Source organism: Heterocephalus glaber, unplaced genomic scaffold (assembly GCF_053883595.1).
Source record: "Heterocephalus glaber isolate CG9 unplaced genomic scaffold, H.glaber_assembly_v1.0 deba00001472, whole genome shotgun sequence".
In the NCBI taxonomy this organism is placed as follows: Eukaryota; Metazoa; Chordata; class Mammalia; order Rodentia; family Bathyergidae; genus Heterocephalus; species Heterocephalus glaber.
Genome location: NW_028258315.1, coordinates 4,167,710 through 4,239,798, shown reverse-complemented (window position 1 = coordinate 4,239,798; position 72,089 = coordinate 4,167,710). Strand labels below are relative to the sequence as shown.

Here is a 72,089-nt window from a genome sequence, read left to right as displayed (position 1 = left end):
GAAAAGTAGAGCCAGAAGAGACAGAATTGGAAGTGGAGTCCTGCCAGCAAAATGCAGGCTCTCAATGTTGCAAAACACTGCCGTGATTTCCACGATACCAATGGCCAACCCCTCTCTCCTCTTCAATATTTGATATATAAAGTGGCTTGTAAGATGTGTTTTTATTCTGACACTTGCTCTGCTATGGAAAAACTTTCCCTCCTCACTATATCTTTCTTGGAGATCGCTTGGAAACTAGTCACTCCCTCCTGACTCCCATTTGGAGGTGAGCTGCCCTGTGGCTCGGCTGCACTCACTGTGAGAACCTTAAAGAGTTAAACAGTTGGGGTAAGAACTATTTTGTCAGACTCTCTGGGAGCAAGATGCCAAATCTGCATTTTAAACAAGTATCCCAGATGAATCTCAAATTGACGTGGTGCCATGTAAACAAGCACATCTGATTTTGTTCCTGTGAGAAGAATCCTAACCAACACCTGGTGCTACGTGTTTACACATTGAACATTTCCACCCATCCTAAACCAGCCTGTAAAGTGCAAACCTGGAAGTAGCATCATCGCCTTCCTTGTGTAGCTGAAACCTCAGTGCATCCAGCAATCTGAGGCTTTGAAGCTCATTCTTACACCAGTCGTAGTTCAGGCTGTTGACACCGTGACCTGGAGGCCTGTAGATGCAGAGGGAAAGCTCCCTGTGGTCCAGGACAGAAGCAGGCAGAATCCCAAGGTCAGTGGTGCTGTTGCTTCTCCTCAGATAAGGTGTCTGGTTAGGCAGGGTCTGGACTTGTGATCCCTATCAGAATGGCTATGTTGCTTGGATTTATTTATGCACTTGAACATCTTTGAAAACAGACAATAAAACTGGAAGACCAGCAAACAGATTTTGAGACCCAGCTAGAGACCCAGTCACTCTTGTCGACAGGTGAGGGGGTGGGAAAGAGACTTGAGCTCTCAGGGCTGCCCAGGGAAAGGGCTCTCAAAGACTCCCATGCTCCTTGTCGGTCCCAGGTTCCTTGCTAATCACCATACTTGAGTTTGCACTTCATTAAGAGGGTACTTGCTACTTAGACCTTGTGGTGGGTTAACTAATGGTCAACTTGGAACCCAGCTGAACTGAGTCAGCATGGTTTGGGCATGGAAGATCCACCTGAGGATTATTTCCATGGGCATAAAAAGAGAACTGGCGGGGAAGATCGTAGACTGTTGATTTTCTAGGAGAAACTTGGCTGTTCTCATCGGAAGAGGAGCTCTGATCTTCACCATGAGCATCACTTCCTGGCTCTAGTATAGGCCCCTCAGCCTAGTGGCACAAATCCTTCACCCCACTGGTGCAGGTTTTCTGGCTTCCACCACTGGCCTTTGGGCCTTCCTGGTGCAGATTCTCCATGTGGACAAGCATGAGACATTGCTGTGGGCTCTAGGCCTCTGGCTGGACTTGTGGACGACACTGCCTTGAGCTCTCGGCTTCAAGAGCAGGACATTGCTCATTGTGCAGGACATTGCTATGGGATCCAGGCCCTTGGCTGGATTCTTTGGGTCTCTAGCTTGCAGCTAATCTCTTGCACTCCTCTGCATTTGACTTATTGGGTGAATATTATAAAATAATACTATAAATTATGTGTCCTGTAGTAAATCCATTTCCCTTGCAAAACCCTGAATACAACAGAACTCAAAAACCTCCTGGCAGAGGAAACCTTGCCTTTTCTCTGTGGTGGTAGGAAAATAGCTTTAAGAGTCCAATGATGTGGACTTTTAGGCATTTTTTCAGAAAGGAAAAATCTCACTCCTTTTCAGTCCAAACCCAGTTGAATGCACAATCTCCATGCTTTCTAAATCCTCTTCTTTAAGGACCTTGTTTGTCTGCTGGAGATATCCAGGGACGTTGTGCTGTGGGCCATTCCCACCAAGGATGAAGAACGTCATTTCAGAGAGTGTGGATTACTTGAACAGACCTGGAGACTCTGCCAGGAGAAAGCCCTCCAGATGCGCAGTTTGCCAGGGCTATAAGCTGTGTTTTCTGGGATGCCAATTTCATGCTCATGTGCGAAGCCTCTCTACCACCTTCCAATCTACCATTTGTCTTGCTGCAACCACAAACTGCACAACTAGTTTTTATTTGGGCTAAATAAAACTTGACTCCAAACTTCAAGAAGTTGACCGCCAAGGTGTCACAGAATATTCAAGATAGTGACCACATCCATTGGTGACAAGGCATATATGAGTTCCATGCCCTGCCCAGAGGAATGTGGGCCCCAAATTTCCATGTGTAATGTTCCTCCTGAGCCTAGGGCAGCACTGGGGCAAGCCAGAGATGTTAGGGGGCTTCTTTCTGGGAGCGCTTGCAGTTAAGAGGCCTCTAACCACTGACTTTAGCCATAGCAGCCAAGTCCTGAACCTTGGCAGTAGGCTCCTGGAGGGAATCTGAGGGCTCCAAACAACCCGGATCTTTAGTAATCGACCAATGACACTCTCCATACCTCTGCTACTCATGGGGCCTCTCTGAGAGTCAGGTTCTCTCGCTGGAGGCACACCAATTCCACCATAAGGCAAAGAGCTGAGCCCTGACCACAATCCAGCCTTACTTCACAGCCTCAAGGGTCAGCACTGGCTGGGAACACCTCCATGAAGCCAGCCTGGGCCAGGAGGCCACCTTGGGACACATGAACCATGATGAGAGGAATCATTTCCAAAAAGGACAGCTGTTTCGAGAAGCACATGGGGGGACATTGTGAGCAGCACTTCTCAGGCGAGGGAGAAGGTGCTAGACAAACAAATATCACGTGCTCATTAAGATGTGAACACGCGCTGATCCCAGAGAAAGTTGCAGCTCACCTGCCATCTGATACTGAATCAGAGAGAGAGCAGATGGCATTCAGGGCTGGGGCTGGGCAGCTGGGGGATAGGGTTGTCTCGGGAGGCATGGAGGTACAACTTGGAAAGGGGCTCCATGGTGCGTACTGCATGAGGAGCCCTCATTACATTATCCCAGGTCCCTCTGCCTTCTACCTTTCCTCTTCAACAGTAAAATCAGTGCTGATCAGCACGTTTGCCTTTCCTGAGCACTCTCCTGCTGATCTCACTAAGCTGATGGAGCCAGAGTGAGCTTGTGCAGATGTAAACTCCAATTTTTATATCAAAAACCTGGGGAAATGAAGAGCTGGCACGTGATGGTGGTGAGAGCACGCACGTCCCCTTTAAATGGAGCACTGCTTTTTAGTGACCACTGCTGTCCAGTGGAAAGTTCTGTCTGCCTTTTACAGGTGGAATTGTGTGTCCCCCTCCCGGCACATATGTTAGATTCCTAGACCCCAGCCCCCCAGAGTGTGACTGTATCTGGAGAAGGGGGGTTATTAAGAGGTAATAAAGGTAAAATGAGGTCTTTAGGATGAGCATTAAGCCACCATGACAGTCTGACTGGTGACCTTACAAGAGATCAGGACTCAGATACACACAGAGGAAAGACCGTGTGAGCACAGAATGAAAAGGTGACTTTCTGCAGGCCCAGGAGGGAGGTGTCAAGAAAAACCTATCCTGTTTGCCATTGTCCCCAGATCTAGATTGGCCCCATGACACCAACATCCTGGAAGCATCCCAGGACTGAGTATGAGACAGGCCTGGTTCTGCCAGAAGCACAAGCCGCAGCCCTCCAAGCCACAAACCAGGCTCTCCAGTTGTGTGCAACTGAACTTGTTTCCCCTTTGCTACTCCTAAAATTAAATCAAAATGCCATAATGTACCCTAGGCTTCAATTAGCTGGAAGAAGGAGTTGAAGAAAAAAGGAAAAAACCCATCCTCATGCTGAGACTAGTGTTGAAGACCAGTGTGCTAGTCCATCCTGGCTCTCTCCTGTTGGGCTCAGGCCCTGCTCAGAACAGTCCTATGTGGAGTCATCAGCAGTCCCAGGAACCACCAGACTGCACCAAGCCCATGTGCCACCCTGTGACAAAGCTCAGTGAGAAGGGTCACGTGGGGACCACCATGGCAGAGGTGTGACCCTCAGGGTCACCAGCTGGGTCCCCATGGGAATTCTCCACTTGTCACTATGGGAGGTCCAAGGTAGTGTTACTAAGGCCAGCCTCAGTTTCCTCAATACAGCAGAGATGGCTTGGTCCCGCCCCAAACTGCCCAGTGTGATGGGTGCCTTAAGTGCCCACTCTTTCCCTCCCTTTGTAAGCCAAGGGAGGGTGGGGACAGGGTCTCGGCATTTTCACCCACTTGCTGGAGGGAATGGATCCTAAGACTCAGCGTGCTGTCTTTGGACCTGGAGACCCACCCTAGAAATGGACACGGATGTTCCAAGGTGGAAAGTCTATCCCAGCCCCACCCGTCAGCCCTCACAGAGACAGACATCTGTGGTGACATAAGGAGCTGACAGGGCAAAAACCCTCCCAGCCTTGCCCAGGAGGCTGGGCAGCGGACCAGGTGGCACAAGCCTAGCTGCACCTTCTCAGTCTCCGGGAGTGGGGCCACCAGCATCCATGGCTCTCCTCTGCATTCCTTGTGGTGATGGATTCCCTGGGGGTAGGAAGAGATGCCCAGATCTACCCCACCCTATCACTCCCAGCCCTGTAAGTAGCAGCCAGGGAAATGACCATCATCTTTGAATGATGGCAGAGGCTCTAGTATCTTCTTCCCAAACAATGAAGAAACTCACCTTTCCCTGTCCCAGGGCAGTACAAGACACATGAGCAGCCTGAGAATAATCTGGGCCCCTTTTAAACCAATACTCTTTAAACGGTAGTCTAACATTTATTTAGCAGAGTTGTCATTAACAAAATAAATACTATATATCTTTTATTTATGTTCCAAATCTGGGATTTATGACATGCACTTATTAAGTGTCATGTACCAAACCATACAATTTATTGGCAGCCATAAATGAGTTCAATTGCTTAAAATGTGCACAATAAAATAAATTACATGGCTCCAATAAACAGCACTATGCTGGGCCTTCATTGTTCTCAAAAAATTAGCTAACTTGGGTTGGTTTGAGGTGTCTTCAACTGCCTGAGGTCCAGGTTGGAGGTTGGGCCCGAAGCTCCGCCCCAATTACTCAACAATGGCAGAGGGAGTCCTTAAGGGAGGAGAAGGAGGCAGAAACCAAGGTGCCAGAAGTGCTGTGGGTGCACCCGGAAGGCAGGTGAGCACACGCCTGAGAGGTGCACAATGTCTAAACTTCCTGGGGAAGTGGCAAAGGGGAGCTTCTCAGATGAACAGGTAGACTCTTCCATGCTGGTGGGAAAAAAACGGCAGTGTGGGGCCTCCACAGAGTCAAGGCCAGGGAATCTTTGTCCTTGACCTAGAGGCTCTTGAACTCCCCTTTTGCATAGATGTCAGTGGATAAGACAGGTGTGGAAAGGACCTGCATCCTCTGTTTGGTCTACAGGCGCAGCTGTATCAGTCACAGCACGATTTTCTTCAGCAGGAGCAGGCTCACTGCAAACACCACAGGCTATGGATGAGGTTGGTGTAGAAAGCTGGGGTAGCTGTCAGCACAGTTCCAATCTGTCCCAGGGAGGCATCAGCATTGCCTACAGAAGCAATCTTCACCGGAAGCGGGCCCACTCGATTGCTCCTTGATGTGACTCTGCACCAATTGCAGAAGAAGGATCTCAAGTCGTCTCCAAAGCAGTCACTCAAAGGTATCCTTCTTAGCCCCCTCCAGGTTAGCTTCTGCCTTAGTTTGAATCTTGGATGTTCCCGAAATGTCAGCTTGTTGCACGCTTGTCACCGGCCTGTGGGGTATCAGAAGGTGGTGAGACCTTTCAGGGGTAGAGTCTAGTGGAAGGAAGTGACATCACTGAAGCCATGCCCGGAAGAGGGTGTTGGGATCCTAGACAATCCTTCTCTCCCTCTTTGCCTTCCGGGTCCCTGTGCAGTGAGCACACTTTCTCTACCATGGGCTCCCACCTGGTGTGCTATGCCTGCACAGGCTCAAAGCCACAGGACCAAGCAACTCAAGGACTGAGACCTCGCGACCTGTGAGCCAAAAACCTTCCCCCTTTTTAAGCTGTTTACGCCAGGCATCTTGTCACAGTTAAGCAAAGCTGACCGACACAGCACTGTGTCTTCCTCTTCCAGAATGTGATGGTGAGGAATCTCCTGGGGGGTTCGGCTGTCAGAGAACACCCAAGCAGACTTCTTCCCCGCTTCACTCCCTGGAAGTTTCAAAGTCAGGGCACAAGGCGGAGACGTGGAGTCCGAGTTTATAAGGCGCCTGCCAGTGAGAGATGTTTGACAGGTCTGGTTGGAGAAGCTCTCAGTGCATAATAATGAGAACGCTGTCAGGCTAAGTGCCATTCTGACATTTGAAGGAACAGGCGCATGTAATTTTTGGTTCTTTAAGGGCAAGAAGCCTGGAACTCTATCTTCTTGTTAAAATGACAAGGAGTAACAAGCAGTTTTTTTCTTCTCTTCTCCCTTAACAAGTAGAGACTAACAGGGAACTTGGTATTATAATGAGCTCACCAAATAAAATACCCATTCATGTGGGAGAGGAGCACTTCAGGAAGAGGCATTGCTGTTCTCTTCATCATAATCATCATCCACATTCGGTATGCGTGCGAGCAGAGCTCTTCAAAGTCTCTGTGAAATGAACTAATTGTCATGGAGTCTGATTTGGGGATCACAAAACCCAAGGAAAGAAATGCTGCGAGGCAAAGGGGGAATTATATGGGATTCCCTAGGGTGTGCAATAAATGCTGTAGATGCATCGCCCACATTGTATCAGCAACTTCTGTACCAACGCAGTACAAGTTACACCCACCCAGGCAGCCGCAGAAGCTCAGGTCAGTCCAGACTGGAAGGGCGATCATGAGGAAGTGTAGCTAAACTGGCAGCCCTCACTGGATCAAAGCCTTCACCCGGGAAACACCCACGTGGGGCGTGCTAAGGAGTGTAAATTTATTCACAAGAGACAGGAGAACTTCTGGAGGATTTAAGCAGGCATCACCATGATCAGAGATGCCTTTTAGTAAGACAGCCCAGGCCTAGAGGAAGGAAGAACTGGAGACACATAGGGAGGGAATCAGTGGGACAGGGGAGCAGCTGGTGGTCCACAGTGAGATCTGGATTGGGTTTTAGGCTTGGAGTCCAGGCGACTGGCGGTGAATGCCAGGAAGGGGAATCCAGAGCAAAGGAGAAGACCTGCAGACACGAGAGTGACTCTTCTCAGGAATGTGTTGAGTGTACGGTGCCGATGGATTAGCCAGGTGCAAAAGTCTAGTTCTCCATCTGCACTAAGAAGTCACATGAAAGTGTGATTCATTTAAAGAAGCACTTTGAAATCCTCAGATGAAAGGAAGCTCAAAGGATCGTTATTTTAGTGGATTTCATAAACTCTCCTTGGTGTCTCATCAGGCAGTCTTTCATGATGAAGAGAATGCTCTCCTCGTTTTGATTTTAATTGCCTCTGATGCCTGCGATAGCGAATTCCAGGTGTGAGTGGAGCAAGTGTTGCAATGTAAGGTTGGGATGGGCTCACTTGGGGATTCGGAAGTTCCAGTACACACAGCTGGAACTCAGGAGATGAAGAAAGTGATCTTGCTCCCAGACCTGGGAGTTTGAGGCTAAAACCCTTTCGGGAGCCCCTAGGTTGACCGACTAATAGAAAGCCCTTTTTAGATTTGCTTAGTCAGAGCAGGAGCTGTTTTTTAAACATGCAAGATTTCTTCAATCCTGAGCATATTGTACATGTCTGGAGTTCAGGATTTAATATTGAACTAGACTGATATGGTCCCTGCCTCGCAGTATGAATTATCTAATAGCAAGGCACCTCAGGATCAGGAGAAAGAAGCAAGTCTAAATCAAATAATCTCCAAGAAAGCTGCTTCAAATTTAGGAAATAAATGGACACTCTTTAATAAAGACAGCATTTGGAAAACCGCCTCTCTCGCTTTGTAAGGCTGTGAGGCGGGGAGCAGCCAAAGCAGGTTCTCCTGTTGGGATAATGCAGAGTACGAATCATCTCCTCTGCACCCTGGGGGTAAACGCCAGTGCCTCCATCTCACAGAGCTTACACAGCACAGCTCCCACGATGATTCAGGCCTTGCCTTGCACCCTCAAGGTAGGGAGCTGGTTCCAGTCAAAGGGAGGCAGAAGGAGGCAGCATTGGAGCCTGGACTTGGGTCTGCACGGGGCTCTGCAGCTTGACCTCCCAGCATGCCGTGGGCGAGGAGAAGTCTACCCGGGTTATGGCACTGAAGGAAGAAGAGGAAGCACATTTGGTGTATAGGGGAGACAGGCTCAGTTTCCCCACACAGTCTGCTCCCAAGGAAAAGCTGCTCATTAGAAGCGGGAACACTGTCATCCTGAAGGCTTTCTTTCCATTCTCCCCTTCCAGGGAGGTCCTAAATTCCCTTCGTCCTTTGCTTCTCCCCTGTCTCTCCCCACTACTGAGCACATAAGGACACCACACTGGATGCTGCTGATACACAGACAAAGCGCACAGTCCCTGCCCGCCAGGCCTGGCTGTGTGTGACAGGCATGCCCCTGCCCATCTTACCAGTCAGAGAGATCTTGAAGTGGTTCAGGCTCTGCCCTCTAACCCTCATGTCCCCAACACCCAACCTTCTTTTGATGGGCTTAGGGATGTTTCAGAGCTTGGCAAGGGGTTTGTTTTCCTGTGATTAATCAGCAGGGACCAAGCCATATTTCAAGGAGTGAACAGCACTGAATCCAGTAGCTGGCTGTTGATGATTAACTGCCCTCCCACATTCTCAGAGCTTGGAGCCTGGACAGGCTCATTCCAGATGCCCACGTGAGGCAAGGCTCAGTAGCAAACCACAGAGAATTCACCTTGCATCTTGTGCCTCCCACAGACGGGGGCTGCATTGATGCCAGCCTGGGAGCAGGAGCATCATGGGCAGAGTCTGTCATCCTATCAAGGAGCAGCCAGAGGAGGAGCCTGGAAGCTAGTGCCTGGGGCCCAGCATGGACCAGGCCGTGCAGTTGCCTGGGGACTTGACACCCATTCAAAAATTAGCTATCTTTTGAAGACTTTTCTAGTTCCTTGCTTCATATGCCTTCTAACGTCTTTTCATTATTCTCTTAATCTTTCACAAAAGTAATTGCTTAAAAATCCATTTTCAGACAATATTTTATTTTTATGTTTTCCAAATTTTTTCTTTGTCCATGTAAATCTTCTTTATTTCACTTTTTACAACTGTCAGCTGGAGCTCCCTGTGCCATTTCTTTCCTTCACAGAAACATCAATTTAAGGGACTGTAAACTGGTTCCCCCTTTCCTGGAAGGCTGGAAGTATCAGACCTTTCTCAGACAGGAAGGAACAAACAGGAGTGAAGAAGGATGCGCGCAAGCAATTAACCTTCTCCTTGGAAGCTGCAGGTTTCCATTCCTCCACAGCTATCATAGGTGTCAGCCACGGAGGAAGCTACAAGATGTTGTGGGATCACAATGCGCAGTCGTCTGGTTGGGCCCCAAATTATGAGAGATGGGGACCCAGCCAGGTCTTACAGGATGAGAAAAGTTTTGCTAGGTATCTGTGTCTTTCTCATCTCTCATGCTTGTCAATACTTTCCAGAGGCTAAAACTAACATGAAAGGGGCACTGAAAGCAAAAAACGAGAGATTGGGAGAGGGGGGTGGACTGCTGAGAATGTGCCCACTGCCTGCTTTCTCGGTGGTCGAGAGGCCAGTGGGCCAGCGGCGGTGCATGAAACTCCGCTCTCTGACGGTGCTTGTCTTCAAGTGACCTCCCTCTCACTCTGGCCCACATCTACACCCTTCTCACAACGAGGCCTGGAGTGAGTGGGGATCTTGATGTGAGGACCGAGGACCATGTTCCCCAGTTTCTGCTCTCTTGACATGACTCAGAGTGAGAATTCAAAGCTCCGGGACACAGTACTTTAAAGAAACTGCATATGAGATATAAGTGGAAAATACAGGGATGGAGAAGGGGAAGGAACAGGTGGCAAAAGTAGATGAGGGCGGATCTTGGGCGGGCGGCTTGGGCGGGAGCCTTACAGGCCGAGTATTATATCTATACCACGACCGTGCCCAGTTGTACACTTCTTGGGTGGAGGTTGCTGTATTAGCTCTCTGATGTGCTCCATTGCAGTGTCCGTGAGGATGCTTTCATTAGTAAAAATTTACTGACAAAGGTTACAGCCTGAGTGCAGCCACTTCCGATGCTGACCTTCAGGGCAGGGAATTACTGTGTATGCAGATGCCACATGGACAGGCTAGGGTATCAACACCCAAGCCAGCCTCTCGATGCTGGTCCCAGTGTTGTCCCTCTGCAGGACCCCTCTTTTCTTCCACAGCCACAGCCACCCCACTGCCTCTCCCCTTCTTGCTATTCCTGTTCCTGCCCTGTGGGCATCGCTGATCTGTGCTTAGCTGGGGACTCGCAGTGCCCTCGATTATCCTGGCCACGAAACAGGCTGATTGCTCAATGCTGCTTCCCAAGCGTGGAGGCCAGAGCCCACTGTGGGCACACAGCTGCCCTGCATGCCTGTGTGGATCCCAGCAAGCTTTCTTCTCCCATTAGACTTCTTTCCAAAACACAGGTTTGAAGCTAAAAATATCAAGAATTTCAGCACAGTTGGAGTAGAGCGTTAAGCCAAGCACTGGGCCCTTCTGAGGAGGAGCCCTGTCTGACTACGCAAGTCACGCACCCCATGCTGGCCCCGAGTGCACGGTGGCAGGACCCGGAATCCTAGCCACTCTCTGGCAGGCATTCTCTTTCTCTTTTCTAATTATGTGTAGTCATCTTTTTTGGAAACTATAAATCACGCTCAGTGAAATTATTCATTTTTATGGCCCTTGAATGTACCAAGTAGCACTGAACTCTGACAAAAGGTAGATGATTTGCACCTTGGTATTGGCCATCCTATTGTTTTAACATTCACCTCAACTGACTTTAAGATGCTCATGGGTACTGCTTGGGAAAAAATCAAGTTTCACTAAAGTTAGGCAACTTTCTTAGTGAGATAGATATAAAACCTTAGGAAAAGGAAAAGCTAAAATTAAACAGACAAGCAAGTAAAATGTGGAAGAGTTGGATAAAACAGAAAGCTAATATGAACCAGACGAAAAGTTCCCTCCATAAGTGGCCCCCTCGATGCTTGAATATTTGTTGTCCTTCATGGAAAGGTCTCTGGGGAGCCTGACGCAGTACTCGGGCAAGTCAGTATCTCTTTCTCATGCCACACTTTGAGTTCTTCTTAACTTTTAAGTCCAATACCTCCTAAACAAATACTTTCATTTATTTGAAATGAAGCAAATTATTTTCTGGAGGAGGACTTAATTAAAAAGAAGTCCTGTGGCTCCTCTTCAAGGGTTTGGCCACTGAACTCTTAACAGTGTGCTTCGTTCTCTTTTCAAACCACATGCACGTTCCTAGCTGTGGAAGACACTGAACCCATGAAATGCTGAGTGCTTTTGAAAATGAGGTTTTGTATATTGTTACCTTCTATTACAAAAGTGATTAGATGCACATTACAGTAACATCAGAAAATACTGATGTGCAATAAACCATATCAAATAGCTGTATTTCAAATCACCTGGAAATGATCCCTGATAACCTCTTGGTCTATGCTTTCTATGTTCTTATATATGCATACAAACACGTATGTACATTATACCAGCCTTCTGTATGGAGCCAAAAACATTGAGCATAACATATCTTCCACATACACATAAACATGAGTCTCCCATGTGCATGCAAATGTATATATCTTATGTGTCTTAGAAATATGTATATACACCATGCGGCTCCCATACAGCCACAAATAGATATGTACACCAGATGTATTGCTCATGTGCATACAAATACACATATACATGCATCATATGTGTCTTTCCTGTACAAATGTAATATACATCCATGTGCACACAAACATATGCACAGTGCAGTACCTTCCATAGTAATAGAAACACACATATATAATCTACATCCTTCATATGCATAACAACATATATGTACTTCAATATGTCTTTAAGTACATACAAACATATGTGTACTATACGTGCCTTTGTATATATCAGTAGCTTTTTCAAAAATAGATTGATTGATAACCTGTCTACTACACCCTGATTTTTTCATTTTCACAAAGTGGATATCTTTCTGTAGTCACAGAGTGCACACTTATGCACTGCCCCATTTCCCCTTTTTCTCTTTGCTTTGGGTCAGGGGTTGTGCCTGGGGGCCTGGGCTCCCCACTCAACTGAATCCTGTATTCTTGGGCTGCAATTCAGTCTGTCCAGTTCAATAATTTATTGAGCTTGGTCAAATACACATACACAGTAGAGTTTCAATAAGTATGAGTTAAACAGAAAAATATTTCTATAGATGGAATGCCACAGATGAACCTGGTGGGCTACCTTATCCTTAGTTTGTTCCAGAGCCTCATACAGTGGGTGCCAGCTGTGAAGTCAGGAATATGTAGGCTCAAGGCTATTCTGTGACTTAGGAGAATTATGACTTTGATATCTACCTTCTCAAGCCATTGTTTCCATATCTGTAAAGTGAAGTTGCTATCATTTGGACTGGAATGTTTCCCCAAAGACTCATGGGCTTGGTCCCTATGCTACTGGAAGTGGTGGAAACTTTAAGAGATGGACTCTGATGGGAAGTCTTTTGGTGTTTGGCAGTGTGCCCTGGAAGGAGATGGTGAGACATGACCTCTTCCTTTTCCTCTCTTTTTTTCATTTCCGGGTCATGAGATGAGTGGCTTTGCTTCACCACATGTTCCCCGCCATGATGGTTCTGCTTCACCACAGGCCCCAAAGCAGCCAGGGACTGAAACCACCAAAACTGTGAACCAAAATAAGTCTTTCCTTTCATAAGCTGATCATCTCAGGTATTTGTTATAATAAAAGAAATCTGGCCAGTGAAGGGGCTTATTGCGGTACCTCCTGCATAGGGTTGTGAAGACTATAAAAGACAAAATTAAGTAAAATAACCCAGAGCCTGGTATGCAACCAATGTTAGGTGTTATTATCATTATTCATTATTGTTTTCTGAATAAAATAGATTAGAAATTATTTAATGCTAAAACTCTCAATAGAAATTGCTTGTAAGGTGTCCCAAATTAAATTATTTCTCAGTTTACATACAGAAAAAGGTGGAAGAAGAAGAATGGAAATTTCTCACTGACACAACGTTCTTTACCTCCTCAAGACCTGCCCACCCAAATTCACTGACCTGGATATCAAGTGGACCAGTCACTTGGGGCTTCCTCATGTCTTACTGGGTGTGAGGATAGCAGATTACCCAGTGACTGCATAGTGTGATTTATCTGAGGGTCTCAGGGCTTGAATTGTGTTATTTGTGTGTGTACAGCTTTGCTGTAAAATACTGCTTAACTCGATGGCCCAGGATTGCAGACTGCTAGACTGCAGCCACACCAGGGCTCCATGTCTGATTAATCTAGGGTCCAGGGGAAGTGTTCTACAGTGTCTGTCTAAAGCCAAGCCCTCCTCCTCCCTGCTGGAACAACTCACTACGGGATTCAGTGACATTCTGAGCAAGAATATCTTCTGTGATAGGGATTCTTCTTGTCCATAACGGACAAGAAGCAACATAGATGGTTTTTTAATTGAATATTCCCTGGCCCTCCCAGAGACTGACTCAGGGATTCTATGGGCCAAGCATCTGAATTCCTAAGCTGTCTAGGAGATTCTAATTTATCTCATTTTAAATTTTATATTACTAATATATGCACAGTTTATCAAAAAATGTATACATACTTCAGGAAAAGAAAAATAGTGTGATTTTTTTCAATAGATGGTGTCATGTTCACATGGGGGACCTTAGAGAATGTCGTACATTGCAGAAAACCCACTATACTGCCGGCCTTAGGGAAGAAATGGAAAATGATCTGCAGCAATCTCAGTGACCAAGGTCACCCAAGCAGCAATTCGCTGTACTAATAAATGTCTGGAAGCCGATGGCTACCACTTTGAGCAGCTCTTGTGATTCCAGAGGCCAAAGGTAACTTGTGTTACTCTCATGATGTCTCAATACATTTAGCATTAAGATATTTAAGTTTTTCTTTTCCGGAAATGTGTATACATATTTTTTTGGCAGACTCTGTACATCCTGCAGTGCTAGGGATGGAACCGAGGGCCTTCAGCATCCTAGGTAAGCACTCTGCCACTGAATTATACTCCTGGGCCTGGGATATTCTGACTTAAATACTAGTTCACGAGCCGCACATTGAGAAAGGCTCTTCAGGGGATGCTACTAAGGTTCTACCCATGAGAAAAGAAGCATTGTATTCTTGATTCTGTTCTTTCACCTCAAAGCTACACTCTAATGCTGATAATGTCATGGGAGGATTTTCCTGAGCTTGAGAAGCCCTTGTGTCAATGAAACTGTCCTTCACAGCTCCAGAAAATTAACCGTTCGCTCCAATTGTCCCCTTTGTTAACAGAGAAGCCTCGGCACTCTGGGAGACTTACAATTATCTTATTTAAGGTTTCAGGTAATTTCTGTTGCCAAAATGTTTTGAAAATTGAAAATTGCTAACTGAGCTCACAATAGCATTATTGTGCTGTTAGATTTTTTCCAACGATAAAAGTAAGGCTATTTTTATCACCTTCTCTGGTTAAGTACAGCTAATAATAAGTATAATAAGAAGCCTTCTATTTTCTCAGAATAAAGAAAAATAAAAAAGATTTGCTTGGTGTGGTATTGAAAACTAAAAATAGAAGAACTATATTCCTCAACATTTATGTGTAACAGTAATTGCTTTTTTCTGTGAATGCTGCTACTAATTAAAATTTTGTCTTCAGCAGTTTTTATAAATTATTACTAATCAGCACAATGAAATTGAATCACCCATTATATAGTTTCATTTTGAATCATATGGCATTAAAATGATTGTGGCTGCCTTTATTATGATGTGTCACAAAATACTAACTGCTGTAGGTAATGTATCCTAACTTTTACCCAAGTTTAAATAAAGCCGTGGATGTATTTACATACATACACAAATGTGTTGGAGCCAGTGCTAGTCAGTGGGGTGAATTTTGTGCTGGTTTTATAGGTCTGTGTGGCATAACACCAATTGGGTCCAAGATGTACCATATCTAAGATGATGATCCCATAGGATTATAATGGAGCTGAAGCTTCCCTCTTGTCCGGTGATGTCATTCAAGCCCATCGTGGCACCAGTGCGACTGATTGCCCATGTGTTTGTGGTGATACTGGTACACAGACCTACTGCTGCTGTGGAGTATATACAAATATAGCAATACAATTACAAACACTACCAAAGACTCCGTAATGATAGCACAACGATGTCACTGGTTTGTGTGTGCTAGACTACACTTTGCATCATTATTTGAGAATGTCCTTCTTTTGCTTATATTTTTAAGATGTAACACAGCACACCCAGTGACACCTGGCATCTCACTTCCCCCTCTCTTGAGTACACGGGTGGCTGTGTCACATGCCTCATCCCCACCGGCCTGGTCTGAGTCGGCATGCTCTGCTGTTTGCACCATGATGGAATCATTTCTCAGAACAGAATGTGTCCCCATCATTAAGGAGCACATGACTGCACTTCCTGTCTCTTCTATTACCTTAAGACAATTAGAGCAAATCTTCTAAACAGTCTGAAAATTAGTTTTCATCATAAGCAAAATAAGGAGTGTGTATTTTTAAGGGATAAGGGTGGTGGGCAGAAATAGAGATTGCCACAAGCACTGCTTTGAGGACCCTTTCTACAAAGAGTGACTGGGGTGTGTATTAATAGCTATTAGTTAATAGCTCGCCACCCAGACTTCCCTGTGGTTTGAGGGCGCAGGACACTAAGGTGTTCTGGAATAACAACAGCTGCTGGTGAGGAAGCCCATGGCTCATAAAGGATGCGGAGAAAGGGCAGAGCCAAATGAACTGACCCCATGTGCATCGGTGGAGATATGGCAAGCACTATTGCATATGGCAGAGGGGCCAGGGGAGCAGCAGGAAACAGCATGGATGCAGGAGCAGTTGTGGGCTCTGCCTCAGAGATCACAGCACTTACGGCTGTGTAAGCTGATCAGGTGACACCAGGTTATATTCAGCTTTGTTCATGAAAGAAGTGAGGAGTTCACATTTCTAAGTCTTAGATGACAAACAACTGCAAAATGTTAAATTGTTAATGGGAAATATATGGACGTTATATTGTTGCTGATAATCTTAGAATTTATATTCTAAATTACCTTTTAAAATATGATCTCCTATGCAAATAAAGCCATATTATAAGTATACTACACTCCCCTTAGAATAGTCAAAATTGAAAACCTGATCATGCCAAATGTAGGAGAAACTATGGAGGAATTGGAACTCTCATACTGCCCTGTGAGAATGTAAAAGAGTACAACTGCTATGATCAGTTTGTAACTAGTTTGTCAGTTACTCAAAAACTAGACATGTGTCTACTTACCTTCTGACCAGGCATCTACACCTTCCCAGAGAAATGAAAATGTGTGTCCAAGAAAAGATACATACACAAAGTTCATAAGCTTTATTATAATAGACCAAAGCTGAACACCACCCCAGTGTCCGACAATAGTTGAATGGATAAGCAAGTTATGATATGCAATGAAATATTCCTCAGCAATAAAAAAGGAATACTGATATGCACAGTAATGTAGATGAATTCAAAATAATTATGCTGAATGAGAGAAGCCAGGAAGGGGGGGGTATTATATAATATCTGTTTGCATTTATATGAAATTATAGAAAATTTGTGTGAGAAAACAGTTCAGTGTGAAGGCCCTGGGTTCAATCCCCAGTATTGAGAACAAACAAACAAACAAAACTAACTATTGGGAATAATGAATATGTCTATTACCTTCACTGTGGTTATAGTTTCATGAGTGCATTCACTGATCTAAACTTCTCACATTCAACCCCAACAAACTGCAAGAGGGAGGTATGGCGAGAGACTGGTTAATGGGCACAACTGACAGGACAGGAAGAATTTCTGGTGTATCATTATGCAGAATAGTCACAGTTAACAATATTACATCATACAAATCAAAATAAGCCAGGAGAGAAGATTTTGAAAGTTCTCATCACAAAGAAATAATAAGCATTTGAGATAATGGTTGGCCTAAGTATCCCGAGTTTATCCTTACACAATAAATACTTGTACCAAAATGGCACACAGTCACTCATAAATATGGGTATTTACCACTCTCAATTAACAATTAATTAATTAAAAATAAAACTGCTGGGAAAAAACCAAAAGGTGCTGTCACCAGATGTGTCAAACTGCACTTAACTCTGCCCTGCATTCCTATCAGCATGACTTTTGGTCCTGCAAAATACTTGTAAGTTTTTCAGAGATTCCCGGGGCCATTTGAATTCTCTCTGCTCTCACTTTTGCAATTTGGTTACTGCCTCTGGCTTCTTACCTGACCTACCACTTTAAAACAGCAGTCAGGGGTTAGAGTCTCGTGAGTGAAAATCCAAACACACCTCGAAATGCTCGTAGGAGCAGGGCCAACTCCGTGATGGTACCAGGGCATATTTCCAAGTTCATGGCCAGAAAGAAGTGCATAAAAAATTAGGGGCTATAACATTTAAATTCCCTCTGGAGAAAGCTATTCAGTCCTGTTGGGATATCAAATGCTAATTCATAGGAGCCTCATTCTGGGTTGATGCTAAGGGCTGCAGAGAGAAATGCAAGAGGATCCCTGATGGCCACAGCTCCACCTGCCCTGGAATCTGAGGGCCAATCTGTGCATCCACACCATGCAGCCAAGAACAACGAGCTCAGGTGGAAGCCCATAGAAGCCAGGCTGAGTCCTTGTGTATTCTGGTCCCAACCAAGCCAGGGGACACTCACAGCGAGACATCTCCTGGACTCCACAGGGGAGAACAACTTGCAAACAACCCCAGAAAAGACAGTGTTGCACATGTGACATGTCACTTTGGTGCCGAGTCATAAGTAGATTCATCCATCATTGACAGTGGCTAGACAGGCACTTGTCTTCTGCTACCTCCTGCTTTGATTATTCTCAGGGAAGTACTGAGTCAGGTTTACATCATCAGGTTCAAAATGAAAGAAACCCATACGGAGAAAGCAGAAGCAGTATTGTGAATGTGACCGTGTGTGTGTGTGTGTGTGTGTGTGTGTACGTGTGTTTGCAGGGGAAAATTCAGAGAGAAGAAATGATCTGCTTGGTACAACTGCCTCTCTGCAAATAAAGATTTTATTTCCTGGGTTGAAACTGTCTAGGTCCTGCTTGGGAAGCAGAGGCAATGTGGCCAGGGGAATAACACCTTTAATCTCTGGAGGTGCATGGTGTCTGCAGTCCACTGACAAAAAGTTCATCAAGAACAGCAATGACAACCACGAAAGAAGCCTGGTTTATGGAAAAAGAAGGGAAATGTCACAAAACACTAAAGGGATGTGGGGATTCATTCTACGTCTTTTTCAACTTTTCTTCACATTTTAACTTATTCACAATAAAATTGGGGAAACTGAGATAATTTCAGCATGGTCTATTTTGCTGCGATCTCACAGTGTTCAACTCTCGAGGTTTGATAACAAATTTATTTTATTTGCTAGAGGAAAGAACATCACAGGCAACCAAGGATGTGAGCCAAAACCACATTGTTCATACCGAGTAGTCATTTGGGGCATATTTAAAGGAGTAAATGAGCAATCCAAGATGACAAATATGGAGGTTGAAGTATTTGATTATAGAATCATAATCACCAAGCAGGATATCAAGCTGGGTGATTGGAGCCATACACTTTTTTTGGCGTCAACATCAAAGGCAAAACATCAAAACAGGTAGGACAAGATCTGATCTTGTAAGATTTGAGTTATATATCTGACAAATTGTACCGGCTCTGTCACTAAGATAAACAACATTGGGTCAGTCAGATATTTTTCCATGCCTTAGTTTTCTCATCCTGTGAAATAGGATAATGAACAAACATTACATATCACAGAGTATTTTATATAAGAGGGATAAACTATGTGTACAGGTTGAACATTCTGAATATGAAAATCCAAACTGCTCCAAAATCTGAAATTTGGGGGTGGAGACAATATGCTACTATTGGAAAATTCCACACCTGACCTCATGTAATGAGGCAGTTGCAACACAGGTGCACTGAAAATATTGTATAAGATTATCTTGAAGCCATGTGTGTAAGGCATATAAGAAACAAATCAATTTCGTGTTTAGAGTTAGGTCCCATCCCGAGACATCTCACTATGTATATGCAAATATTTCAAAATTTAAAAATCAAATCAGAAACAATTCTAGACCCAAGCACTTCAGATAAAGTATACTCCAGCTGTAATTAAAACTGATCTAAAACTTTTTAAATGCCACAAACATAAGACACCAATATTAATTTTTATGTTCAATAATAAAGAACACTTCTTTTTTTTTTTTTTTTTTTTTTTTTTTTTGGTACCAGGGATTGAACTCGGGACCTTGCACTTGCGAGGCAGGTGCTGGAACCACTGAGCTAAATCCCTGGCCCAAGAACACTTCTTAGGGCAATTTACTGAGTCAAATTAACATCTAACTACTAATTGAAAAGATTAAATTGATATTACTAGTTTTCTTCTGACAAATACATTCAAAATTATTTCATTCAGAAGAAGTAATTAAATATCTTAACATATTATTCCCTAATTTCAAATGTCTCAACTATTGCTTTGTGAGTTATTATCTAAGCAAAAGTCTGATGTTCTTTTAAGGAAAAACATTCCTTTCTATGTGTAACAGCAAGAGAGTGAAAAATCAGTGTATGGAGGAACTGAAGCTTGCAGCAGTTTGTAGTGCTTTCTAATGTTAGTATGCAATGGCATGGCACACATGGAATTTCAATTTATGGTCCTGGTGGCTTGTCCCAGCATTTCTCCCTGAAACTCAGGAAGTAGTACCCCACTCTGGCTGTGGAGTGGTATGCAATGCAATGGATCTCAGTTCTCGTCCTGATTCTGCCCCTACATGTATGATCTTAGAAAGTGGCCTCTCTCTCTGATGCCCTAATGATGAAATGAGAAGTCTTAAACAAGTGATCTTTATGATGCTTCCAGTTCTCACCTACAGTGATTCTATGATTCAGTTGTCAAAAAATTTGTTAATATTTTACCGTAGCACCTCTTCTTTGAATTCCAAAATGTTTACCTGGTTCTACACAAGTAAAACTAGTGGGTGGAAATTGAAGAATCGTAGGTTTCACCTAAATAAGGATCACAGTGATCAGAAAACTAAATGTGTATAAGTCAGCGGGGTAAGGAGATGTCTCAGAAGGCACTGTAAGGTCCCTCTTTGAAGGAATCTCTGGCCCCTTAGGCTCCAAACACAATGCAATGATAGACCAAGCAAAAACAAGAAATTCAAAATGACTCAGTAGTTCTCAAAATCAAGAAACTATTTAGGGTGGGCCAGAATGAAAGAAACACAGAGCCATTAAGCGGGGTTTCAGTCCACTTAAAGCTGAGCTGGTGCTCAGCTGTGGATCTTGAGTTAGAAAAAGGTAATTGAGAGTTCTCTTCAGAAAGAATAACACAGACCAAAATACTCCACTCAAAGAGTGGGAGTGGAATCAGGACTGGTATGGAAATCAGAAACCTGACTTGTCTTTCCCCGTGAAGAAAGAGAAAGGTGTTACTGCTCCAAGGCCTGTGGCTGTGGGAGGCTGCCTCCTAGGGAGGTGGAAGGCACCATGAAGCCACAGCCTAATCCAAGTTACTTGATGATTCAGTGACTGTATCTGCTTCTCCATCACCAACATGTTGGGAACTGGGAGAAGGAACAAGTGGGGTTTTCAGGATAAAGCTGCTCAGTTTTATGAGTTGAAGGAACACAGTAAGAAGCAAACAAAACATCTTGTAAGGGACAAGACAGACCGGCCTACACACAATGAAGCCAATACTAAGAAGGGCAACTAATAAAATTAGCAATCCAAAGATGAATGAATTCCAAATTTTAAAAAAGAATAATCTCAAAATAAATTTTACACAAGTGTCTTAGTCACTTTCTTGTCACTGAGACAATATCCAACACTTCCAATATAAAGGAAGAGAGGGTTTATTTTGGCTCACAGTTTTAGAAGTTTCAATTCATATGCAGCAGGTTTAAATACAGAAATGGTATGGTGGAAGGGTCTGGCAAAAGAAAACCACCCACATCATGGCAGCCAGGAGGTAGAGAGCAAAGCAAGGAATTAGGAAAGGAGATATGTCCTTCCAGGTTACACTCCCAGTGAACTGCCTCTCCTAACCAGACCCTACCTCCTAACAGCAAGTCAACTATAAGCCCCCATAATCAAATCACCTTCAAAAAACACCACCTATGGATGTATGAGACTCTTGAGGGATATCTAAGTATAAACCATACCATTCCACCCCTTGCCCCCAAAAGACTTACATGCACATCCATTTTATGCTGAAAAGACTAAGTACAAAGTCTCCTCTGAGACTCAAGGCAAACTCTTACCTGTGAGCTCCTGCAAAAGTTAAAAAGAAAGTTAAAACTTCTGACATACAGTGGCACAGGGTAAATATTCCCATTCCAAAAGGGAGAAACAGAAGGATAGAAAAAAATTAGACCAAAGCAAGACTAAAACCTCACAAGACAAACATTAAATCCTGTAGCTCCATGTCCAGTAACCAGGGAAAGATGTGAAATCCAAATGGCTGGGGTGGCTCCACCCTACAGCATTGCCAAATACAGCTCCCATGTTTTTCCTCTTGGGGTAGCTTTCTTCATTGCCTGCTACTTTCCTTAGTGGACATTTCAAATTCCTGGTTTCTCCAACTTCTTGGGGTCTCCACTATGCTTTTGGTTTTACTCTTATAGCTTCACACACTGCCCACTCAGGGGCACATTACCTGGCCTTTCAGGATTTTTTGTTTAAAATCTTGATAGAGGCCTTTCTGATCCCACAATTCTTGCACATTCCATCCCTGTAAGAACAGCACCATATAAATGATGCCAATGTCTACCACCAGTTCAAGCAGTAGCCATGCCCTCCTTGGATCATGATGAGCTTAGTTCCCTCAGACTTTCTTCTCAAAGAAAAATCTTTCACTTTTGGACCCTTAAACCTCCAAAGAATGGGGCTTGCTAATTCCTGGGATGCCCTCAAGTCATCCTTCCTATTATTCTGATAAAAAGTATTTGGCTTCTTTTTAATGCCAATATTTTCAGCACTCAAGTTCTTTTTGGTCAAAATTATACAGGCCAACTTTACAGACCCCAATTTTATAGGCCCCAACTTTACAAGTGCTTCCTTTATGCCCACCAGTAAAACTTTTAAAATTATTTTCCTCTGCTTTTTGTCCCTGCTTCTCATTGTAGATATGGCTAAAAGCAGTATCCATGCCACAGCCTCACCATTAGGCTTTCTTGAAATTTCCTCTGTCAGGTTAATTAATCTACTGTCCTTAATTATTCTTAGTCTCCCAAAAAAGTCTCAGGACATGAGTAAAATACAGACCAATTTTTGCTAAGAGCATAACACACATAGTCTCAAGTCTATTTGCCAATGAACTTCTTGTTCCCAACTGAAATCTCCTGAACCTGGTCCTTACTCTGTATTTTTATCAGTATTTTGGTCTTCTAATCTCTGACCAGAATCTCCCATCAAATTGCACTTATATCATTTTACAACTTTGCTAGCTGATATCTCCAAACCTTTCCAAACCCCTCCTGTGAACCACTTCCAAAAGCTTCTAAACCACGTGGTCAGGCAATCATGGTAATAACCCCACTTCTAGTACCAAAATTGGTTTTGGTGTCTCTTTCATCTCTGAGACAAAATATCTAGCACTCATTAAAGGAGAAGTTTAGTTTGGCTTACAGTTTTAGAAATTTCAACCCATGTTCAGCAGGCTTAAACACAGAAACAGTATGATGGAAGGGTATGGTGGAGGAAAGCTGCTCACATCATGGTCACCAGGAAGCAGACACCAAACCAAGTAGCTGAGAAGGTAAATATACACTTCCAGGTCATGCTCCTAGTGACCTATCTCTTCTGACCAAATCCTACCTCCTAACAGCAAGTCAGCTATATCACCTTCATGGACCCACCTATGACTGCATGAGGTCCTAGGGGATATTCTTCATCTAAATCATAAAAATAAGCAAGTTTAGAATCCTAATAAAGGTACAGAAAGGGTATTATCCATTAAAACAACCAACTAATGGACAAGAATTTATAAAACAAAACAGATAGAAATAAAATAATAGGAAAATATGGAAAATATGCAAATAGAAATGTGGTTAATGGAAACAACAGTACCATTTTCATTAAAAAGAAATCAACAGAAGGTATAAATTATAAACTAAACTCAGTGAAAACAGAATTAGTCAATTGGAATATAATATCAGAACAAACACAGTACAGAGGATAAATAAATTTCTTTTGAAAGACATGGAAGCCGATGTGATAGAGTAGATAAACATGCACCTAATACATGTTCCAGAAGGAGGAAACAGAGGGAATCATGTACAAGTAATATTTAAATGTAATATGGTTGAAATTTTTCCAAAACAGAGTGAAGACATGAGTTCTCAGATCAGAAGGCATCCCTGTATATTTCAGGGTGTATAAAAATAATTCTACATGCAGATATTGTGTGATTAAAGTATAGACTAAAGGTTAAAAAGATGTCTTACAACTACTTCCAGTCATGTGATGGCTTAGATAAATCTTAGAGAATCCTTTCTAACATAGACACTCAGAAAAGTTAACAAAGATAAAAAGACCAAACTACAATGAAAGAAACAGTGAAAAACATATTAAAATGTCTGCTCAAAGTTCCAGAAAGGGAAAATGAAAATGAACAAGGATTAGGCAACTATAGAAGATATATTGACTGAAAGCTTTCAAACTTGATTTTAAAAACAATCAGATTCATAAACCTCAAGAAAAATAATCTAAAAAGAAGTACACTTGGACACATCACAGCAAAATTTTACAATACCAAAGCAAAAGTAGAACTTAAAACTGCCTAATAGAAAAGCCAGAATTAGCCAGGGATTGTAGAATAGGCTGATGAACAGCTGACATTTCAACAGGAACAATTGAAAGGGATGTCAAAGGAATAATATCTTCTATGTGCTGAGAGAAAATAACTTGTCATCCTAAAAAGTTTTTAGTCAGCAGTACTATCTTCCAAGAACAAGAGTCAAATAAATGAATTTTCAGACAAAACAAATTACAGGATATATTGTTTAAAGATCCTTTTTATTTTGAAATTTTTTTAATCAAGAGAATAACCACAAGCTTCCAATAATTAAATAGCTTAAATATTGTTAACATTTTTTTCATTATCTATTTCATCTATTTCCACAACTTGGACAATCCTTTGGTATTATCTAAGTAGTTGATTAGATTCAGATTAAACATTTTTGGCAATAACACTTTGTAAGTTATGCTGTATTCTTCCTATTATGCAGTACATGATACCATTTAAGATCTGATAGTTCCATAGAAAGTGTTGCTATGTTTGATCAAAAGGTTAAGAATGTAACAGCTTCACACTTTCAATGTAAATGTACACTTCCCTAATTTTAAAAAACAAATAATATCTGAGTAACATTGCTATCATAGGCTAACCAGGTCCCAGCCCACATTTTACCTTATGGTTTACCATCTGTTTATGATCCTTACAAGAATCAATTGTTTTATATTAGATTGCAAAATGCTTTAGTTTTCTATCATTTCTACCACAAATAATTCAGACTTCCTCCTACAAAGGAGAGATTCCTGATCAACTAAATTTGGCTTGAAATATAGTTTCTTTTGAAAAATGCAGGATGAATCCTTAATCATTTCCAATATTCAGAGAAGGAATACTTATTTCCTGCTTTTAAAGAATCACTATGGATATGTGGATTTTACATATTTAGCGTGTTTCATGTGCAATCTTTATTCTTTTTCATACTCATATCATTACAATTTTGCCCCCTTCAGATTGGCTTTTTGTCCTTTTGATAAGATCGCTGCCTGAAAGTTGCCCTATTTTGTGGTACAAGAGGCCACAGTTCTCATTGTGTACAGTTTCTTTTCCAGACCTGGAAATAACCCATTTCTTCAAGGAATCCTGATTCCTCTTATTGCCTAATCCTCTCTAGAAATGCTGGGGTACAGCAGTGAACTTGCATTCCCAGGCAGACTCACAATCCCAAGCAGAAACAAGTGACATTCTACTGTGTGCTGAGCTGCCAAGCTAGGGTTTGAATAGGCTAGGTGATTAAATGAATTTTCCACTTATGATATTTTCAGTGCAGGATGGTTTTATCATGGAGCATCTGTACTGCAGAAATAGGAAGAAGTCCATGTGGCAGTAGTAGAGTGAATGAGGAGTAGAGGAGGGCCTGAGAGGATCCCCTTCCAAGTTCCAGAAACCCAGACCCGATCAGGATTTACAATGCAAAGGATTTACTGTGAAAGGAACTCACTAGAAAAATAAGCAAAGCCACAAACATAACAATGAAGTGTCTCTTAAACATTCAAGAAGATGCTTTCGTTCACCCATAGTAAGAAAATGGACTGCATTGGGCCCGCCCAGGAAAAGATTCAAAGTCAAAATTCACAGTAGAGTTTGCACTAAATGCCAATTGCTTTCGGCCCATTGTAAAGTCTAAGAATCCTAAGCAGAACCACAGTAAGTCAGGGGCTGTTTATACAGAAGGCACATCCTCCTTTCAGTCTGCTGTGGCGGTGCCATTGATGTGACACCAATGGTGTGACACCCTCCCGGCGTACCCTCACATCTTCCCCCGAATCTCTGCTCAAATGTCTCTTCCTGCAGAGACCCCCACTGTCCTGAGCACCTGCACACAGGGTGGAACTGCTTGCTATTTATCCCCTTTACCTGTTCCTCACACCTTCCAACCAGCTGTGCTGAAAAGTGAGCCGTGATGGGAAGACCACATGGCGGCATCACCCTGTGCTTGTTAGACAGGTAGAACCCTGGCCCATCCCAGACCAGCTGAATCATTCATTCGGAATCCGCCTTTTACCAAGTCCTCCTGGTAGTCTAAAGGCATATCAAAGTTTGAGAAGCACTGTTCTGACATACAACATATCCACTTCTTTTTATTTTTTTTGGTACCAGGAATCGATCTTGGGTCCTTGTGCTTGTGCAGCAGGTGGCAAAACCACTGAGCTAAATCCCCGGCCCTCCACTTCTTTATTATACTTATTCCTTACAGGCCTAACCCTTGTAATAGAACATCAGTTCCACAATATTAGAGATTTTTTTCTGTTACCCATGATGAGTCCCAAGGCTAGAACTGGACCTTGCTCATCTTCCCTGAACGAGCCCATATTTTCCTATAAATATCTGTGCAGAAATTTCTTTCTGAATTGCCTGTGGAAGCCAGTGATTTAAATTAATAATCTTAGGGACTGAGGATGGAGCTCAGTGGTAGAGTGCATGCTTAGTATGCACAGTGCCCTGGGTTCAGTGCCCAACACCACCCCACAAAAGCCCATAAATTAATAAAATTAATGGTCTTGGATTTACGTATGGGTGGGAACAGTAAGACATTAATTTTTTTGCTTCCTCTGGGCATTAAAGAGTATGAATTCATTGAAGAAGAATACATTCAAAGAATAAAACCTGAGTAAGGAAAACAAATGAGTATCTAAGACTACAAGTAAAGGAAATGCCTGGGGACTGCAAGGACTCAGGCAGGCAGCTGTGAACAAGCTTTGTAAATGCCTCCTGTTCCCTGGAAGCTCATCAGATGCTGTCTGAGAAGTCTTGACCCCCCCACACACAAAGACATCACTTGGCTCTGTGCAGAGCCTACAGTTTCTTGGGGGACAGGGAGCCTTGTGACCCGCCCAGATATACATACAAAGGCATCCCCAAGTGAAGGGAAAGAAGGGGGAAGGAGGGACATCTGAGCAGAGGTGCAAGAGCCTTCAACCCCTGTCCTTGAGGAAACAGCTGGGCACGCGCATCTAGCATGGTGAGCAGTAAGGATGGGCAGCCGAGCCACATGAGCCAGTCCAGCTCTGAGCCCAAGGTGGCCAGGTCTCTGTCACTCGCATGAACACTGGCACCCACGCCCAGACACCATTCATCTCCACATACTGGCCGGTGTCCTTCTGCCAGGGCAAGGAGCCCAGGGAAGGGTTGCTGTGTCTACCCAGAGACCTGGGACGTTCCCCTGCCATGTGCCACTCTGCCTTGGAGCCAGGTGATTATGGATTAAAATCTCTACAAACTGTGAGCTAAATAAACTCTTTCCCTTTAACTCTGGGTTTCAGGTATTTTGTTTCAGCAAGGAGAGAAAAGTAACTAAGACAGTTGCCCAGAGGTACCTATGGGGAAGGGGTTACAACCAAAATCCTTGGATGCTCAAGTTCTGGGCTGAGCACCAAAAATCCACACATGCTCAAGTCCCTTATTTAAAATAGGATAATATTTGCATAGAACCTGTGCACATCCTCCCATATACACTAACCCGCCAATAGTGGCTTATAATTATTAATACAGTGTGAACTCTATGTTAGCAGTAGTCAGACTGAATTGTCTAGGGAATAATGACCAAAAAAGTGTGTACATGTTCAATATGGACTGAAAATTTTTGTTTAGTATTTTCATCCTGGCTGGAAGAACCCGAGGATGTGAATCATGGGTGCACAGGGCTGTCTGGATCTCTGATGGGTCTGATGAAGCGAGAAGGTGGTGCTTGGCTACCTGACTGATTGGAAGCACAAACTGGGACAGGAAACCAGGGGCCTGGGGCGGAAGTGTTACAGAGCAGAAGTACAAGCTTGCAAGACCTGGTGCACCTGAAGTAGAATTCTGCTCGGTGAGGGAAGCACCCGCTGTTTCCATGGGGCTCCCTGGTAAGCCTGTGGCCCTCGATTTCCTTCCCCTGGCAGCTCCTCTGCACAGTTAGGTTGCATCTGCACAGTGGAAGCAATTTCTGTCCTCCCTGTGGACTCTTCCCGGGGTGACCATTGACTTTTCAATACCCCCACACACCTTTAGGACCTCCCAGAACTACTCGATCCTTTTGCTTATTTGCTTGCTTTTATTAGCACGTGTGTGTAGTACGTGACGATCCCATTTGCCGTGGGAGCAGGTACACGTAGCCAACTCATCTTAGTTCTCTCCCATCCCCTCCTCCCCTCCCGCCATCTCTCGGGCTCCCTCCCTTTTATAAAAGACTACCCACTGCAGGGCTCAGAAAGCTAAGGCATCTGCCCTGAAGACCCTGCATGTACTGCCACCCCCATGACTTCGCAGTGGGTGTCCCTGTAAAGCCAGCCCAGTGCAACCGCGCTGAGCACCTGGTCTGCCTCCTGCCCACACAGAATGTCCCCTCCTCAGGACACCTGTTCAAGCATTCCCACAGCCACCATGTTCCCAGGTGTCCTGCTCAGAGCAAGTGACAAATTGACCTTGCTCCTGGGGTGGGGTGGGGGTTGGAAAGCAAGAGCCCTCCCCTCCCCTCCCTTCCCCTCCCTGCCTCTCCACATCTCGATGTCTTAGCTGAGAAACTGTGCCAGGGACTCAGCCTCTGAAAGCTCGCCTGTCCTTCCACTGGTGTGGCCCACCTGGGCTCAGGACTAGGGGACCCTCTGGAAGGAGGGCTGGGAGTCGTAAGTCCGCGACAGCCAAGGTTGGGTTGTCAGGCTTGCCTGCTGCTGACCTGGGATGGGCGGGGACTGAGAAGAGAACAGGGCTTGGAGCTGAGAGGCCTGGGCAGGGGTCACCTTTTTCTTCTCTAGCCTAATAATAACTTGTCTGAAATAACAAATTTGTATAGTGACATCTGGCTTCATCACCAAGTGTACTGCTGAGCTTATTTCCACTATTGTAATGTGAAAATAGTATACTCTTTGCACAACTGTTGTGAAAGAAAAAGGAGAATCTAGTTTATTTTTATTGCCTAATTTATTTCTCCTTTTCCTCTATTAAGCCATCATCTTGTGATACAAAACACCCTTGAGTCCTCTCCTCGCTCCAAGACTTCGTTTCTGTATAACTGGGCCTGACACTATTCCCACTGCATCCTTGTCTCCAGGGCCAAGTGGAAAATGAGGTATATATATGCAGAAGATTGAAACTCGACTCTCTCTCTCACCCTGTACAAAACTCAACTCAAAATGCATCAAAGACCACATGTAAGACCTGAAATTCTGAAGCTACTAGCAAAAAAGCACACTTGAAACACTTCAAAACCCTGGCACAGGCAATGATTTTTTTGGATAAGACCTCAGAAGCACAGAAAACAAAAGCAAAAAAATGACAAATAGGACTGTATCAAACCAAAAGACTTCTGAACAGAAAAGGAAACAATCAATAGAGTAAGGAGACAACTTACAGAATGGCAGAAACTTCTGCCAACTACTCATCTGACAAAGGACTAATATCTAGAACATAAAAGGAACTTGGAAAGGCAACAAATAATCCAATAAAAACGAGTAAATGATCTGAATAGACATTTCTCAAAAGAAGAAATACAAATGATCAGAAATATAAGAAAATACATTTCATTAAAGAAATGCAAAAGAGATACTATGCCATCCCAGTTAGAATGGCTATTATCAAAATAAAAAACAAAGCATAATCAATGCTGGTAAGGACACAGAGAAAAGAAAACTTTTCATACACTGTAGAAAGGTAAATTAGTACAGCCATTATAGGGAGCAGTATGGAGGCTCTTCAGACAACTAAAATAGATCTACCTTCTGGGTGCATAGTCAAAGGAAATGAAATCAGCATACAAGAGATGCCTGCACATGCATGCGTAGTGTGGCACTCCTCGCTGTAATAAACTGTTTCACTGCAAGTATTAATGTCATTTCATTCGCTGTAAACATGATTTACTTATGATTGTAGAATAGATGTCACAACACAAATTATACAAGTGTATTTTATTTTAAAGAAATTCAAAATATAAAGATCTGAATTTGTAATAATTCCCCATGAAGCAATTTTTTCTTGGATCATTGAGGACTCTTTACTGTAGAATTCTCTCTAGTTTAAACCTATCAGAGGGATTAAAACAGATGAATCTCATTTATTCCAGGGGTTTTTAACTGGATTCCATGAAGCGATGGTGGTTCTCTGCAAAGACACCCCTGGGGACAATATACTCAGTCCCCAGATTCTATTCAAAAGCAACAACTGAAAATAAAAGAACAAAAACAAAGCACCAGCAGCTTTGCTCTATTCCCTGTACTGGGCTTGGTAAAAAGATTCTATGCCCAAAGCAGCTTTCCAAAACTATGGACCCAGTTTCCATTAGTCAGCTTTCCATTATCGCCACTGGATACCTGTGATAATCCACTGAAAACAAGGAAGGATTTATTTTGATTCATGGTTTCAGAGGTTACGGTCATCACTTGGTTCCGTGGTTTTGTGGCCTTTGGTGAATCAGAGCATTGTGGCAAGAAGGGTATGAAAGTACAAAGCTGCTCACCTCAAGGCAGCTATATTAGTTGAAGTTCTCTAGGGGAACAGAATTAATGTGAAAATATAATTATGCAAGAGGATGTATTAGGTAGGTTTATAGGATCAGAGCTCAGAGAACACAATGGCCATCTACATGCTGGAGAGTGGAGGATCCACTAGCCACTCAGCCCAACATAGAAGCCTCAGAACAAGAGGGGTCAACCCCCAGCACCAGTTCAAGGTCAAAGGGCTGGAAGCCCACTGAGGAGTCCTTGAAGTGAGTCTGCATTACAAAGCTGAAGAAATGAGACCAATGACAAAGGCAATGGCAAGCAAAGGGCACCCTCACTCAGGAAGACTGGAGCTTTTCAAAATGGACACACTTCTTCTTTCCTTCTCTTTTTAGTCCATCCAGGAAACAACCCTATTGGTTGATGCCATCCACATCCAGGGTTGGTCTTCCTCTCTTGGTTTGCTGGTTTACTTGTCAATCATCCACAGACACACCCAGAACTGTGCTTTGCTAATCATCTAGGCATTCTTAGTCCCTTCAAGTTGACATCATGATTAGTAGTTTCAGCCTCCAGGAAGTAGAAAGAAAGAGAGGCGGTGGTGGGGGGTCAGGGGGGGCTGCCAATATCCTCTTCAAGGGCACATCCTTAATAACCTGACTCTCTTCCATCCGGCCCCATCTCTTAGGGCTCCATCACTCTTAAGAGCGCCACAGGCTGCTGACCAAGTCTTCAAACACAGGCCCTTGGGGGACATTTCAGATCCAAACTATAACACAGCTAACATCATCTGCTCCACAGATGAGGCTGCCAAAGAGCAGAGAGACGGCCCTGCTCGGGAGTTGACAGGAGAATTCACGGATCCTAATTCCACCACTGCCTACCGATATTCCAACGGTGCCTTTCCATAAAGGCTCAGGACAGTGCGAAGGAAAGAAAAAACTTAAGCAAATGCATATTTTAAAAAATATCAGTAACTATCTGGAAATCCATGAGAATTAAAGAGAGGTTCGCTAAACAGACAACACCACCTCACTATCATGCCCACTTGGGAATGGCAAAGCAAAAGTCAGGGCAGTCCAGAGGGGTTATTTTTAAAGGATGCGTTTGAAACTTTTAAATATATACAATTAAGTACAGGTGTTGATAGAGTATTTGTTTTCAATTAATTGAAGGCAAAATGTTACAGTTCACATAAAGCATTTATAGACAGGAACTTCAAAGATTCTTAAAGTAATTTTTTTCTCCTAAGTGCTTCAGCCATTTCCCCCCACCTGTTGTGTTTATTTACTCAAGTTTGTTGAATAGACAACTTTGACATTCAAAAGTAAAAAGGGAAATGTCAAATTATGCCCTGGCCAAACTATCAGAAAGTCTAAATTGTTGGAACGTTTACTCTGCACACCTACTGTGGGAAGGGGCTGGGGGTGGGGGGGCAAAGCTTTTCTTTGTTCTCTGATGGGGTCCCTGTTCTATTAACAACTTGAGTCACTCCTATAGGTCTATCATCACAGTGCCGGCTGCCGAGTGTCATGTGATGCCATGAATGTGGTATGGAACCAGCCAATGTGATCTGTGTGCCAACCACTCCCTCTAGAAGACCTTGCTGTGCCAGGACCAGAGCTCTAGGACATCTGGTCAACTCCATATGTGGGGAGCCAAGGGTATTAGATTGGAGAGGATCCCAAAAGGGAGAGATAAGGACTGAGACTCCCACATGGTAGAAGGCCAGGCTCAGGGTGCCGCACCCTGACAACATGACGTTCCTAGTCACCAGAGGCAGGAGTATACTGACTACGTTATGGACCAAGGCTACAAAATAAATGGATGTAGAAAACTTCTGTCCTCACTACTTTTCCAGGAATATCTCTCTGGGCAGTAACTAGACTTGGAAATGAATATAAAAAGAGAAAGAACTTCCATTACTGTCAAACCTGCATTTCCTGTGTCATGTGTCCCTAAGATGTGTCCGAAGAACCCCCCTTCCCCCCGCTTGCAACACCACAGAGAACAATTCTTCTAAAGGCATATGAGGCAGACTGGCTGCATGGAATCCTCAGGCACTGCAGGACTTTCCTAAAGCATACCTTTCAAGTTACACTCAGCAGGAAGGCAGGCCATGAGACGTGCTTCTCACCTGCAGTGACATTAAAGATCATGGCAATTGGAACTTGACAGGACAGCTCCCACTTTCCAAGGCAGACGTTGGAAACACCTTGTGCAGTCACCTTTCTCATGTGTGTCAGTCACACTGGCATCTATGGATGCTGCAGTGACCTGTGAATAAGGCAAGAGGAGGAATCAGCTGCGCTCTCTGGCCAACCAGCAAAGGCAGCTTCCCATAAAACTCTGGTGGCTAAATCCTGAATTCTCACACCAGAGGCAGGACACCCCCCCACACACAGTACTCCCCACAGGCCAGTTTCCTGTGATAAAGCCCAACCTGGCAGCAGATCCTTTCTGGGCAGGACCTAGGGCCCAGGGATCTGCATGTACTTCGACATCAAGTGCTTAATCCCATCTCGGCCACAAACAACCAACATGGGCTCTCGTGCAGCCCCTCTCCTAGAGGGAGAAGATCGTAGGAACACAGCCAATGCCAGTCAAGGGCTCCAGAGGAGGGGGTGGGTGGGATGTCTATCAGGTGTTGGTTGAGGTTTTTTGGAGGGGGGGAGGAAGTGGGTCCTAGGATTGAACCCAGGACCTCATGCATGCCAGGCAAAGATTCTCCCATTAAGCTGCATTCCCAGCCTTATTTGTTTATAGTTTTGTAGTACTGGGGATTGAACCCAGGGCCTTCACACTGAGCTAGATTCCTGGTCCTTTTTTATTTTTTATTTTGAGACAGGGTCTCAATAAGTCCCTGAGTTGCCCAAGCTGGGCTCAAATTTGTGTTCCTCCTCCCTCAGCCTCCTAAAACGCTGGAATAACAGGCATGTGCCACTACACCTAGCATTTTAAAATTTTTATTTTGAAGTCATGTGCCATGGTGCACACCTGCAATCCCAGCATTCTGAGAAGCTAAAGCAGGAGGATTACAGATTCAACACAAATTTGGGCAATTTAGTGAGACCTTGTCTCTAAATAAAGAAATAAAAAGAGGACTAGGGATGTAACTCAGTGTGAAGGCCCTGGGTTCAATCCTGAGTACTGAAAAAAAAATGTTTGGGACGAGGTCTGCTGAAGTGCCCAGTCTGGCCTCAAATTGTAATCCTGTCTCACCCTTCTGAGTGGCTGGGATTACAGGCATGCACCACAGCATCCAGTGTTGGTCCGTTCTCAGTTTGCATTTCCCTTATACAACTCTTCCTTCAGTTGGTCGCATACCCCACCAGAGCTGGAGAGGGTTTCATGCCCTTTTCCCCAGGCTCATCCCTGTCCTGCTGACTACAGAGAGTCACCAAGGAATCTGTCCCAGCAGCCGCCGCCCCTGCAGACCCAGAGCCCCACCTGGCCTCAGGGAGGTCAGTGTCGGCCAAAGTCCTCCCACGATGCCACATCCAAAATCAGTCCCACACACCGCCCAGGTCACCTCTGAAAGATCCTTCTAAGTCCCATCCGATGTGGGCGGTGGACTTGTCTAAGCAAAGCCCACCACGACAACAGGAGACTCTCTAGATATCTCCCTAGAAGAAGCCTCATGCAACTCAGTTTCTAGAGTTACTGCATGTGCGTCAGAACCAGAAGCCCCTGGGAGGAAACCTGTTCCCCTTCCCGCTGCGGATTCCTCACCTCACCCCTCTCCATGTCCTCCCTCAAGTGTCCGCTCCTAAGGGGCCTGCTCAAATGCACCCGTGCACACACACACACTCACAACACACCCAGCACACACACACATATATGCACTCCATATGGTACACATGCCTGCACACATGCTCACACAAACCCACATATATACCCACAGCCCCTACACACACCTCCATATACACACCTGCACACCCCCCCATATACACATTTGTACACATACCCATAGACCCAACACACACCCACATATCCACATCTATACATACACACTGCACACACATGTCCTCATCTGTACAATACATGCCATACACACCCAAAATACACACACCACAGCCTTCCCATCCCCTCTATACTGCTCTGCTTTTCCCCTTTTCTTTGCAGTTACCACTTACTTATCTTTGTTGTTTGGTGTCTCTTGCTCCACACCTCAGTGGAAGGAGGTGGGATTGGATGTTCTGTACCTAGAACAACACCTGACACCAAGAAGCTGCCCAATGATCTGTGCGATACATTTCAGACTCCAAAGCCAGAAATTATATTGTGATGGGGTTTGAATTAGCTAAGGCACCTTATGACTAGTTTTTTAAAGAAAATGCTCAGATATTTGCATAGATTCACACTTTAATGATCTTGTTTTATGAATCATTTACTCCTAAGAAAATGTAAGTTGTGGACTTCACTTAAGGTGCAAAGAGAAAAAGAGCGAACAGAGAAAAGAAGGCTAATTCCATTGGAGGGAAATGAGAAGAGGGACCCCAACATTAGTGAGGAGGCTGAGACTGCTCTGTGGGCCACATCTAATATTCTAGGCCCAAGATCTCTGCCCCCCGCCATTGGCTCGATAGTCCTTCTCTGAATTTAGGAATTGCCCCCGGGGTACAGTTGTCATACATCACATGTTATTTTTCTTTACAAAAATGACATCTCCAGGGGCAGGAGAAGTCACAAAACTTTTGGGATCCAAATTTATCAAAGGGCCAGGGATTTAGCTCAGTGGTTTCGCCGCCTGCTGCGCAAGCGCAAGGACCCGAGTTTGATCCCCGGTACCAAAAAAAAAAAAAAAGAATCAAATTTATCAAAGGTGACAGTTGCCTTGGGCAAAGGTCCCTGATCAGTAATCCTTCCTCAGATGTAGTATGGCTGCCGGCAACATGGAGAGATGCTTCAAAAGATGTTCTCCCAAGTCCTTCCAAAAGAAAAAAATAATACCAGCTTCAATTGGTTAAAAACAAGACAATGATCTTAAATGGAAAAAGTCAGGCACAGAAAGATAGATACCTCATGTTCTCAGTCGCATGCAGAAGCTAAAAAGTTGATCGCAGAAAAGCAGAGAGCAGAATAGTGGCGAGCAGAGCTTGGGAAGGGTGGGGAGGGAAGGAGAAAAGATGGCGACCAACAGGGTGCAGCAGGGTAGCAGGAAGCTCGCCTATGCCTAATGCTCTGCCGTTGGCCACAACTGACTGAATATTTCAAACTAGCTGGTAGATAGTCTTTGAATTCCCAAAACAAAGAAGAATGATACATGTCTGAGGTGAGAGATATGTCGATTGCTATGCCAGGGATGATTATGCGAAGTCACATTGCTCCGGGTAACCATGTGCAGGTGCTGTGAGACAGAGATAAATGTATGTCCATATGTCCTGGTTTAACTCTTCCTGGTAGACAGAAGGGGAAGCCATGATAAGACAAGACAAGCCCAATTTAGAAGCTCGATATTCCCTGATTCTATCACTGAGCCATCTCTGTCCTTCAGCCAGTCACTCTACTCTGGCTATCCAATCGCTAAAATAAAACAGGCTAAGAGCTCATTCAAGAGCTCTGCCTCTCCTTAAAGCCAGTTCCTTAAGCTCAGTCTCCTCATCTGAGAAATGCAAACAAAATGTCTTCAATAGCACAATGCCTTGCTCTAAGCAAGACAGGGTTAGTGAGGGCCCCTTCCTGTCTTCTTTCCCTTTCCCTTCCCCTTGTCCTTCCCCTTCTTCTCCCAGTCCTGTGAGTGGGTTCCTGCCGTGTGTTCTGTTTCTCCCCAGTACCCTCCGGGGTCTCCTAAGGGAAACTCCAGGGAGCACAGAGAAATGGGGAGGAAAACCATGTGTGCCAGGCCTCCCTCTTTGAGCATATTGCAGAGGGTGGGGCTTGGCAGGAGCGTCCCCTAGGGCCTGAAAATTGCACCTGCTATCCTTTCCTGCACTCTGCCCCTGGCCTAGCACAGCCTCACACGATCTTAGCAGAAGATACTGTGGGTCAGGGAGGCCGAACAAAGCCAGCACTGTGTGGGCACCGTGTGGCTTGTGGCTCCCAAGTCCATGCTCTTTCTACGGCCGTCCAGCAGCCCAGTAGAGGGGCCCTCTTCTCCAAGAGGCGCCAACCTCACCCTCCACCACCTTGCCTGCCACCCAGTGCTTAACTGCATCTTGCCAGGTTTTCCACAGCAGCCCCAAGTGGGCCAGGATGGGTCGTGGTCTGCAGGCTGAGGGTGACTGACTGCAACTGCAGATCACAGAGAGTGGTGGTCAGCCTGGCCAGTCACAGGCTGCTTGTATGTCAAACCCTCCAGCAGCAGCAGCCCTTGGGAACTTGCTGGCTGTGCAAATTCAGACGCACTGACTCAGAACCTTCAAAAGCCCTGCAGAGGGTCCTGTGCACCGCGAAGAATGAGCAACAGTGATAGGTAAATGCCATGGCCTGGGTAACCTCACGCTCCAGGGCAGCAAGCAGAGCAAGGAGAACCTCGTCCAGATGTATCCTTTTGACTCAGAAGGCCCTGACTTCCTGTTTGGTGGCAGCTGACCAGTTAGTGACACATGTGTGTGGGTGGCGGTGGAGGGAACACAGGAGAAAGCTCCATTCCCAGCCAGAACAAGATGTTTCCTCCACCAGAAATAACGTGAGATAAGCAGGGCCATCGGAGGTCGGTCAAAGTCCCCCAGGGGAGGGTCACGCACAGGGAGGTCCGCACAAACACCAGTGACAGCACAAGGTGAGAGTCACAGGCCAGGAGCAAAGGGCAACGATTCCCCAGAGGGCCACAAGCACAGCTGCAGCCAGCCCTGGGCCATCTACCTCTTGGGCCATGGACTCGGAGGACACCATGTGTCCACCAGCTTGTGGACTCCAGCCAGGGGCCATAGGAAACTCAGCAGAGGATTCAAGGCAGAGAGAAGTGGCTGTATCTTTCCGCAGGATTTTCTCTTGCAGAAAGAGCTGCATCCTTTCCTGTGCCAGGGCCAAGGGCAGTTGGGACTGAATAGCACTGGCTGGGGAGTGGGGACATCGTGCCAGAGCCCTTTTGCCAAAATTCCTCCAAATAGGATGACATCGCCCGAAATGTCACTTGTAGCAGACAGCAGCATCCAGAAGAATGAAACCCATAGTGGTTGCTGTGAGATGTAACAGTGGGACCAGACGATGAAATGGACCGATGACGGGTTTCACTCTCAGCATAATGCCATGAAAGGAACAGAGTCTTCAGAATCACTGACTCTTAAGCTAGAGGACCTCCTTGTTAGTCTTCTGGAATAATATAAAACCGACCTACAGCCCACGCCACAGGCCTCGGTGAAAAGGAAAGAGGGCAATTGTTTGGGACCCTGAAGAGTAGGATGGTGACCCAGCCCCACCTCCTCAGGTCAGGGGACAAGGACAGAACAGTGCTGGCAGATGACTTCTGGAATGTCATCCTTTGTCATTCTCCATGCCCAAACACATGACAGTGCAGCCCACGGAAGGCTGTAGACTGCAGGCCAAGCCTGTGGTCTGGGTAGGAGCTTCTCATGGTTTACTTTCCTATTTCATTTTAGGAGAGTAAAACTTGGGTCAAGAGACTGAATTGTTTTTATATTTTGCATCAATGTTTTAAATATCATTGATTCAAATGTGTCCAATCTGAGAAATGTTAAGGAGAAACGTAAGGGCCCCTCGCCCATCAGCTTGAGAGAGGAGCTCGGTGTTGATGGGGAAGGATTTTCCCGACCACGTCAGGTAATGTGTTGTCACAAGAGGTGAGTGGCTGTGGGTGGAAACAGGGAGAGCAGGAGTGATGGGACCACAGTGGGCAGGAGGAATGAGGGGGAGAGGCGGAGACGGAGGCCACCTGGCACAGAGCGGAGGGAGGGGCCGCTTGTAGGGGTGAGGGAGACGCGTGCTCTGAGGCCCCCTGAGCATTTCTGGTGTTCCCACAGAACACCTGATCCTGAAAGCTTCGGCAGACAAAGGTTGTGGTGAGCAGAAAGGGGAAGACCTGAGCTCATTGAGAAATTTCTGCGTGGCTCCTTGGCTGGAGCTCGCCATCCTTCACACATCAGCCAGAAGGACCTTGCGGAGATCCCAACTCTATCCCTCTGGCCTCCCATCTGAATCACGCCAAGCCTAGATCCTAACAAGGCCCAGGAAGTCCAGTGGGTGCAGCGCCTGCCCCCTCCCCAGCCTGGTCCTCACCAGTTCCATCCGCCTCCCAGCCCTCCTCCCGTGCTCGGAGCGCTCCCAGCCCCAAGGCCTTCTCCTCTCCCACCACACCTGCCTCCTGCTGACCCCTCCAGAGATTTCAGCTCCACAGCTGAGGATCACAGTCGCTCTGGCGCTGTCCCTCCCCTTTCCTTGGCTTGCCACGGGAATCTAGGTACCTGCAGCCCTGTGATTGCCATCTGCCTCTGCCGGGCAGCTGCACACTCTGAGGGCAGGAATGGGTTTGTGCAGCTCATCCTAACCCCCCAGGTCCAGAGTAAAACCTGGCATGCAGTAGGTGCTTCAGAGGTGCTACGTGAGTGAATAAACGATGAGTGAGGGAAGGAAGGGAGGGAGGAAGGAAGGAAGGGAGGGAGGGAGGCCCACTTGGTCCGTGAGCAAGTTCTGCTCCCTTCCTTCCCCATCCTCCTAAGAGTCTGGCTCCCGTGCCTCATTCTGGAGGAGGCATCGGCTCCAGGATGACTCTGACTCCCGAAGTCTGAAGCCCTGCTGCCAAATCTCTCAGCTTTCATGTGTTCACGTGAGACCTTGGGAATTCCTTCCAAATTCGGTTTTGTCATCTGTAATACAGAATCATACCATTCCTCACTCACTGAGTTGTGAGCGGTGACTAAGATGCACTCAGCTGTGTGGAGAAGCAGTGCTGAGCAACATTTATTGGCATCTACTATACACTGGCACTGCTGTAAGTCTTCTAAATGCATCTTCCCATTTGAGTTTCCCAACAGCCTCATGAGCCAGGGAACCATATCTGCCTTACCTTGCAAATGAGGAAACTGAGGCACAGGGTCAGAATAGCACGATTGTGCACACCACTGAGTGGCAACTCTGCCCATCTGCTGCCAAGCCCACACACTGGGTGGCCACCCTGGCTGCCTTGCTCTTGGGGAAGGAGAGACGGAGGATAGACAGACTGAAGGGGCAGGTCAGTCAGTAGGTACGATGTTAGTGTTTAACAGGAGGAATGCATTCTGGGGTTCCATGGCATAGCAGGATAAATAGAACTAGCAATAATGCATTATAGCTCAAAATAGACAGAAACTGGCATGTTCTCATCATAAAGACATGTTGACCACCTAAGGTGCTGGGCATGCTAATTATCTGGAGTTGATTACTACTCAAAACACGCATGAATCAGAACATAACATTATACCTGATAAACAAGTCCAAATATTATGTGTCGATCAAACAATACTTCTAAAACAATTTGTGTTGCTCAGGCCAGTTCTTTATGTTCTGTGGCGGTTAAACAAGTATCAAGTGGAGAAAGTCCAGTGTATAGTTATCCAAAATGGTAAGTGGCCAGATCTAATTTACCAAATGTTATCCTTAAACTATAACTCCCAGTCACTTCTCATATAAAGGTTTAATAAACTCTGGAATTCAGGGCCATTTGCCCTTGCAGCAAGATTTATATTTCCATAGACTATGAAGGGTGACATAGTAGCTGAGATACCGGATATCACTCCTGGAAATTATTTCTCATCTCCTCATTTCATGACTCCTTCACTGTGAAATATGGAAGGAGAAGAAAAGCACAGTGCCGAGAATGTTATACACACACACAATAGATGGGAGCTGTCGTTACTTTTACCTTGATTTTATTTTGCTGTATATTTTAAAAAGAATGAGAAAATGAGGAATTTTTGTTATGCCAACCTCACCCTAAGAACACTTTGCTTTTTTTCTGGCCTTAGAGATGAAGGACTCATTTAGACTTAGGAAGTCAGGAGTTCGGAGAGGAGATAATGTCTTCATGCAAGCATACGTAAATAAATCCTGGTTAACTGCTATTGGATTTACATTTATCATTTTCCTAACTGGGTCCATTTTTAGTTTTCTAGAATAAAAAAATAAACGGCCAAAGGTTTAGCTTAAATCTATTTAGAATAATACGGACTTTTTTTTTTAACTTTTTAAAAAAAAATCACATGAGATTCATCTTTCTCTAGTAAGGGGCTGTCTTTCTGGTGGTTTCTGGTAGAATTACTGCCTTCCATTGTGGTTAGAAAGGAAACAGTTGGAGCCTCTTGTAGTCTGTTTTATGCTGCGATAACAGAGTAGGTGATTCACAGACTTAGGACTAGCGGTTCTGGAGGCTGGGAAGGCCAGGGTTGATGGGCTGCATCTGGTAGAGCGTCCTTGCTGCGTCATATCCTGCAGGAGGCACCACGGGGTGAGATGGAGGGAGAGAGACCAAGCTCCCAGCCTCCTGCCCTTTCCACACAGCATTAACCCATTTATGAGCGTGGATTCCTCGTGTGTCCTTATCATGCCCCAGTGGGTCCCACTTACCATCTCTGCTGTTTGGGAGATCAAGTTTCCAAGACATGGTTTTCTGGGAGGACACACTCAAACCCTAATAGAGCCCATTTCAGATCTTCCTCCACACATTTAATCGCATTCTATTTCAGCTCAAAGCTCACTTCATTAATATAAGTGAAAACAATAGAAATTCACAACAATATTGTGAAGCACCTATTTTGGGCATTAGGAAATATCTCTGAGAGTGTCATCCACAGGAGTATTTTCTCTTTCATTCCAGCACCTGTTTATCATTGACAAACCTCGCTGGGTACGTTGTACCCAGCTAGACCTGTGCCAAACATTGGTTGCAGAAGGATGTGTAAGGAGCCCTGTCCCTGGGAGGAGTCAGCCTCTGAGACAGTCTCAGGAATGCCCACCTCCTGATGTCCACATCCTGCAGGCTCTGCCCCACATACAGCGGGGTTGTCAGTGGAGCACAGAATAGCATGGACGTGATGGCATCTCACTCTGAGGTCCAGGTTGTTAAAGGCATGGCAGCCTCTGCCTTGCTGTCTTAGGAAGCCACTGCCACACTGCCCTGGGAAGTGTGCACAAGGTGAGGATCAGAGAGGGATTGAGAAATTGTCTGCCACAGTCCTGAGTGAGCATGGAAACAGGTTCTCCAGCCCTGGCCTTCCGATTCTTGCAACCCTAGTTAAAGGCTCAGATGCTCCAGGCCAGGCCCACTCTGCTGAGCTGCTCTCAGATTCCTGGCCCTCAGGAACCATGGGAAATAATCGATGCTTTTTTGTGTTAAGGTGTTGAGTTTTGGAGTAATTTGTTACGCAGCAACAGCTGACTGACTCAAGGGGGTGATTTAGTTGAGAAAGTGGACCACACATTTAGAGAAAAAATACATAAACAATGCTTCAAACAAGTAGCAGAGATCAGAGGTGATCAATATTCAGGGGAGAGAGAGAAAGAAAAGAGACAGAAAGAGAGAGAGAGATCTATAGCATGGGAAGGCAACCCAAAGGTCCACCTAGGAGCTTGCTTCTTACAAGGTCTATTCAAACAAACCTCTTTTATCCTTCTCTAATCTCAGCTGTCACCCTGGTCAGGATTCTTGCCAACAGGGCTGTTTCCCTGATATCCTTCCTCTGGCATGGACATCCTGGTTGCAGACAGATGGAAATACATGTGTGCTATTAGCGCCTGCTGGTGTTCAGGGCTCTCAGCTATCCCCCACTCACCTCTACCCAGGCCCATCCCCAGGTAACTGAAGGGCCTGTGAGTGGCCCCACAAGAGTTTCCAAGACCCTGATCCCACCCCCAGGCCAGCAGCAGTCTCTGTGGCCAGGCACACTTCTCGTATTGCCTGCCAGTGTCAACGAGGTGACCTGTACCAAGCACATGGTGGTATTAGGAGCTCTGTGCCACCCTCTGAGGGAGAGGACGTACGTGTGCCTGTCTCGCTGAAACTCTTAAGGTCCTGCTGCTGTGGGAAATGTAAGAGGACCTTGCACGAGAAGTGTCCTTTCCTTCCAAAGTTTTGTGTCTTTCACACCACCCGGAGTGCTAAATCTAGCAAACTGAAGGGAAGCTGAGGGCATCGTGGAACCAAATCTATCTATAAAATTTATATGAAAATGTGTAAGATAATATTTTATCAATATAAATGTATATGTGTTGACTTGATTTTATATATAAATATATGAAGACATCTGAGGCAAATGATCTGATATTTAAAATTTTTTAATGGACATATAATAATTGTACATATTCAGGGGTATAATGTGGTATTTTGACACATGTACAATGTACAACAATCAAATCAAGATATTTAGTATATAAACCACCTCAAACATTTCTTTGTGTTAGGAACATTAAAATTTCTCTCTTCTATATAATATGCAATAAATTTGTTTTGAAATATATAAAATATTAATAAATGATAGTTGTTTTGCAGTATACAATAAGTTATTATGAACAATAGTAGAACCCTACTGTGCTATAGAACCCTAGAGCTTAATCCTCCCATCTAACTATATTTAACCAGTCCTTCCCTAATCTCTCTCCCCCCTACCTTTCCAGCCTCTGGTATTTTTCTTCTTAAGTGTGATTTGATTTGAATGACTGGGAAAAGTGGCTTGGTTTTCAGTGCCCTTAGTTTTTCTTCCCACTTTTAAATCCTTGAGGAGAAAAACACCTCTCATCCTCTGCGATGTGCTGTTTGATGTTTGGAGTATTTTCTTATTGATCTCAGGTAACCTCTCCTCCTTGTTGTATCTATCTGTGGAAAAGTGCTGGCTACAGCGTCTGGCACATAATAGGTCCTTAATAAATGCCAGTTTCCTTTTTCTTATTTTTCCCTGACATACACGAATTTGTCTTATTGAAAGCAAAGGTCTCAAAAGGCAAGAATGTCACCAATTTCCAAGAATGGAGCACAGCTTCCGCTGCACGTGGCTGCACATGGTGTGGACAAAATGAAGTGTCTGACTTTGCAGATGGGTGCAGGTGTCGCGGCCTCTCTTCGCCCCTGGAAAGGTTTATGGTGTTTACCTCTGGGACTTAGGCAGCCAAGAGCGGTTTTCTCACCAGCAAAGGACTGTTTTGTCTAAGAGCTTCACACCCTCTCTGTGCCCACTAATGAAACATCCTGTGCAGATGCCCAGGTACCCTCCTCACTCAGCCAGGGAGTCCCTTCTGGAGAGAACAAAGCCAGCTGCTGGGTGAGAGCTGTCTCGGAGCCTCCCAGAAAGGCTGGCCCAGGGGCTCCATCCGGGTTCCTCTGACTTTCTGCTAAACACACAGCCTCTTCCACACTGTGCGCCTGAGCCTCAGACCTTTTCCACTGCTAGGTGCTGGATCCTACCTGGCCACACTGCAGTTCTCACCCAGGGTGGGCACCTGGCCTGGCTCTTTCAGCAGGGTGGGACAGCTGGCCTCCCCAGGGGGTGCTGTCCCAGCTAGGAGTGCAAACCATGGTAGCATCCCAGCCCGGCCCCTGGCTGTCTGCCGGCCTGTGGCAGCACTGCTGGCCATCTGGCCACTCCCTCTGAGGGACTGTTTGTCTTTGGTCTCGATATGACATGACATGTTAATTAAAAAGTAATTAAGCCAAAATAGGCCGGGTTTTAGCTCAGTGGTTTTGCCCCCTGCTGCGCAAGCTCAAGGACCCGAGTTTGATCCCTGGTACAAAAAAAAAGGGGAAAAGTAATTAAGCCAAAATTACAAACCAACCCTCAAACTGGGAAAATGTTACCATATATATGAGAAAAAAGAAATCCAATAAAGAAAGAAAGTAGAATGGAAACAAGTAAAGAAGAAATAAAAATGGCTAATAACACATTTTAAAAATGGAAAATTTTCCAAACTCATGAAGAATGGAAACATCAAACTGAAACAAGATACTGGGGGTTGGTTTTAGTATTGGTAGGAGATTGACAGGAAACATTTAGGGGGGCACCTGGCACCCAATTACTGCTGGAGAGAGCGTGGCTAGAGACAGCTCTTCTGGAAGGAAATTGGCAGTGTGTTTTGACTCATACACAGTGTGACCCACAAATTACCCTTCTAGCAATTTATCCTAGAGACACAATTGAACAAATGTGCAAAGTGGACACACAACCACATGTTGGCCTTTGTTACCATAGTGAAAATGAAAGAACACAATGTCCCATAGTAGGGAGTGGGTTAAATAAATCCTGATAGAGTGAAGCAATGAAGTCTACCTCACGACAAATGCAAACCGTTCTCATGTGGAAAGACAATCGTGATGGACTAAAAGAAAAAGTCATGAAATTGCACATTTTACGGGAATATAACAGCATAAATTATATAATGTGCCACTGTGCTATATACTACTGAGACAAAGAATGGTTTGTACTTGCATAGCAAAGAAGCTATAAAGGAAACAAATTACATACCGTACTTATGGTGGCCCTAAAACTTCTTCATCTTCCTTCGGAGTCCAGCTCTTCTGAGTGTCTGTGCTCAGCAGTGTTGTCAACGTCATGACACCTGGCACAGTCTCTTGTAACACAAGAGCTTTGGTGATACGGGATTTCTTAAAAGGATGCTCCACTGTTGTCTCGGTATTTTCTTCCAAGCATCTGGCACTCATGTTGCAAGTTCTGATGTATGCCTGGGGGAGTGACTTGTATGCCATCATAAGGAAACAGCAATTGTTAACAACAACTATAAAATGTCATTTTTGGTGGTGTAAAATGTGAAAACACATGTTCACTTAGTGAACTGTGGCAGTGGAAATTAGCACAGCTGCTCCAACACACATGAAGAACTCGACTGGCCTTTGTTCCCAGTTACTGGGTGAGCTCCCCTGATGCTTGGAAAGTTTTGAGTAGTGGGAGTGTGTTATTTATGATGGACCCCGCTAGTCTATGATGATGAGGGAAACCATGGTCTCCCACATAGTTTAAGTTAAGGAGAGGGCTTAGGATGGGGCCATGCCAGAAAGACCAACCATGTGATAGTGGATAGGGCCTTGAGTCACATGGTATCAGTCAGACTGGTCCACAGGGGTGGGAGGTGGCTGGGAATTGAACTCAGCCTGGTGGCCAATGACTGACTCCATCATGCTCATGTAATAAACCCAAGAAACAAATTGTTTCAAAACTATGGACTTACAATCAAATGCAGCAATGTCTGCTCACCTGTCTGTCTGTCCTCAGTAGAGGAGGTGAAAAAAATACGGAATCAGCACAGCACATGGCTGTGTCCTCCCATGGCGCACGTGTCAAGGTTGGTCCTCGGGGTGGAGGGACTGGGAAATGGTGGGATCTCTGGGAAATGGGGTCCAGGAGAGGAAATTTAGATCATCTGGGGTGTGGCTTTGAAAGGGATCAGGGCCCCCTTGTTTCTAGCCACCGTGAGGTGAGCAGCTTTGTACCCCACCATACTGCTCTGCCTTACCAGAGGCCCAAAGCAACGGAGCCAACCACACACTGAAATCTCCAAATCTGGGAGGGAAAAAATAACCCTTTTTATCGTTAATATCACTAACGATAAAGATCTAAGCCTTTCTGGGCATTGCATCTGCTAAAGCTCTTCCATTAAATAGCAAAATTAACGTTACTTCATTTGACAGACATTGGGTGACTAGCTACTAGGTGTGACTCTTTGGTCATAACAGAGCCAATGAACCTGAAGCCCGTATTAAAAAGTGACAAGAATAATGTGAACATTGATATTAGGGCTACAAACAGAGATAACAAAGCCAACAAGAGACTCCATTGTCCATAAGCACACTTGCATTAGTCAGCTTTCTTGCTGCTGAACACAATATTTGACACTCACACCTTAAGGGAGGAGAGGTTTGTCTGGCTCACAGTTTCAATGGATTCAGGTCATGTTCAGCCAAATTCAAGGCAGAAACAACATGGCAGAGGAAAACTACTCACATCTTGGTGGCCAGGAAGCAGGAAGAGAAGGAAGGAGCCAGGGACAAGAATATGTCCTTCCAAGTCATGCCTCTAGTGATCTGCCCCTTCCAGCCGGGCCCTACTTCCAAACGTGGGATTGGGGGGGGACATTTTAGATCTAAACCATAACACCCTAACCTGTTCTTGGGTTTGGACCACTAACACAGGCAGATGCTGTACTTGGCCATGGGGACTTATTTCTCCTCTAAATATCACTGAGGGAGAAAAGCGAGAAATACAAGTTCCTGTTGTCATTCTTTAAAGGGAAAAAAGGGAGTTTTCCAATTTAGACTTTGGGTTTGTTGTTTTAGTTGTTGTTGTTTTGTAAAACGCACAGGCATGCATGCGCACACGCACATCTCTCTGAACGGTAGCTCAGCCTGATAACATGGCTTGTTTAAGGGGGAAAATGCTAGGTGCACTGGAGCTTACAAATTACAGAGTAGAGCTGAAGGGCTTGCTTTCACCATTAAGGCAAAATCAATGCATCACCTGCCTTGTTCCCATAAAAGGAAGCCTTTAGTTTTCCAGTGCACGTGAAGCTGGGTGTCTCCAAGCTTGAAAGCAGGGTCTTCCCAAAGGCTGCTCCTTCAAGGCTGGAAAACATAGCTGAATTCAAATACCTGTGCTTGGCTGAGCAGGTAAAGGTTGCAGATGGCAGGACTGTGGCACCCAGCATCACTGTGTTTTCAAATGATAAGGATAAAGCAGCTCACACAAGGGGCAACAGGAAAAGCCTGCAAGTTTTAGTACCCTAGAAATTAGATATCACAAAAATATAGTTGTTACCACCCTCTCTGTGTATCACAAGAGAACACAAGCTTTTGAAATTTGTCTGTTGGTATTTGGTATTGTGTCCTGGTACCAGCTGCCGGGGAGATCAGACTCTAGAGCAGCACCAACAGCAGAGGGATGCAGACTCCATAACTGTCCAGTTGGGCGGCCTCAAAAATCGATGTCATTTCTCCATGACGCCCTTTGCCCTTGCACAAATGGATGTGCTCGTAGTGCTGTGAGGGATAGTTTGATTCCTCAGTCAGCACAGTACCAAGTTTCGTCTGTGGTAGAGCAGAGTCCTCCCCATCTTCACAGGTCCTTCCCTCCCCTGGAAGGACCCACAGCAGCTTCGATTCCCAAGATGGCCACAACATCCCCCTTTCAACCGCTCGTTTGCACTGTGGCCTCAGGACTCTTCCACCAACAGGTAAGTGTATGTCCCTTTCTGTTCAATCTGGACAGTGCCCTGTGTGGCTCGAGCTGACCACGGAAGTGACATTGCCACTTCAGAGAGTGGGACTCGGGAGAGGGCCACTTCCCCCTTCGCCATCAGAAACGCTCCCTCCCAGAAAGCATCCCGCCCTCACACCTTCAGGGCCTTTGCAGCCCCATCCCACCCCAGTGACTCAGCCTCAGCTCCTCCTGCAGATTTCTTTGATATCTTCCCTTCCTGGCCCCACTCTGCAGGGGACATCCACCTCCCAGGCTCACCAGCAGGGAGACATTAACGCATGCTCCTGAGAGTGTCGGCTGACTTCCTGGTTCTCTATGGTGGCCCAGGTAGAACCAAATTCTTCACCTTTGCCATATTCCTATTGCTTTAGTATGTGATAAGAGCTCAATAAATACTTGCTTAATTAGCTTGTAATACACCGACGATGACAACTGTTTTGCCTGCACCCAAACTTGCTGTGAGGAGTCTGTCCTTCAATTAGGGCTTCTTTCCTTGGACTTTATTAGTATGGTAATTAGTGGCTGAACTGTGTTTCCTTGATATCTCTCTCCTACACACACTTACACACACCACGCACACACACATTTTTCCTGTTACTCAGTTGCTTGCCTTGCTCATGGCCATATTCCCAATATTTACCCAGTGAGCTAACATCTCTTGTGTTTTCTGTGCTCTGATGGGCTCACATCCTGGACCTGCTGACCCTGGAGCCGTCAGAGCCTCTCCCCGTCAGACACTTCCTAGGGATAGCAAACAACTCATTCAGGAATGTGCTTTTCAAATAGAAACTGACCAATCTGGAGTCATCACCCTGCCCACCTCCTTTATGGGGCACTCACATTTGGGCCACTGTCACCTGCTCTAATCACCCCAGGGCCAGGGATAGGAACAAGACGGTCCTTACATCCCAGAGCCCAACTGAAATTATTCAACTCCCCAAACCTGGGGCACTGCCTGGCCTCTTCCTTCCTGCCTGCAGAAACCACTATCACAGGCTTTGCTCACAGCCCTCTCTCTCTGCCTCCCGACTGACCCCAGGCCTCACCATGTGACCCTCCCCTGGAAGCATGAGTAACAAACCGCCTTTCCACTGGCTGTGGTCTACTGATCTATCAGTCTTATTGTGCCTTGGTTTTCCTATTAATACATTTTAAGTCACATAATACCTGGCACTAAGCGCTCAATAAATATCAACTGAGTAAAGGTACTAAACAAAGTATCTTGAACATATCAAAGTTTCAGACGTGTAAGTAATTATCCACTTCTGCTTACCTCTCTACTGTCCTTTTCTTTATGGCACTGTGATTCAGGACATAGGCTCTGGAGCCACAGTGCCTTCCTAAACATGTGACCTTGGGCATGTTTCCACTGTCTCTGTATCTCGGTTTTCTTTGCCTATATATGTGAATAATAACCATACCTAGAGGGTTGTAGTGAGGAGCAAGCGAGTTCACATTTATAAAGCTCTTCCAGTGGTCCCTGATCTACACCTAAGAGCTAAGGACATCAGCATTATTGTTCCCACCAACTCTCCTGCTCCTCCTGCTAATTTCTCCTAGGGAAAGTCAGCTTCCACCCTTTGGGCTGGGCTGACCCAGGGCCTCTTGAGCCCTAGATGTTTCTGCGCAATCATTGTTGACTATCAGAGTAATGCAGAATGCAGAGTTAGTTTTTAAACTGATAAGATGAAAAAAACAGGATAGAAATGCAAAATTTTTTCCCAAAACAAACAAGAGGCCACAGCCATACCCCACAGCAGCTCCTGCAGATTGCCCAAGTCTCCGGGGATCTCTCCACCTCCTCCTCCTGCCTCTCACCTCTCCCTGGAATTGGGTGGGCTCCGCTGTGTCCCTGTGGGACACCTTGTCAATCCAAAGAGGATGTTTGGGTACAAATTCCACCATGCTGGGCCGAGAAGGGGGGCAATTTCTCTTTCCTGAGAAAACAACAGAGAAACTGGGGGAAGCACAAAGGAAAATGTGGAACAAAAATAAAACTCAAACCTAGACCTAACAGGGAAGGTTTTATACCAAGTGTTTTTTCTTTCTTGCGGATCATTCTCAGTGCTGAGAGCACCAGCTAGGCTTGGAATTAGGGGCTCTCTCTCGCTCTCTCTCTCTCTCTCCCTCTCCTAATTTGAATAAACAAATAGAAGAGAGCGGAGGAGCAGATGTTGCTGAAATCATTACCCTAAGCTACAGGAAGAGATAAAGTCACCTATACACAAAGGCACTTGCCCATCAGTCCTTGTGATCCAGGTAAAACCTTTTCTGGTGTCAGACTATGAGGTCCTTGGAAACAAAGACCAGGCCTCCCTTACTCATCTGTGAGTTCCTTGAGCCAAGTATCAGATCTGGTTCACAGCAGCTCCTCAATAAATGACAAGTGGACGGATAGATGGATAGGTAGGTGAATGGCTGGAGAGATGAATGGAGGGAGGGATGGATGGATGGATAATTTAGCACTCCAAATTATTTGGGACATAAAGGAGAAGTAGGTATAGATACTCATGTTCCATTTTGCATGATCAGCAGTTCCCTGAACAGTCTTTTTCTTTCAACCAAACTCGTGAGGACATTTTAAAGTAGGTAATGGTCCAAGTCCTCAAAGCACATGAATTTAAAAGAATTTTAATGACCCGGGCTGATGGAGCTGTTTCTTATTTTCCTTGTTGGCCAAGGCCAATAAAATCCTGGGTCCACTTTGGATTGACATCACGTCTAATGGTAACCAAAGGCAAGCCATTGGTAAACCAGCAGGAATGTTCCAGCTTTCCATTACATCCCATTGACAGCCTCAAGCTTAAAACATTCATCAGTCTTTTCCCTTACGATGCCAACAGATCCAGGAACTTAAATCCAACTTTTATTCACCAGGTAAGAGTGAGATTCCAATATTCGGGTGATACAGGATCCATTCTCCCTTTCTTTCTTGAAAGGTGATGGGGGACCCCAGGGACATGACTGGAAAACTCCACGAATGTTCAGGTAAGGGAAGCAAGCCTTGCCTGTAATTGGCTTAAGACACTGTTCTTCAGAGCTTTGTTCTTTGCAACCCAACCTATTTCCTGATCCCTTGATATTCCCAGCAATGAGTGTGAAAAGTTACTGTGACAGAAAGAGAGTTCCAGCAAAGGCCTGGAAAACTAAGCAGGTAAACTGAGTGCCTAGAAGTTAATGGCCTGGTGGATCACACTGAAGCTAACACGGGAGGGGAAGGAGCTGAGGAAGAAGTATGCATTGAGAAGTATGGATGGATTGAAGGCTGAGTCAAGAACAAATCTCGAACTTCAGGTGCAGCAAGCTCACAATTCCAATCTCTCCCACCCGTCACAATTAACAACCCCAGACAGGATACAAAGAGCAATTACTCGAGGCCTCCAAAAAGTAAACAAGAGCAGGGGATTTGAGAGAGGATGTCAAAATTTGAAGGATAACCAAAACTGTGATGAGTTTATTTATTTTTTACTTTTCATCTCCTGGCCAAAGGAAAGGCCAAAGGCCTGGAGCTACACAGAGGTTGTAGAGAGAAGAAACTCCTTGCCTAACCCCACCCTTCCCATCCAGAGCCAGACAAGGCCTCCCTGTGAGCCAGAGGGTGTGGGAGTCCCCTTCTCCCCTTCTTCTGTCCTGTTCCCTCATTTCTCTTTTCTGTCCTTATCCCAAGATCAGCTTCAGTCACAAAGCGGTACAGCTCCTGCCTCTGCAGGACAGGTACTCAACCCACCCATCCCTCAAGTAAAACAACTGCCTCTCTGGACAGAGAAACCACAGAAAAGGGACACTGGTCACCAGAGTACAGTGGAAGCCCTGGTAAGGAAAGAGCTGAGGCAGGGATCCTCTGATTCTTACCCTGGTAAATCCAAGCTCACCCCTGAGTTGCACAGGAAGAGACCCAAATAGGCAGATAGCAGATGTTGTGAGGGCACAGCCCTGGCACTTCCAGGTGAGCCCCAGGGGAGCACATGCACACGGCGGTCACAATGGGGACTGTGGTCTTGGCGACCTGAGTTGACACCTGAACCACCATCCAAACAAGTGAGTGAGAAACTGCAGTCTGAATCTAACCACTTTCCCACCAAAATAGAAAGTCCAGCATCAAACAGAGGACTTTTGAAAACAGACTCTATTCCTCAGGGTGGAGTTCCCTACTACCCACACCTACTCAACCTTTCAACATTTGACATTAGTGTGTTTGTTACAGTTAGTGAATCAAGGTGGACACATTATCATTAACTAAAGTTCATAATTTATTCCCATTTCCTTGGTTTGTAATTATGGATTTATGCATATGTTGGTTGTGACTTTCTCTTACTTTCTTGGGTCTTACGATCTTCAGTTTTGAGGCACACTCATTGGGTATTTGGTAGAATGTTTGTGGCACATCCCTCAGTCGAAATTTGATGTTTGTCTCATGATTAGACTTGGATTTTGCATTGCTTGTTTTTTACAGGGTTTTTGCTTTGTTTTGTTTTTGAGGCAGAAGTCATATAGCATACAGGAAGTCATTTTATAATCCAGTAGTATCATTTTAAACTCAGTAGGTATCATTTTCTAATTCGGTAGTATCGAGTACATTCACAGTGTGAGCCACTATCACCTCTGTTGAATCCCACAACGTTCTCATCACCATAAGAAAAGCCCTGTGTCCATTAGGAAGTCACCCGCCCCCAGCACCTGGGCACCATCAGTCCGCATTCCCTACATTTAGATTCACCCATTCTAGATATTTCATACAAATGGGTTGTGTAATGGTGCCTTTTAGGTCTGACTTCTTTCACTTAGCATGATTTTTTTTGCAATTTATCTATGTTATTTGCCATGTTTTAGTACTTCATTCCTCTTCACGGTTTTATTCTATTTAATGAGTATGCTATATTTTGTGTGTTCATTCATTTGTTGATGGGTATTTGGATTGTCTTCATGTTTTGGCTGTTGTAAATGTGCTGTTAATAATGTCCGTGTAAGTTTTTATTTGAATACCTCTTTTCCATACTCTTGGGTACATACTAGGAATAGAAGAGCTGAGTCATGTGGAATTCTATGTTTAACTTTTGGAGGAACTGCCAAACTGTTTTCTGAGTCTAGCTAATTTCACTCCACATTATGCCCTCATGGTCCAGTTCTTTATGTAGACTCGATATTAAGTTCTTAGCTGATAAGTGCTTTGCAAATATTTTCTTCCATTCTTTGGTTTGTCTTTTTACTCTCTTTTTTTCTGTCTGTTTGTTGGTTGGTTTGTTTTTTGAGACAGGGTCTCACTCTGTAGTTCAAGCTGGCCTTGAACTCACTATGTAGCCTAGGCTGGCCTCAAATTCGAAATGATCCTCCTGCCTCAGCATCTCGAGTACTGGGGTTACAGGCGTGCACCACCACACTGGGCTGTCTTTTCACTCTTGATAGTGTCCTTTGAAGCACAAACATTTTTAATTTGGATGGAATCTAATTTATCTTTTGGGGGTTTTTTTTTGTTGTTGTTGTTGTTACTTGTGTTTTTGATGTTGTATCTAAGAAACCATGACTTAATTCAGGTCATAAAGATGTAATCCCATGATTTGCCTAAAAAATTTAGCTCTTACATTCAGATGTTTGATCCACTTTGACTTAATTTTTTTTCCATATGGTGTGAGGTAGAAACCCAATCTTATTCTTTCACATGTATTCTTTCTGGTGGCTCCAGTATCATTTGTTGAGGAAATTTTGCCCCCATTGAATGGTCTTGGTGCCCTCCGCCAAGATCAGTTAACCACAGGCGGACTGGTTTAATACAGATAGGCTAAAAGTAAAAGAATGAAAACTGATATAATGTGTAAGTGCTAATCAAAAGAAAATGTAGTATCTATATTAGCATTAAACTATATTTCAGAATAAAGAATATATCACTTCTATACTATTTTTCCAGAAAACAAGATATTAATGTGCCAAGATATGATTCTCCCAAATTAATCAGTACATTAATTGCAATCCCAAACAAACTATCAGAAGAATTTTCTATAGGTATAAAAAGTCTGACTCAAATTATAGGGAATGTCATGATAACTAGACTAAGCCAAAACAATTTTTAAATGAAACAAAGTTGGAAGACTTCCTTGATCTGATTTTGATTACATGACTCTAGTGATCAATAGCATGGCACTGGGGAAAGTATAGACACACAGATTAGTGGATGGTACCAATACTCGCAAGGATGTGAAGTAACAGGAACGGTCATGTATTGCTGCTGGGAATAATGAATGATGTGGTCATTTTGGAAAATACTTTGGTCATTAAACATACTTTTTTTTTTGGTACCGGGGATCAAACTTGGGACCTCGCACTTGTGAGGCAGGCAGGGGGACCCACTGAACTAAATCCCTGGCTCATTAAACATACTTTTTACATGTACTGCCTGGCATTCTACTTCTCCTTGTTTACCCAAGAGAAACATCAACTTCTGCTCCCACTAACATCTTCACACAAATATTTATGGCAGCTTTATTCATAATTGCTCAAAACTGGAAACAACTCAAATTTCCTTCATTTAGTGAGTGGGATAAGCAAGTTGTGATGTCTTTTGTGTAACTTCTCAGTAATAAAAAGGGAATCAGCTAAATAAATAAATAAAAAGGGAATAATAATAAACACAATATCGGTGACTCTCAAATGCACTGTGCTGAGTGTCCAAAGCTGGAGTGTTACAGAGAATGGAATTCTGCATGATTCCATTCATATGAAATTCTAGAAAAGGTGAAACTTTGCAAGCGAGAGAGAACAGAGCAGCGATGTCAGAGGATGTGATGGAGGCTGGTAGGACTCCATGTAGACCAAGAAGGAAACTATTCTGAAGCGAAGGAAGTACTCTGCACCGTGATTATGACTATTATGGCTACATGACTATAAGCATTTGTCAAATTTTGCAGTGACTTTGCTGTATATAATTTTTAAAATAAATTTTTAAAAATCCTGAGAACTTGACTCTCCATAATTGCATCCTTTTCCCAAATGCTTTGTGTGTGTCCACCAGACCCTAAATTGACAGCTCCTTGTACATCAGATGCTTAGAAATCATAACACTGGCATAAGTGTCATTATGTTAACTGCAGAGCCCATGCAGGGAAAAGTCCCTGTAGCCCAATAACTAGTTAGACTATGTCACTGACTACTCCAGCAAACCAAATCACTCTTTCTTGATCGTGGTTTGGAAACATTCCAGTCTGGAGTGCCAGGAACATATGTGACCCAGTTAGGCCTCATCAGTAAATCCAGGACCTCCCCACCTGCTGCCTCTAGAAGGGCCAGGGAGAACAGGTGTCCTGGGAGTTGCCAAGAGGGGAAGGAGTGGCACTGATTCGGCAGCTGTCCCTAAAGGAAGTCATTTATCCCCAGTACCTCTAAAGGGCTTGGGGGAGCCAGTATGAGTAGATATAGCAACAAAACGTGTAGGGGAGAAACCAGAGGAAGAAAAAAAGTAAAGTATGTGTAACTCACAAGTCGTGTCTGAAAATTCAAGTAGGACTGTGTTCCTAATGTCATGCCTTGTTTTTTTAGCAGTACCCATAATATATCCCAATAAATGACTGGCTGCAAATGTTGGAAAGGAGAAACTGCCTTGCTGCACAGTGTAGAGACCTTGCTCTCCCTTATATTTCGCTGTGAGAGTTCCATAAACCAGTCTGCACGTTGTTTTTAATGTTCTCGAAATCTTCTCATGACTCCACTTTGGGTGTGGGACAGAGCAGACGTGCTGAATTGCAACTGCTTGGAAATGCAGTTCCTTCTTCCACTAATTACAGACACATTTACATGAAAAGTGGCTTTCACTGGCCACATGCCATCTGGAGGGGTCTACACCACTGGTTTCCATGGGGAATTTCTAACGCAAGAGCGTGAATGGGAAGAACTCTAGCTGCAGGTGTGAAGCTCCATGCGGGGTCACCACTGTCCCCAGGACTTGGCCAGGAGGGACACGGCGAGTGCTCAGGCTAGGACAATGCAGCCAGGGGAGGACAGCGTCGCTTTGGCATGGCGCTTCAGCTGGCGATGGTGACTGCCACTTAAACGTCATGTTTATAAAGACACATTAAGCAGGAATTCTTGCCTGTGTGTTTTCTTCTATCATTGTGAGATTTCCAAGAGCTTGTATTTGACAGAGAGAACTGAGATGAGCTGGTGCTGCCTTGCTTGTCAGACCACCAACCTCTGCCTCAGGTGCCTCCTGTCCTGCCTGGTGCAGCCATGCCGCGCAGGTACCCAGCTTCTCCCCGGAGGAAGCTACATTTGCTGTCCTCCCCCACCTCTTTGGTACCCGCTGGGTTCTTGTCTGCTGGAAACAGGCATTTCTAAGCCCTCACAAAGGCGCCTTCCACTGCTGAAATCTGACTCTCCCTGAAGACATTGATTTTTTGCCCCTCTTAGCAGTAACTCTTATTTATTTTTTAAAATGTGTGTGGTGTGTGTGTGTATGTGTGTGTGGTGGGGATTGAACCCAGAGCCTTCATATGAGCTACATCTGCAGCCTTTTTTAATATTTTGAGACAGGGTCTCACTACATTGCTGAGTTCCCCAGGCTGGGCTTGAATTTGCAATCCTCCTGCCTCGGCCTCCCGCAGTGCTGGGATTACAGGCTGCACTAGCATGCCTGGCTAGCAGTCATTTTTTTCCAGGTCTCTGTGCATCCTCAAGGGAGTCAGCACTCTCCCATTACTCCTGTGCAAACTGGAATTCTGCCTCTTTGAGGGTCCTGGCACCAGCTCTGCGGGGTCACCTGTAACTAAGCTCTCTGCACTTCCCTTTCCGGGGCCCCTCATCTTCCGTAGACTCCAGGATGGCTTTATCTGCCCCAAACCTGAGCTTCCTCCCAGCCTCTCCGGCCTGGGGCACAGGCCGGTCCTCCTTCCGGCCCAGGCCGAGTTCCACTCAGCTCAGTGAGTCCCCTCTCAAAGGAGCCCTGCCATTCCCTGCCCTCCCAGTCTCCTCCTCTCCCATTAAACAATGTCCACTGTTGGAAATTTTTAGAAGTTGTTCCCGTAGCCTCTCTCGATTGACCTTGAACATGCGAAGGGCATTCACAGAAGCTCCACCAGAATCACATTACCTCTGCCATTTGTATTATTTGAACTACACCTACATACTCTAAAAAACCCATTGGCAATGTTATAATTTTTATAATCGCAATAATCACATGTGTTTTTAAGAATATAGGAGAAGAATAATATAACAATTAACAATATAGGAGGAGAATATAGGAAGATAAAGACAATTTGGAATTTGCCCAAAATAAAACAGTTCTAATCATTGTGGGCTTCTCTTGAGAAACTATGAGAGGCTAAAAGATAATGGAACACAGCTTTAAAATGCTTAGAGGAAAAAAAACCCTTTCAACTCAAAATTCTTTTTTTTTTTTCCAGTACCAGGGATCGAACTAGGACCTTGCACTTTGCAGACAGATGCGACACCACTGAGCTATGACCCTGGCCCTTTTTTTTCAACCCAGAATTCTATATCTACTGAAAATATAGTCAGAATTAAAATGAAATAAAGATATTCTCAGTTACTAAAAACTAAAACAATTTGTCAACAGCTGACATCAACTAACAGAAATGCCAAGTGACATTCTATCAGCTAGAGGAAAACTTGAAATTTAAGAATCAAAGAAAAGCAACAAAATTGGTGTCAAAAAAAAGTTTCTGAGGAAGCAGTGGCTACAAATTTCCCACATTTGCAAAAGATATAAATTTACAGATTTAAGAGGCTTAGCAAAAAAAATCAGTATGAAGAAAACTATGCTCAGACCCATTTAATCAAATTGCTGAGAATTAAAGAAAATGTTGTGATAAAACAGTTTTGATGATCAAAAGAAAAATTAGACAGGCAGACAGACAGACCTCCTCATGCTCCTGTTCCTCTGAAGAACCCTAATACACTGCCCTACGATATTAATACACCTCACAACCCCTAAATTTTCACAATTTCATATAATATTGAAAATTAATGTTTTCAACATTAAGGAATTCATTTTAAGGAATGAATAGAAAAGAGAGAATATGACTAACATTCTAGATTATTCAATAATACCCAAATGAAAAGGAATCAAAAAGGGAAGTGGATGTATATTCAAATTTGTGGCTTATGTGAGGAATTGTGGTTATGAATAATATTTAATTCTTAACGTTGACAGAAGATTTAGGATAAAATATATTTCAATAATATCAGGGTAACCACTGTAATAGATGTAATATTATTAGATGTAGTATTTCACAGCCCTAGAGGAAGGAGGAAATTTTTTTAAAAAAGTAAATAAGGAAGGGGCAGAAAAGGTGGAAAAAAAAGGGAAGCAATAAGAAATCATAAAAAAATAGATCATAATAAATAGAAAACATAAAATGAAGGCAAGAGAAAGAGCGCATATATCATTAATCACAGTAAATAATAATGCACATGGATCAAATTCTTTCCCTTGTTGAGTCTCAGAGCAGTTAAAGTACTATTTTTAAGGAATGTACCTGAAACAAAACGGATAAAGAAAAAAACCAGAGAATGTATCAGGAACATACTAACAATAGCAGATAGTAAAAATACTGATTACACAAGTACATTTTAAGGTTAAAAACACTAAACTGAGAAAATCTGCTGATAAAAGATAGGGTTTCTAAGGAAACTGTAACAGTCATAAACATGTGCACCGAGCCACATTGCATGGACATACGGAAAGCAAAGAATAATGATAATCATAGTTAGAAGTTCCAGTTATTTTGACAAGATTACAATGAGCTTCAAACATGTCTATCAAAATTTAACAAACCCAATAAAGGAAAAGTAATATGATTAGAGCATTTGAATTACCCAATATGCTTTATTGAATAGACATAATATTTTGTGAAAGGCAGAGAATCTTTTTTAAATATTCATGAATGGAGGACTTGTAAAAATTATTCATATACTGTACACTAAAGAAAAATCTTAAAAATTCAAATAAATAGGTAGATAACAATTGAACTTACCACATTCCCTGACAACAAAATAAACACCGAAATATAGTCTTCCTAATCTAACCCAGAAATTTAAAAGCACTCGTTAATATTCTTAAGGATGAAATAGTCTTCACAATTAAAGATGAAATAATTATAATTATAGGCTAATTAACTAGAAAATAACATAAAAAAGAACTCAGATTCCATGGAATGTGGACAAAACTCTTATCAAGAAAAGAAACATGAAAACACAGTAAAAATATTTGACACGGCAGAGTGTTTTACTGTTTAAGAGATGGATTCTAGATCCAGATTACACAAGTTCAAATCCCAGCTTTGCTTACTTAATTTTTGTGTACTTGGAGTAATCTAAACTCTAGGTACACCGTTTCCTCAAATGTAAAATGGGAAGGATAATACATATCTCCTAAGGTGTGAGGAAATCCTTCCACTAGTGATTTGGGGAGGAGGGAGCATGTTGATAAAGGTAGATAGATTAGTACCTAGATGGTAGATAAAGGTAAATACATCATGATGATGATGCTGATACAGAAGATAGGTAGGTAGGTAGGTAGGTAGGTAGGTAGATAGATAGATAGATAGATAGATAGATAGATAGATAGATGAAAGAGAGAAAGATAGAAGGCTAGGGGACTGATATTAGGAGGCTGATTCAGACATTTCCATAGCGTTAAGGGCTGGGTTGTGTCCCCTTGAAATTCACATGTTGAAGTCTTAACCCCGTCATATGACTGGATATGGACCCAGGGTTTTTAAAGAGGTGATTAAGGCAGCAAGAGGCCTTTGGGATGGGCCCTGATAGAATACATCCTTGTCCTTGTGAGCGAGACCAAGACACACGTTTCCTACAACCCGTTCCCAGAGAGCACCACCCTTTTCTGTGCTACTGAGATGGAACAGCAGACTTTAGACCCAACGATGCGGGGAACAACACTGCACTTTATGGTCAATTTAAGATCCTATTGACAGCAATTTTGTCTACATTAAATTGTATCCCTATGGGCTGCTTTAGAGCTTAATCTTTACCTAAGCTTTTCCAGCACAGGATAGCATGCTATCAAGTCTGATGCTAACAGAGAAATAAAGAAATAGACTGGTGAAAGCAGAAATAGATGTGTGTATGTCTCTGTGTGTGTGAAACATGTGGAATGAGAACTCCCAGACCAACAGTTCTACTCTCCTGCCTTGAAGATTCCTCCCCAGAGAAGTTTGCATCCATGAGCTAAAGAGATGCGAAACTCTTTAAACAAAGCTGCTACCAAGAGCTGAGCAGGAACAGAGTAGCTGCCTCCTGCCAATGCCAGCCTGTCCCAGAGTTCCTTGAATGGAGTCCATGGGGCTGGGTCCACCTCAATGCTCACTGGCTGGGACTCCACAGGCCTTTCAGTCCTGGTGGGAGGTAAACTGGTAGAGCAATGTTTCAGTAAGAATTAAATCTTAAAGAGAGTCTCTGAGGACACAGCTGGCCACCCGGGCGCTCGAGGGGTGGACAGGTCTCAAATCCTCTCTCCCTTAAACCCCGTGCCAGCCACTCCTCCAAATGAGATTCTTGTTCAGAATTTCCTGGATCTTCTCACCCTCCCCAGGTGCAGCCCAGCTGCTGAAGCAGCTTTGGAGGTGATTCTGGCTTCTTCGAAGGTTCAAGGCTCACATCTGACCATCGCCACCTGCTCTTACCTGGCCAGAGAGACAGAAGGAACAGCTTCTGGTGTTGTTGCTGTTGTTGCAGTACTGGGGATTGAGCCCAGTAGCGTTCACACTGAGTCACATCCCCAGCCCTTTTTATTTATTTATTTTATTTGGAGACAAGCCTTGCTAAATCTCTAAGGTGCAATTGCCCAAGATAGCCTCAAATTTACAATCCTCCTGCTTCAGCCTCCCAGAGTGCTGAAATTACAAGCGTGCATCACCGTGCCCAGCTAGCAACAGCTGATGCCAAAGGCCAGGTCTTCACTGCAACCCTGAATTGAGCACACATGTATCCTGGCCATGCTGGAGTGCATCTCCTTCACCTCATTTCTGCAGGTGCACTTAGACTTAGCCTCGGGCCGGAGCTCACCTGGCCTGATCACTTTCTTGCCACCATGAGGAAGCCACAGATAGGACAGAGCTGCAGTGGCCAGCTGCAGGGAGGGATCCACCTTGCATCTGGCCAGGTGATGCAGTTGGCCCCACCCGGGGCTGTAGGAAAATTAGCAAGCACAGGGACCCCACCTGCATCCCCATTACACTGATCAACACCCCCAGGTGTTAAGAACCCATCTTAAGTGCTCAGCAAGGCAGAAATCTGAAACTTCCTGGGCTTTCAGCAGATCATCCATGACCCAGCCAAGCCCATTTCCCAGCTCCACATCTTTGGGGGAACTCCACCCCCCTTTCGGCAGATAGTCTCTGTCTAACACTCAGAGCCCAGAGTGGAAGTGTATTTGCCAGTGAAAGTACCACTGAAGGTGTGGCCGCTGGATAGTGCTTGCTTCTCAGCTGCTGCCACTGCCCTCCCTCCACTGTGGCTGACTCACCCAGAGCACAGCTGCGCAAGGCGGGGGACCCCGGGTCGGCCTCAGTGTTCATGTGATTGCACACTGAGTGCACACCCACGGGCTAGGCTCAAGCCTGTTCTGACCACATGGTGACCCCATAGCAAGGCCAAGGTGACCCATGAAGGGCCTGGAGGGAGGACAAGGCAGAGAGCAGCTCAGGGAGCTGCAGAGCATGGAGCCAAGGTGACAGCCATCTGCCTGGGGTGGCCTGGGCTCTGCAAAGCCAAGGGCAACAGCTGTGGCCTCCAGGTGCCAGTGGGGAGGCAGTAAGGGAGAAGGTGACAGTCTGAGAGCAGTAATCCTCCCTCCCGAGATGGGCCACTCACTGTCCCCACCTTCCCACCTATTCCTGGGGATAAAGGATCCAGAAGTCTAAAGGGATGTTTTTGTCTAGAGAAAGTGGGAATTACCTGAAGAAACTGTTCAGATTTCAGATCAAAATGGGAAACACATTGGACATTAATGTTTTAATTATTCTAAATATAAAAACATATAGCATAACTTACAATGTTCCTTACTAACCAGTGGGGAAAGCTCAGAAGAATGATCAAATTAGATACAGATAAATGAAAGAATCCACATTTTTCTCCACACCTCTGAGCTGTAATGTTACTTAGAAGTCTAATGAGATCCCCAAACTATTTCTGGGAGGCTGGACTGGCACCAGGTGATGAGAACAAAATGTATATGGATTTGGCAGAGGAGGAGGCTTCTGGGTGGACATCCCAGCACAAAGGAGGTGAGCAGCCCAGGTGCCAGCACCCTTACCCTGCCCTCTCCCCTGCCCTCTCCCCTGCCCTGTCGAAATGAGAAGACACATAAACAAGCCTCAAAAGCAGACTTCCAGATCATTTACAGCAAGCCCAAAGGCAAATGCAATGGAACACACTGATACTCAACCACCTGGACTCCCTGAACTGGCAACAAAAGAGGATCTGGAAAAAATGAAATCAGAAATAATTACTCAGATAACAGCAGAGATTGTGCTCATGGTGCAAGACATGATTAATAAATCTAGAGAGGACACAGGCAAAAAAATAGAGAAGCTGAGGAACATGATGGAATCCCAACATAGGAAACAAATGGAATCCATAAAACAGATGCAAACAGATTTCAAGGAGATTAAAAGCTCCATTGAAAGTCTATGCAACAGAATGAGCCAAAGTGAGGACAGAATTTCAGATATAGAAGATAAGATTGCAATTAGTGACAAGGAAAAGAAAAATTGCTTTAAAATTGCAAGGGACCATGAGAAATCAATCCAGCAGCTGCTAGATGATGCAAAGAAGAATAACATAAGACTGATCAGAGTCAATGAAGAAACAGGGGAGAGTGCAGATGACATAAAAAAAAAAACTGTTCACAGAAGTGATGGCAGAAAACTTCCCAAGCAGGGGAAAAGAACATGACATACAGAAAAGTGAGGCATATAGGGCTCCAACTAGCTGTGATCAAAAAAAAAAAATCTACACATAGGGATGTAATAGTTAAGATTCCAGAAACCCAACAGAAGAACAAAGTCCTACAAGCAGTTAGAGAAAAGAAAGAAATCACAAACAAAGGAAAGCCCAAAAGAATCACAGCAGACTTCTCAACACAAACCCTCAAGGCAAGAAGAGCTTGGAGTGATGTATTTCAAGCCCTAAAGGAAAACAGCCTCCAACCCAGATTGATGTACCCTGCAAAACTATCTTTCAAAATTGATGAAGAAATAAGATACTTTCATGACAAAGAGCATCTCAGGAACTGCATTAATATGAAACCAGCACTCTAAAAAATCTTAGACAAAATCCCAGGAAAAGACAATGAGGATCACAACCCCAGGGCGCCCAGCAGAATGAATCCATTGGGCATGACAAGAAATAAAACACAAAGGGGGAGAATCAAACAAAAAGAAAAAGTCATGACAATGATAATTCAATATGTATCAGTTATAACCATCAATGTTAATGGTCTCAATTCAACAATCCAAAGAAATAGACTGGCAGAATGGATCAAGAAGCAAGATCCAACAATATGCTGTGTACAAGAAACACACTTAATTCAAAAAGAAACTCAGACTGAAAGTTAAAGGGTGGAAAACAATACTCCATGCAACGGGAACCCAAAACAAAGCACGATTAGCTATCCTCTTTGCAGATCAAGTGGATTTCAAACCCACACTGATTAAGAGAGACAAAGAAGGACACTACATCCTTGTAAAGGGAACAATCCAAGAGGAAGAGATAGCAATCATAAATATCTATGCACCAAACACTAGTGCACCCAACTATATAAAACAAATACTAACAGACATGAAAAATCATATAAGCACTAAGACAATAGTAGTGGGGGACCTCAATACCACACTGTCACAAATAGATCAACTAGACACAAAATAAACAACTAAATACTAGAACTCAATCAAACTCTTGAACAAATTAACTTAACAGATGTTTACAGAGTGTTCCACACCACAAAATCAGAATACACATTCTTTTTAGCTGCACATGGGTCGTTCTCCAAAATAGACCACCTACTCACTCATAGAACATATTTAAGTAAGTTCAAAGGAATTGAAGTTATCCTTTGTATATTATCAGACCATAGTATAATGACATTGGAGATCAATACCAAAAGAAACTGGAAAAATTTCATAAACACATGGAAATTGAACAACACACTTCTGAATAACCAATGGATCACAGAAGAAAGTACAAATTAGACAGTTCCTTCAATTAAATGACAATGATAATACAACATATTGGAATCTATGGGACACAAAGAAAGCAGTCTTATGAGGGAAATTCATAGCAGTGAATACTCGTATTAGGAAAACAGAATGAGCCCAATTAAACAACCTGATGCACAACCTCAAGCTTCTAGAAAAAGAAGAGCAGGACAAACCCAAAGCTCATACAAGGGAGTAAATTATAAAGATCAGAGCAGAAATCAATTCAATGGAGATGAAGAGAACGACACAAAAAATTAATGAAGCCAAGAGTTGGTTCTTAGAAAGAATAAACAAAAGTGACAAACTCTTAGCCAATCTGATCAGAAAAAGGAAAGAAAAGGCCCAAATCCATGCAATTAGGAATAAAAAGGGTGAAATTATAACAGACCCAGCAGAAATCCAGAGGATCATCAATACCTACTTCCAGAACCTATATGCCAATAAGATGGAAAACACAGAAGACGTGGACAGATTCCTAGATACATATGAATTACCAAAGTTGAACAAAGAAGACCTGAAAATTCTAAACAACCCAATATCAATCAATGAAATTGAAAATGTAATTAAAAACTTACCAACTAAGAAAAGCCTAGGTCCTGATGGCTTCACTGCTGAATTCTATAAGACATTTAGAGAGGAACTACTAACACTACTGTTTAAACTCTTCAGTGAAATTGAAAGGGAAGCAATACTTCCAAATTCATTCCTGGAAGCAAGCATCATCTTGATCTCCAAAGCAGAGAAAGACCCAACCGAAGCAGAACTATAGGCCAATTTCACATAGATGCAAAAATCCTTAATAAGATACTGGCAAATAGAATGCAAAAGATCATCAAGAAGATCATACGCCCTGACCAAGTGGGATTCATCTCAGGGATGGTTCAACATCTGCAAATCAATCAACGTAACACATTATATCAATAGAGCCAAGGACAAAAACCATATGATCATCTCAATAGATGCAGAAAAAGCATTTGACAAAATCCAACACACATTTATGATAAAAACCCTACAAAAAATTGGAATAGATGGTATCTACCTCAATCTGATAAAAGCCATCTATGAAAAACCAACAGCCAAAATCATACTAAATCATCAAAAACTGAAATCCTTCACACTAAAATCAGGAGCAAGACAAAGATGTCCACTACCACCACTCCTGTTCAATATAGCTTTGGAAACATCAGCCATGGCAATTAGACAAGAGAAAGAAATAAAAGGAATAAATATAGGAAATGAAGAAGTCAAATTGTCATTATCTGCAGATGACATGATACTCTATATAGAAGACCCCAAGAACTCCACCAAAAGTCTTATAGACTTAATAACCAAATTCAGTAGAGTAGCTGGATACAAGGTCAACACACAAAAATCAATAGCTTTTTTGTACATGAACAACAGACTCACGGAGAGAGAAATAAGGCAAACAATTCCTTTCACAATAGCATCCAAACACCTGAAATACCTAGGAATCAACTTAACAAAAGAAATCAAAGACCTCTTATCTGAAAACTATAGCACTCTGAAAAGAGATTGAAGATAATATCAGAAAATGGAAAGACAACCCCTGATCCTGGGTAGGAAGGATCAACATAATGAAAATGGCCATACTTCCAAAACTGCTATATAAATTCAATGCAATCCCAATTGAAATCCCAGCGGCATACTTTATGGACCTTGAGAAAACTATCCAAAACTTCATTTGGAACAAGAGACCCAAAATAGCAAAAGCAATTCTAGGTAACAGAGACATGGCAGACGGTATTACAACCCCCAACTTGAAACTATACTACAAAGCTACTGTGATAAAAACAGCATGGTACTGGTAAAGAAGCAGACCCAAGGATCAGTGGAATAGATTAAAAGATGCAGAAACAACTCCAGACACACTCAGCCACCTCATCTTTCACAAAGGAGCCAAATACCCTCACTGGAGGAAAAGAAAGATAGCCTCTTTAATAAATGGTGTTGGAAAAATTGGGTGTCAACTTGCCAAAGATTAAAACTAGACCTATATCTCTCACCATGCAATAAACTAAAATCAAAATGGAACAAAGATCTAAATATTAAAACAGGAACACTGAACCGGCTGGAACAGAGGTTAGGTAGAACTCTTGAAGACATTGGTGTAAAAGATTTTATGAACAAATCCTCAGTTGCCTGCCTAGGATTCTGCCTCGCAAGCACGAGGACCCAAGTTTGATCCCCTGTACCAAACCCTCAGTTGCCTATGAAGTAGCACAAACAATCAACAAGGAGGATCTCTTCTTACTAAAAAGCTTCTGCACAGCAAGAGAAACCACCAACAGAATGAAGAGACATCCCACAATGTGGGAAAAAATTTTCACCTGCTGCTTCTCAGACAAAGGTCTCCTATCTAGAATCTATAAAGAATTTTTTAAAAATCATACCTCCCAAATTTAAAGACCCAGTCCAAAAATGGGCATCTGAAATGAACAGACATTTCTCAAAGAAGTAGAAATAGCAAATAAATACATGAAAAAATGTTCAACATCACTGATCATTCGAGAGATGCAAATGAAAACAATGCTGAGATTCTACTTCACTCCAGAAAGAATGGCTGCTATCATGAAATCAACCAATAGCAAATGCTGGCGGGGCTGTGGGGAAAGAGGAACCCTGCTCCACTGCTGGTGGGAGTGTAGACTGGTGCAAGCTCTGTGGAAATCAGTATGGAGATACCTCAAAGAACTAGGACTGGAAGTCCCATTTGACCCCGCTATTCCCCTGCTGGGGATCTTCCCCAAAGAATTAAAAAAATCATACCACAGTGATATATGTGCACCCATGTTCATAGCAGCACAGTTTGTAATAGCTAAAACTTGGAAACGGCCTAAATGCCCATCAACTGGAGACTGGATAAAGAAAATGTGTTTTTTTTTATAAAATGGAGTACTACTCAGCCATAAAAAATGAGAAATTAGAGACATTTATAGCTAAGTGGATGCACATTGAGGCAATACTCTTAAGTGAAATAAATAGGACACACATAAATACCGAATAGTTTCTCTGGTGTGAGAAACTGAAAGTGTAAATAAAGACTAAATGTATAATAGGTAATGTGAAATAGGAAGAAAAGGGGCAAAGGGGAAGGAAATGGGAGGGCTAGGGGAAAGGATAGAAGGGAATGGGATTAATATGAGAAAATGGAAAAATAGGAACAAAATCTTTGTAAATAGGGAGGACTGGAGGGGTTGAAGGGAGGGCTGGGCAAGGGTGAAAAATAAGAACCAAGAGAGACTATGTAAAGGTGCAAATTTCCAATGATGAATGTCATTATATTGTATACCTAAAATGTACCAATAAAATTTTTTTTAAAGTATATGGATTTAAGGGATCATTTCTCTTTTATTTTGTACATCTTATACCTTTTAAATGATTTTCAAATCAGGGGATGGAGAGACACAAAAAGAAATAGCTGGAAAATTGGGGAGGAGGCCGTATCTCTGTCATAAAATATCTTCATCTCATATTTCTTGGAGTCCCTTAGCTTTCCACCTTTGCATTCCTGTGTTAGTCATCTTTGCATTACTATAACAGAACACCCGAGATAGTCAGTTTATAGAGGGAGAAGGTCCATTTTGGTCCACAATTTCAGAAGTTCCAGCATGGCAGGACATACAAGCTTAAATATCACCTGATTTCTCTTATACGAGAAACTCAAAATATAAATGATTTAAAGAACAAGATAAAAGAAAGATGATGGGAAACAGGGAACTAGACTTTGAGGGGATCTGCAGATCGAAGGAGATGGGGGAAAGAGGAAGTACAAAGGATCAAGATGCAACATCTCCAGGTACCATACCCCATGATGAATGTATTCATTATCACAAACATATGCTAATAATTTTTACAAACACTCATTTCATTGGCAGAAAGCAAAAAAAGAGAGAAAGGGAGTAACTAGGGGCCCACTGTCCCCTTCAAGGATGCCCCAGTGATCTAACTTCCTTCCAGCAGATCCTACTGAGGGTCTCCACCAGCTGCCCGACACCCCCCCCCTGAGAAGCACACCTTTAACACACAGGCATTTGGGGGACACTCAGGATCCAAACTATAGCACTGCCCATTCATTAAGAGCCAAAATGCAGCTTTTAGTTTTCCTCTCAATCACTGCTCAGTTGGTCACCAGAAACCTTCATTTTCCTTTCTTTTCTTGATCTATCAACTGCTCTAAGGCTGGGCTCCTGATGACTACCAACAGCAAAGGGACAGCTGTGTCACTGTGCCTGTACTCTGCCCGAGGGTTTGCTCCTGGCATCACCCGCTCTTTTAAGGAGTCTTATTTCAACAGATGTTTGGCGTAAAGGGCAGCAATGAACGAGCAGACCATCCTAGCCTTCTGCCCGTCTCACCTGCCCCTTCCTCAGCAGGGCTCATTGTTGGATTTCACCTTCACAAGTCTTCATTTCAACTTAGACCCACACAGCGGCTCTGCTGGGCCTGGGAATTCCCAGGCTCGTGCGGGTGAAAGTGTGCTTGCTCACTAAGAATCCTGCTTTCCTGCAGGGGAAGTGAGGGAAGGGGGTCCACGAGAAGGAAATGGGAAAGAAGAGGAGGAAGCGTTCACGTGGGGTCTTCTTCACCCGAGGCGTTGGCAGGCAGGCGCCACCATACAGTTCATCTCAATTTTTCTACAGTGGATTTTATTTGTTTTATTTATTTAACAGCTTTACTGAAGTATCTCTCAATTAAATTTCTCACCCACAAAGTGCATTTTATGAGCCTCTTTTTTCAGTTAAAACCATGATGTTCAGAGAAGCTAAATAACTTCCCCACCTGTGCATATCTTTTAGACAGTGGAGCAGAGATTGATGCAGATCTGCTTGTCCCCAACTCCCAGGACCTCAGAGTCCACTGCGCAGTCACCCCAAAGAGGGAAGGAGGTGAGCACTGAGGGAACATGTGAATCGATACTGTGGGGTAAGCAAGGAAATGACAGCAGGGCGTAGGCGTGTTTTCCGCCCTCTGCTGATCTGAAACCTTATCAAACCACATGATAGGGTAGATCCCTCCCTTGCCCTATAGCATTTGTCCAAAGTTTGTTCACTTTACTTCCTGAAAATGTTGACTGGCAATAGCAAAGATCAAACACTGTTCCCTCCAGGCTGTGTGTGTGCACCAGAAATGTACATCTCCTGGCTGACTTTGCCCCTAGGCATCTAGGGACATCTAGTATGCCGTATTCAGCATTCCAGCTTGGGCTCTGTGTCTGCATGGGAGTGGTGTATGTCCCTGGTCCCCGTCTGTTAACATGGATCCCTAAAGCAGTCGTTGCACTTGGGAATCAGAAGTAGATCCAAGGCAAAAGCATCCATCCCTAACAGCTCAAGAGTCTGATGTTTCTTCGGATTACCCCAGAAGCAAATGCGCACGCAGAGAGCAGGAAAAAGGAGTGGAGGAAGCCACTCCCAGTAGCACAGTGACAGAGACAAGGTTGGTGCCGTCCACCCTCCTCACTGAGGAACTGAAACACATGCCTCACTGGGACTGTGCCTTCTGCTTCCATGTGGATGGGGCCACTGAGCAAGTGTATGTCCCTGGACCTGGGGCTTGCGTTCCTACCCGTGCTAAATTCTTAGAGTTACTCCTGGGCCCAGGACCTTTAATACGCTCTGGAGCACAAGCCTGGAGACCATCCGGACTGTGAGATTTTTGACTCTTATTTCAAAACTCCATAGAGACCTCGGCCAAGAATCGCATCACCAGCCACACATAGCAGACATATGTGGGAGGACTCCACCCCAAATGCTTTGTTGCATTTTTGATTCACTTTCTTTAATCTATACTGATTTGTTGAGCTCTTATTTTAGGCCGGGATGCTCTTCTAGGTATCATTCTATGCATTCCTGTAGACCCCGTTCCAAAGACAAGAGTTACCCTTCGGAAAGTGAGATATAGAAAATGATGACACAACTTATTCCCTCTGAAAGGCTGGGCTTGTGCACCAACAACTATAACAAGGATGCTGTAAGAATGAGGAACATTTTCCCTGCTTTTGCCTTTGAAATGGAGCCTGAGGCGGCGTGAAGATGAAGGCTTGGGGTAAGAAAGAGATCTTCTAGGTCACACTTGATTGTCCAGTGTGTGCAGAATCAAGCTCACCTGCCACCACTGTGACCATGGGGAGAGCTAGTTTGTGGCCCCGGATCTCTCAAGTGCACTCAAGTGGAAATCTCTGCACAGACTGTCTTCTGAAACATCACTGCACAGTACGCATCACCCTCCCAGGCCAGCAGACCTCAGGAGCTCCATTTCTGCCAACAGGTTTTAAAATCTCACATTAAAATGTACTTAAGATAACCCATCAGCTCAAGACTGCAGTTTTATTCTAGAGCTGTTATCTGAGTAGAGACAAACCCCCCTCAGATAAGAGAGAACTAATAATCCAGCTGACTCTGTGGTCTCCTTCCTTACACCAATCCCTAAGTACTCTGCACCCACGAACTCAGCGAATACTGACACCACCTCCAAGCTAAGAATGCTATTCCCACATTAGAAAGGGGGAAACTGAGGCTAATGTCTGGGTCTAAAATGTTCCCAAACACTCAGGGTGTTTACAGGCTTGGTTCCTGGAGGTGATGCTATTGAGAGATGGTGGAACCTCTAAGAGTTGCAGCCTCGTGAGGGGTGTTTAGGGGTCATTGGGGCATGAACTTAAGGGATCTGTGGGATCTCCTCTTTCTCTGTTTTCTTCCTGGTGATGAAGACGACAGAAAGGCTTGCTGCACATTTCTGCTATGATGAGCCGCCTCACTACAGTCCCAGCAAGAATGAGGCCAACAGACCATGAACTGAAACCTCCAAAATCATGAGCCAAGACAAACCTTTTCTCCTTATAAGTTGATGGAACTCCAACTAACACATTGAAGCACAGGGAGGTTTATTAACTCGACTAAGTTCTGACAGCTAGCAGGTGGCAGAGCTCAATCAGGTTGCCAAGCACCAGAATTGATCGTTCGCAAAGAAAATAAAAGCAATTCATTCCCAGCTGTGGGTTCCTGATGAGATCCTCAGCTGTGCCTCAGTGCTCCAGTGAAGTTAGGTTAACTACAGAGGGAGGGAGGTACCTGTGGGAAGTTCAACCTGTCTTTCTGACCTCAGAGCTCAGACAGGGGCTACTGGTCCCCAAATTCACTTTTAAACCTGAGTGGGGCCAACATTCCCTTTGTACTACAACTTGGATCTCTGATTAATCGGCTGCAGTTCTTTGGTGTCAACGCTGCTGGAAACTGGCTTCCTCCCCCGCCCCGAGGAGCAGGACCTGCTTACTGACTACAGAGACTGCAGGGTCTGTGGGGTCTCTGGAGGGCTGAGCAGCTCCTGGGGACAATGCTGGTGGGTGCACATTTTGGAACATCCAATAACAACGCTAAGAAGAAAAATTGTTTAGAATCCTTCAATATCCACCTTGAGGGTTCTTCTTTATGCCTATTTTTCAACTGACTTTATCTGAGAAAAATGATGGTGAAGGTGGCAGCAAGACTCTCCCATGTCTGAAACCCTCTCCAAGCAGAGCCGGCCCATGCAGGTAAGGCAGGTCCAGTGTCTGACCTGCTTCACCCGGATCTGACACAGGCAGCCTCTCAGGGCTTTGAGGAATCATTAACAAAACTGGGGAATTGTGCTGTAATGTTTGATCCTTTACACTAAAAATGGCAGTTTGGCTTTTCTTCCAGGATTATAATAATCATAAAAGAAATTGTTCGAGCTGAGCTCTGCTTTCACAGCAGTGGAATCAAAGCTGACAGGGCCTCTTCTCTGCACTTCACGCACGTGCAGAATGAACATTGCCATCACCATTTCTGAGTGACTGCTAAGAGGCCATAATATGGTTAAAGATTAGTAAAGGGAGATGCTTCCTCCAGTTTTGGACAGAGGGATTGAATCATAGGGCTGCAATAAAAATCCCAGTGAGCTTTCTAAGGTCTGAACTTGAGAAGGAAGGGAGAGAGCACAGTATTCATTAACATCTCCAAAATCTAATCGCCAACATAAGTCTTCACTGCAAGGAGAAAGAGTCAGAGCTGAGCTATGAGGACCTAATTCTTTTTAAACAAAACAAAATGAAGACTATAAGTTTCAGCCAAATAAGTGTGGTGTCTGCAGGTGGAATGGGGCCCTGACATGACAGAGAACCACCAGCCCACAGTGTTTATGGAAGCAGGACAAACACAGTGCTGCTAGGTTTGTCTTCTGGGCCATCATCAAACTTCCCTCTCTCCGAATGGGTACAATAAATTGAATTAACTCTCAAAGGCTCTCAAGCCATGACTACTTGGGAGCAAGGATCATGTCCAAATTTTGCCATCTGACAGCAGGAATAGGTTGCCCATACCTCA

At 44.1% G+C, this 72,089-nt stretch overlaps 1 long non-coding RNA gene across 1 annotated transcript; it reads left to right on the top strand.

Moving 5' to 3' along the window:
- The first annotated feature begins 47,194 nt into the window (after window positions 1-47,194).
- LOC147826160 (uncharacterized) lies at window positions 47,195-67,073 on the top strand. Its single transcript, XR_015439286.1, has 3 exons — window positions 47,195-47,477; window positions 50,443-50,491; window positions 60,060-67,073. It is a non-coding gene; the product is annotated as an uncharacterized LOC147826160 (long non-coding RNA).
- The last annotated feature ends 5,016 nt before the right edge of the window (window positions 67,074-72,089 follow it).